Source organism: Pollicipes pollicipes, unplaced genomic scaffold (genome assembly GCF_011947565.3).
Source record: "Pollicipes pollicipes isolate AB1234 unplaced genomic scaffold, Ppol_2.1 Scaffold_3447;HRSCAF=4054_pilon_pilon_pilon, whole genome shotgun sequence".
Taxonomy (NCBI): domain Eukaryota; kingdom Metazoa; phylum Arthropoda; class Thecostraca; order Pollicipedomorpha; family Pollicipedidae; genus Pollicipes; species Pollicipes pollicipes.
In genome coordinates, this window is record NW_023596297.1 from 10,444,495 (window position 1) to 10,514,494 (window position 70,000).

At 57.3% G+C, this 70,000-nt stretch overlaps 3 protein-coding genes across 4 annotated transcripts in view; all 3 read left to right on the forward strand.

Moving 5' to 3' along the window:
* Positions 1–25,715: 25,715 nt before the first annotated feature.
* On the forward strand, positions 25,716–51,842 carry LOC119092096 (actin). 2 transcript variants are annotated; one of them, XM_037215069.1, is made up of 14 exons: positions 25,716–25,838; positions 29,291–29,407; positions 31,458–31,637; positions 37,538–37,659; positions 43,954–44,421; positions 44,998–45,186; positions 45,469–45,561; positions 46,346–46,384; positions 47,307–47,511; positions 48,008–48,430; positions 48,885–49,143; positions 49,526–49,637; positions 50,168–50,302; positions 51,044–51,842. In XM_037215069.1, exons 4-14 carry the CDS (start codon positions 37,624–37,626, stop codon positions 51,185–51,187), a joined length of 2,103 nt encoding a protein of 700 aa, XP_037070964.1. In that variant the 5' UTR covers positions 25,716–25,838; positions 29,291–29,407; positions 31,458–31,637; positions 37,538–37,623; the 3' UTR covers positions 51,188–51,842. The 2 variants fall into 2 exon arrangements, with proteins under 2 accessions (XP_037070964.1, XP_037070966.1); XM_037215071.1 differs by lacking the exon at positions 46,346–46,384.
* Positions 51,843–56,450: 4,608 nt separating this feature from the next.
* On the forward strand, positions 56,451–64,903 carry LOC119091605 (histone-lysine N-methyltransferase Suv4-20). Its single transcript, XM_037214413.1, has 8 exons — positions 56,451–56,656; positions 60,377–60,541; positions 60,949–61,117; positions 61,636–61,748; positions 62,621–62,807; positions 63,187–63,323; positions 63,643–63,871; positions 64,085–64,903. Exons 2-8 carry the CDS (start codon positions 60,393–60,395, stop codon positions 64,424–64,426), a joined length of 1,326 nt encoding a protein of 441 aa, XP_037070308.1. The 5' UTR covers positions 56,451–56,656; positions 60,377–60,392; the 3' UTR covers positions 64,427–64,903.
* Positions 64,904–66,114: 1,211 nt separating this feature from the next.
* LOC119091606 (ceramide kinase) overlaps positions 66,115–70,000 on the forward strand; it is a 19,092-nt gene continuing 15,206 nt past the window's right edge. The window contains exons 1-2 of the mRNA XM_037214414.1: positions 66,115–66,351; positions 69,694–69,966. Of these exons, the coding sequence (XP_037070309.1) occupies positions 66,207–66,351; positions 69,694–69,966 (418 nt within the window). The 5' untranslated portion in view covers positions 66,115–66,206. The remainder of the gene's footprint in view (positions 66,352–69,693; positions 69,967–70,000) is intronic.

The window sequence follows — 70,000 nt, forward strand, 5'->3', positions numbered from 1 at the left end:
TACCGGTCGTCCCCCTCCCCTCCGGCCATTGGTGACGTCACCAGCCCCCCGGCCCGCGGCGTCCCGCTGCAGGACGATTGCCCGTAATTGAATTGCGACAAGGCTGGGGACGGCCGCCCTCTGTCGGCCTGGCACCGCTGGCAGCGAAGTAGGGCGCGCGCGGCGGGGTGCGTTCCGGCCGGCCGGACGCGGCCCACGCTGGCAGGGGTCCTCGACGGAGGGGTGAGCGCCGCCTGACCGGCTGCAGCACCTGCCACCTGCCGCCGGTGTGGCCGGCGCCGTGTGGACGGCTCCGGCCGTGTCGTCGGTCTCTACGCAAGCTCAGGACGGCTCCGTATTGGTGTAGGGGGTGGGGGGAGGGCAGCTACGTGTTTGAAATCTCAAGGAATGAACGCTAGGTCTGTGACACTGTGAAAACTATGGACACACAGCGCCCATTGCCATCCGCAACTTTTGGGAGTCACACATCCATGCGCGTATAACCTATGAACGTTATCATTATAAGCCTTATCAGGGGCTGCCTTGTTTGGCTGAGCTCGAATTGCAGGGCAAAACTCGGCAATGACAGCCGTCTCGTTTTCGACGACGGTTGATAAAGCCAGCCAGCGGAATGCGATTGTTTTTTAGGTGCAGCCTTACATGATGCGGTCATGCTTGGCGGATGACCACCCTCACCCGACATCTGCCCGCCTCGTTGTGTGTAAAGTCGGCAGCATTTTGCGCGGAGTGCGAACCTCAGCCGTACCCCCCCCCCCCCCTCCCCGCACCGCCGCCCTGCCATCGCGTCCCGCGGCGGCGCCGCCCACTCCAGCGACTCCCGCGCGCCGCTGACGGCAGTGGCGTGTCGCGATCCGTCGGGCGGCGGGCCGCTGCGCGCGCGCTCGGCCGGCGCCGGCTGCAGCGTCCGAGGCGTGGCCGGCGTGCCGCTGACGAGGCGCTGGCGTGCGGCGGCCGGCCGTCGCTCGCGCCCGGTCCGCACGCGCCGTTCCGCCGCCATCGGCCGCGCCTGCTCCTCGCGCGGCGCCGGCCGTGATTAGGGCGGCGTGGCGGCCGCCTTACGTGCCGCCGAGAGCGTGCGCACGGCGTGCGCCGCTCGGACGGACCACGGGTGTGGTCCGGGCGTGCGGGCGCGGGTCAGGGGCGTGGCCCTGGTGGCGGCCGTTGTCAGTCAGGCGTGGTTTTCGTCCGACCGCGGCTCGTCGCATCCATCAGTGGCTGGTCTAGACGGTAACGTTAAATATGTTCACTGTCTGTTATTTCATCCAGGCTGTTTATCTAGGTGCTGCGCACGCGATGGGCACGTATGTCTTCACCTTTCGAGCGTTTGCTGAATCGGCCCCGGTCTGGCACCACCGCCCCGTGCTGCCTCCCCATGTGGCCACCTGGGCTGGGGACGGCCCTGGCAGGCAGCCGGTGGTACGCCGCCTCTCCAGCACGCAGCTCAGCGGAGCGGCTTCCGGTGCAGACGCTCCCTTCGCCGTACAACCCAGGCGCGCGCACGTTGCGTGCCGTCACACGGGTGCGGCTGTGCAGTAGGGGCGCGTGCCCGCGCAGCGCCTGTGCGCAGTGCACGAGCGCGGGCGGTGACACCTGCCAGACGGCGCTCCGTGTCCAGCGCCGGCACGCAGCGCTCGCCCGCTGGCGGCCTTGTCTCTTCTGCCTCGGTCAGTGCGGCTTGCTGGCAGCCGCCCGGCGCGTGCCGCGCTGTGCGCGCCCGGCCGCCGCCGGACGGCCTCATCACCGCCCGCGGCGACCGCCGCTGCGCCTTTGTTTGTGCGCTGTGTTTGCCGGCGAAGGCCCCGGCCTTTCACACCCGGGTCAGCGCCGCCGGCTGGTCGGGCGGCACCGGGCGCGTCGGGGTGCCGGCGGGGTCAGCCGACCCGCCGTGGCCTGGTGCCACCGGCCGGCGGCGGCGCGTCGTCCCCTCACGGGCGCGCCGTTGGGACGCCGGCACCACGACGTCGCGCGCCGCTGCCGCCCGTAAATTGCCTTGTTGTGGTGCTCCATTTTCCGGAGACATTACGAAAGTTCTTTTGTATTTCACCAGTCACATAGGGCTGATTCATGCCATGCTTCGTGCGCCTGAGGTTGCCAGCTGGCGCCGACGGCTATTAAGCCCTTCTCGCGAGCCTGTGCGCTGCGGTATTATTGCAGGTGTGTGCTGCCATATGCCGTTTGTATTGAATTTGGTACAGTATACTTCTTAAGGAAGTGAACTTAATTCAGGTACGTCTGTTGCGTTTGTTATGTGCCCATTTTGCCGATACTGACCAACATCTGAGTTTGGTACACGCGTAAATTGGATAGTTTGATGAGAGGATCAGATGCTTCTGTGGCACAAATGGCTGTAAAACTGAGGTAAAAACATACATCGCACAATTTGCTTGCACTCATATGATGCAATAGTAACAAGGTAACAGCTGTTGTAGTAATGATCCAGCTAGCTGTTCAAAAGACTTAAATAACCATTAGTGGGAATTCATTATTTGTTCCATGCGCTGTTTCTACATGCTTCAACGTTTTACAGGGCATTGGGTAACCAAAAACCGGACCACGGTTCTTTGTGATTGCAGAACAGCATGTCCGCACGTGCCATAACGAGCTCTGCCATTGAGCAACAATCAGCTCATTTGCTATATTGTTTCCAGTATCGCCATCTCAGCCCATGCATCATCGTTATTCAGCCAAAAAGCACACTCTCCGTGCAATTGAAACGCCGTCTTCTTTTGTCGAACTTCAATATCCAACATGTGTCAGATGCCCCGCGAAGTGATCCGGTGGGTACGGCTCATGCGCTTTATCTCCTGAGCTGAAAATGTATCCAGACATTTGTTGAAACAGTCGGAATTACGCAGAAAAGTTACATTTTATCGACCGGTCTGTGTATAAACCAACTCCAGTAGTACCGCAGGAAACTCGCGCTGGCACGCTTGGAATGATTATGCAATATCATAATTTGCGCTTCTGAACAACCGTTCTTTAGTGCAGTTTATGCAAGCCCTGGCCTTGGTGCAGCCCAACCCCAACCCCAAGCCCTGGTGCAGTTTATGCAAGCCTATGCATTAAGTTAGTGCAGTTTATGCAAGCAATCTAAAATCCTTCATCCACAGAACACCACAGCAGCTTTTGGGTAATTTATTCCAACACGTTTGTTTGGCCATCATTCGTTGACTATCTAGACTTCATGTCCCCATAACCACGCCACTGCCGAACTGGGGCTGGCAAATGCTAGCGTGATTACTGACTTTTGTTCATTTCAGCAGTCGTAACAACGACCGAGGAATTTCATACCTTTTGAGCGGCGCTTGAATCTGACAGCTACGTTTAGTATCTCCGGGGATGTAATCGGAATCGGTGATGGTCGATTGTTAGGCATCACAGCGACCGGAGATAATGAAGGAGCCACGGCATCCGCTCACTTGGACATTAAACACAGGGTCGATGGATGTCATTAACACAACACCTCCGTCCATTACGAGCAGATAGTGGCATGACTATCCCAGCATGTGAGCAGGACAAAACTGTTTGGCCGTGATAGGCGGCCTCCCTCCTGGCGTGTGCCGGCGTGGTCGTCCACACGTCCTTTGGGTGCCGTCGGACGGATTCACTGGGAGCAGGCGACGCTGCCGATCCGGCCACCGCCTCCCAGCCGGCCTCGGTCAGTCTCCTCCCAGCCGGTCTCGGTCAGTCTCCTCCCAGTCGGCCTCGGTCATTCTCCTCCCAGCCGGCTTTGGCCAGTCTCCTGCGGGCCTCGGTCAGTCTCCTCCCAGCCGGCCTCGGTCAGTCTCCTCCCAGTCGGTCTCCGTCAGTTTTCTCCCAGCCGGCCTCGCTCAGTCTCCTCCCAGCCGGTCTCGGTCAGTCTCCTCCCAGCCGGACTCGGTCAGTCTCCTAGCCGGCCTCGGTCAGTCTCCTCCCAGCCGGCCTCAGTCGACCTCCTCCCAGCCAGTCTCGGTCAGCCTCCTGCGAGCCTGCCTCTCGGTCAGCCGGTACCGGTGCGTCAGTCGGCTCCGTCGCTCGGAGCGGCTCCGGGGCGGCTCCGGGGCGTCAGCCGGCCGGCCTGGCGCACCGCTGCCACGCTGGACGCCGGCAGACCCGGCGCCACACCGAGAGCGCGCGGATGCGTTGCTTGTAGCGCGCCGGGGCTCTTTGTGGGAGGGCTGCGTGCCTCATGAGGCGGTGCTTGGCAACCCCAGGGGTCTCGGGAGATCTGTGCCATTCTCTGTAGTTCTTCTCAGAGTTTTGATGGTATCGTGCCTTGGCCTGACCGTCTGACTGAGGAGTTTCCCAAGTTTGTTATCGTCCCGTCTCGGACGGACCGGCGACCTCAGACCAGCGGCCTCCTACCAACTTTGCCCTGCTCCGAGTCGTCACGAAGCCACCACCTGACCAGGCTGCCGCCCATGGCTTCGGTGTGTGAGAGGTATGCAGTGTGGCCGAGCTTCTGGTCGGCAGGCTCCACCGCTTGTTTGATGTCTGCACCCAGCCACGCTCGGCCAGCCATTACCGCCCAGTCTCCAGTCACCACCGCCGCCGCCCCCCCCCCCCTTCCCGACTGACGGCCACCTGGAGGGGAAGGGGGGGGGGGCGCCGATTACCGCGAGCGCGCGCGCCATCCCCTGACGCCTCTTCTGGCCGGCGGCGCTGTAACGGGCGCGCCATAATGGACGTCGCGCCGCGTCCGTCGCCCTGAGCGGCGCGTCGCCGGAGCGGGCGGCGCGGTGGGTGCGGCGGGCGGGCGGGCGGGCACGACGGACCCTGCCTGCCATGCCGGCTTCGCACAGAACGTCCTGTGACACGGCCGCAGCGTCGCCCGACCCGGCTGCGCCCTGTAGCCGCCAGTCGTGAATGTGTCGCAATTTTTATGTTAGGATTGTCCTCGGTGTAGACAGGGCCTGATATTATCTGAAGATTACGAGATTTGTTTCGTCACGCTGTTTACCCCACCGTAGCAGCCGTAGAAGCGTTGCGTCATAATTGAACAAAAACGTGACCCCTTTGGTGATAACATCGGCGGCATTGTCGCGTATGAACGACTCATCGCAATGAATCGTTATTCATCTAAGAAGCTGTGCCGGAACATTTCCGCCCATTGCCAATTACTGTGGCGATTAGGCATTTCAGTATTGGAGCTGACACGCGTGCTTCGTCAACTATCAATGTGTTTCTCGTGATGACGCGCATAGACGCGTATACAGCGGTCCAGTGTGTGAGCCATCCAGCCGTGCGCCGGCAGCGTATACAGCGGTCCAGTGTGTGAGCCGTCCAGCCGTGCGCCGGCAGCGGGGAGGCTGTGACCTGGCTGACGGCGCCGCCGGACTCGGTGACCCGTGACGAGAGTCGGCTGGCCCGGCCCGACCTGGCCCGTTACCCACCCACTGGCCTCTGACCGGGCTGCCGGCCCGGCTCTGACCGGCAGCGATGCGCCGGCCGCCAGAGGCGCATCCGTGCCGGAATGGTCATTGGTCGGGTCATCCGCGGGTTGGGGTCACTCTGGGCCCTGGGCGGCCCGCCGCTGCGTCGGCGTCGGTCCGTCACGAAATCCTGGCTCCGTCGGGCCATGGATGTGGTCGTTTGAGGCTTCCCTTGCATCTGCGGGAGCTCCAGCGAGGCATGACAATGGCCTATCTTATCTTTTTGTTCGGGACAGCAGATGCAAAGGAACGGTGGACTATTTACAGCCGTGACCTACAAAGCCAACCAAACTCACTGCATCACTGAGTGAGCCCAGTTCGTTGACTGAGAAAGGAAACATCGCCTAAATGAAGACTGTCCCTCCAGACCCGGCTCCTGTCGGCGATCCTCGCCGCCGTCCGGTCGAGGCCCGCCTGCACGATCGGTGACCTCAACAGAGGTCGTTGCCGAAGCGGGAGGCCACCTCTCTGCAGCACTGGCACCACTGACCTGCAATGGGTCCGGCCGGGTTTGAGTGGGGCGGCGCCGGTCTGCAGACGAGACCGGGGCAGCAGCCGTGGCGGCCGTGATGACGGGGTCGCGTGGGCTGCAGCGGTGGCGGGGCTGGAACGGTCGGCCGGCGCCGCGGCTCGGCCGGCGGCGTCGATCAAACGTGCGACCGTTGTGCTGGCCGCGGCTCCACGGGAGCCGCCGCCAGCGGCAGCCGCGGGACGGACACGGCGGCGACACCCGGAATGTCACGCAGCCGGACCGGAACGGAGACAAACACGGCGCCGCGCTCAGCCGGCGGCCGGCGGCATTTCTGGGTCACGCCCGCGCCCGTCGGAGTCAGGCCGCGGTTCGGGCGGGGTCGGCGGCCGGGTCGCGTCGGGTCGATCGTGCCTGCTCCTCTGTCCAGCGGCGCCGCCCGCGCCGCCCTCGCCTCGCGCGCCACTCACGCGCGCTGTTTGCTGATGCAGAACGCCCGGCCGGCACCGCTAGCGCCGCCAGCGTCCGTCATAAATCGCCCGCAGGATCGGCCGCGCTGCCGGCCGTCTGGCCTCAATCTGGCAAGCTCGCCTGCCGGCCGCGGCCGCTCAGTCGCCGGCGCCGCAGCCTCCGCCGCGCCCCAGAGGCTCGCTGACGCCGCGTGTGGCGCCGGCCCCTTTGTGCGGTGACCCGGCCTTTGAGCGGCGTGACCGCGGCCGCGCTGGGCCGCCGACGCCGCGCCAGCCGGCGCTCCGTGGCAGATGGTCGCTTCCAAGGTGAGGAGGGCGCCGCCCGCGCGCGCCGCCGCCAGGCTCGTGCTGTTCCGAGGCGTCCCAGCCGGCACTGCCGCTTCGGGGGCGAATTGTGGCTGGGTGCGCGTGCCAGATGGCGGCTGGTGCGACACTGAAGCCAGAAAGCTGGCTGTACAAACGGGGATGTTTGGTTTCAGGGTGATGGATTTATGATCTGAAGGTTTTGGGTTTGAGCCTGCCTTCCGCCGCAGCGTACTCCATTGTGGCGATTGGTACTCGATTGGTGCTGGACTGTGACTCTATTTACGTTAGCTGTTACGTACATTTACTGCTTTTGAACCATTTCCTCAGTGCGGACCGGTTAAGCCTGCTTGATATAGAGCCTGGAATATGTCAGTTGTCTGGTTCGTATCGACGGATTCAAGCCTGGTGTAAGCGAGCAATGGTGTAAGCGAGCTCTGATCAGTCACCTTGTGGTCCAGAGTCCTGAGAGGACAAGCGAGGCTTAACCAGTATTAGCAATAGGTGGACAGAGTTTTTAACGCATCGTGGAGCGTCGTCTAAGGAAGAAGCGGTCACCACGTGACAGCGGCCCGTGGCGCGGGTAACAGTTAACACAGTTGTGAAGAACAGTTGTGAAGCACGAAAACAAAACTTAACTCTGCTTGTTCTCTGTAGCATAGGTATCCCTGGGTTTCGCGGAATGCAGAATATTCTGCAGCCGAAATGTCTTCAAGTTTTCCCTCTTGCCACATTGCGTGGATACCGCAAAACGACCTCTGCAAGCGAGTACAAATGTGCAGCACTGGCTGGAGCCTGGAGGCAGCCTTCCACACTGTTCACCGGGACATGGCGTGCCCGCCGCGAGTATGCAGCGCTCACGCGGAGTGCTAAATGCGGGCAGAGCATTTGACGCCTGGCATCAATAAACGGCCGCGGGCTGCACCCGCAGGTTTCAGACGGTTGGTTGTTGCACCCGGCGGGTGTCACACAAATGCTGACTCGAGCCGGCGGGTGTCAGGCGGCTGCTGACTGCAGCCGGCGGGTGTCAGACTGCTGCTGACTGCATCCGGCGGATGTCAGACCGCTGCTGACTGCATCCGGCGGATGTCAGACCGCTGCTGACTGCATCCGGCGGATGTCAGACCGCTGCTGACTGCATCCGGCGGATGTCAGACTGCTGTTGACTGCAGCCGGCGGGTGTCAGACTGCTGTTGACCGCAGCCGGCTGGTGTCGGACCGCTGCTGACTGCAGCCGGCGGGTGTCAGACTGCTGTTGACCGCAGCCGGCTGGTGTCGGACCGCTGCTGACTGCAGCCGGCGGGTGTCAGCCCGCTGCTCTCCTCCCGCTCCACTCCGGCGCCCCGCTGAAGACGTCCGTTAGCTCCTGATTGGGCCAGCCCCGCCCACCCCGCCCGAATTAGAATGGTCTCGCGATATGGGCCACAGCGCCGGCGACCGCGGCCTCCAGCGCGGACCTGACCTGCTCGGTGAGGCTTCACTGGGCGAGGCACACCAAAAAACCTGAGCAGAGATCCTGACCAGCTCACACGGGTGAGAGGACGGAACCTGCCCGAGCAGGCCGACCACTTTTACGCAGTCGCTATAACATTATAAAACTAAAAGAGCGCGCACTGTCGCTCCCTGGGAAATATCGTCATTGTGTTCTTTTTTTCTGACTGGCGCAAGACGAGCGCGAACTGTGGACTGCAGCGCTCTGCTGGGCTGCAGCGGTCGGACGAGGGTGAGCGGAGCCGGGGACGGTCCGTCACCGCCGAGCTGCCGTCCCTCCTCCGGCCGGACGGTCGGTCGGGCCGGGCGGCCGGTCGCGGCACGCGGGCACCCGCTGAGCCGCGACACGACCTCCGATCCCGCCGCGTGTCGGCGCCGTTTACCACCGCTTTACAGCTGGGATCGCTCGTTAGCGTCAGCTGACCGCGTCGCTCCGTTGTTCCGGCTCGGGGTGCAGTCCAGCCGGCTCAGATGCAGTGCGGCCTGCTCAGGGTGCAGTCAACCGGCTCTGGGTGCAGTCAACCGGCTCGCAGTGCTGTCCGGCCGGCTCGGTATGCAGTCCAGCCAGCTCGGGGTGCAGTCCAGCCAGCTCGGGGTGCAGTCCAGCCGGCTCGGAGTGCAGTCCAGCCGGCTCCGGATGCAGTCCAGCCGGCTCCGGATGCAGTCCAGCGCGCTGGTGACGGCTGTTTGCCACCGGCTGGCCCGGACACGGAACTCCGCGACAGCGCACACGCCGCGCCGAGCGAGGGGTGGGGCGACACAAATCCCTTGTTTGTCAGGTGTAAGACCACGTGCACACCGAGCTGTAGAGAGCCGCACCGGCCGACCCAGGCAGCCGGAGAGAGAACCGAGCTGTTGGGTCCATTTCTTCCCCGGACGGTGGTGCACGCACTGTGTTTTGGACGCAGTGCCACTGTTTGCTGATTATTTCCGGTTAGGATTCATAGCCAATAATACGCTTTCTCAACTACAGTTGCTTTCGATTTGGCAGACGCGGCGCCGTTTTTGCGGACAAATAAATCACTCTCTAGACTGTTGAAAACTGGAGGACAAACCGCTTGATCACTTAATCGGTTTTCGACGTCGCTCTGCTGACTCCGTACTTCTTCTCTGGCCTTTCCACCCAGTGTTCTTCTGCTTCGCCCCATGACCCGGCCTTTCCGCCGTGTGACCCGAATGTGCCGCCGGAGCCGCTCTGATGGCGTCACGGAATCTCCGGCCGCTGCCGTTCCGGTCAGCGCGCCCTTGAGGGGGTCATGACCCCAGCAGGTGCTTCACACGCGCTTAAACTGAGCCTCATTCAGTCTTGAGATGTCCGTGCTGCGCATCATTTTGCACATTGACCCCGACGCCTTGGTAAAGTGGTCTCAAGTTTGTGGCGCAGGAATGTAACGGTGTCAACAGGACACGCCATCGCCTCGGTACAATACGGTATTAACCCGTGCTTCATGGCTTTAAACTGCGATTTACATATACACTTGACACACCCGCGGCCTTCGACCACGGGCGCCGATAGATGTCATGACTCACGATGTCAGTTGGCTTCAGAGATATGGTCTGACCACGATGTTACAATGACTTAACGACAACTCAGTGTCGTTGGCTGTGGAACGAGCTTGCGTACTGTACATGCGTTACAAGATGCCTTTTATGTTTGACATTCATGAATGGAGCTACGTTTCTGCATTCTGGACTCAGATTTTTGCGAGGCAAATGGCATTTTACGTGATTTTTGTGTTTGTCGGCCAGCCGAGCTTGACAAGCTTGACAAGCCAAGCTTACGCCGGCCACTGTGCCGTACCACTGCCGTACGTACGGCAGTGGCGCGCTACAGTGGTGGATATGACTACCACCGCCGTACGCCGTAGCGGCCCGGTGCCCCCCGTACCGCGCGTCGCTACTGACCGTTAGGTCACCGCCGCGTCTCGCTCGGTTCCGGGCGGCCGGCCGGGGCCGGGTCAGATGGTCAGCTGACTGCGTCCTGCCTCGCGACCTGCATGGCTGATGCGGGCCGCCGGAGCTGCCAGAGCCGCCGGAGCCGCCGGAGCCGGCGGGGCCGGCGGTGCCAGGCGGCCCCCCGGCGGCGCCCCGACCTCTGCAGGTACTCCGGGCAAGGCATGCAGACACGGCTGCCGCTCCGCGCGGCAATGCCAAGGACGTTCGGACGTTATGCATGCCGTTGAGTGATTGCTACACGTCTGCGTCTGTAAAAGGCAACTCTATTGTTTGATCGGGACAGTTTCCATAGAAACATCCGCCAATGCGACTTAAGCTGAAAGCTTTGCGAGGCGCTTATGGTAATTCCCAATGTGCTCGGCATGCGTGCATCACGGTCGTGGCCGCCACACCCTTGCAAAATGATAATGACGCGGCCAGTCTCATGCATACAGTGAGCTCTTAGTGGCAGGCTTCAAAGCCAGGCGAGCGCGGTAGCTGCGTACAACTGATTGGAGATTAACATCCAAACGGAGGGGCCCGGCGCAAGCTGGGCTTTTCATGCCTGAAAATGCAAAGTGACTACTACCGTTGCTGGTTGGCTAAGCCACATAGATAGAAGTTAGATCGTCTGTCAGGTTGTCCAATTAGTTTAGGGAATTATTTTCCAAGCATGTTGTCATGATTGCCGCAACTGAACTTTTAAATGCCGTTAATGCTGCCTGTGTAAGGGTTGTGTATAACTTAAAGGCTTAAGAGTCATTGAGAGCCCAATTATTCAGTGCTACTTTTGCTTTACGTGAATGCAGTCAAGGATCTGGCAATCAGGAACTGAATAAAGTGAAAATTTCACGGAAACAAGGGCTGGAGACTTAATAACTTGTCTTTTCCCCACCATTAGCGCACGCGGCCCCGCTGCCTCACAGCTCGAGTTCACAAGGTTTGCAATAGCGTGTTTTTTTACTCCACATCTAAAGCCTGTCTAAAGTTGTACAGCTCGCATAAGTATAGGACGTGTGGCTGTGGCGATTCGATGCTGAGAAGCGGTCTCGCTCAATGCCATTCATACCTCCTTTATGGTCGGCCAACCGAAGTAGGTAGATCGTGATTAGATCGTTTCAGCCATGGGTCTGCGGCAGAACATCTGTCTGCAGTATCGTGTTAATTACGGAGGCATTCCCACTAGGATTGCTCGTTTGGATTGGGCTCACGTCAGCGTGTATGTCTATGGTTGGCCAGGATGGATTATGCACCACTACCTGTATATAGTGTGTCATGGGTACATGCACATAGATGTGTCCCATGGCAAGTGTTGTTACCAATCTCAATAGAAATGCGTCTTATTTCCTTCTAAAACTTCTGGGTACGGCACGCAAACGACTTCCGAAGAAGCGTACAAACAACCTCCCAACCACGTGCGGTGTGAAGCAACAATCAGACGCCCAGGCGCTGTCGAAATCCAGATGTACGTCTGGTGTTTTGGGTACTGCCTGGGCTGGATGAAAATCGTGGAATGTTATGAAATATCCCAACATGCTACGATTATACAACGTTACAGAATAGTTTGTTAGTGCTCAGTTTATTTACAAAATTAACAACAGCACGCCGCCGTATTCCGCCACCATGGCACGCAATTTCGGGAAGGTTCGTGACCCCGCACACTGCTACCGAACGCAGCCTCAGGAAGGCTGATGACCATGCGCCCTGCTACCGAACGCAGTCTCAGGAATGCTGGTGACCGTGCATGCTGCTACCAAACGCAGCCTAGGCGACAGGAACTTTCCAAATACTCATCCTGCTGGACGACTCCGGCAAATCCCTGGATTTAGGGCCGATCGAGGAGAGGTCACGAATCCTCCCAACGGCCTTCAGCACTGTCGATAGTACCCTCCTGCCGGCTGGGATCCTGTGGCCGTACCCTTCTGTGGGACTCCCTTGGCCGTGTAGGTACGCCCGAGCGGCCGGCCGGCGGCATCTGTCGGCTGGCCGCGGCCGCCACCGCTCCTGGTGGCGGCGCACCGTAATGGATGAAGCGCCGCGGTTTCCCAGGCCCGCTCCGCTACCAAGTACGCCCGCCGCCCGCCCACCGCCGTAATTGATTTCTGGTGGCCGATCGAACGGTGAGGTACGTCGCCCCAGCCCGGTACCGAAGTACGTCGCCCCAGCCCGGTGCCGAAGTACGCTGCCGCAGCCCGGTACCAAAGTACGCCGCCCCAGCCGGGTACCGAGGTACACCGCCCCAGCCCGGTACCGAGGTACACCGCCCCAGCCCGGTACCGAGGTACACCGCCCCAGCCCGGTGCTGAAGTACGCCGCCGCAGCCCGGTACCGAGGGTATGCCACCCCAGACGGGTACCGAGGTACGCTGCCCCAGCCGGGTGCCGAGGTACGCCGCCCCAGCTCGGTGCCTAGGTACACCGCCCCGGCCGGGTACCGAGGTATGCCGCCCCAGCCGGGTACCGAGGTACGTCGCCCCAGCCCGGTACGGAGGCAGACCCGGCTCGCGGGCCGGACCGCGGGGGCGGTACTCCGTTCTGCGGCGGCTAGCGTCCTCCGCGCAGCCTCTCGGCGGCGATTCGCTAGAAACTGTTCCGAAGCGAATAAAGCTGGAATGCACAGATAGCTGTCTTGTTTCGCATACAGTCAGATGCAAGAGAGCAAGCCGCTTTGGAAGGGGGAGGCTCGTCCCGTAAGAAGTCTACACTTTCACTCGCTGCTACAATGTTTTCTTCTGGCTGTTTTTCAACGGCCTCCGGTTCATCCGCAGACAAGTTATTCGCTTTTCACAATGCTACCTACCTATGTCAGCAATAATTTGGACGTGTATGCAGCACTAAAGCTTGTTCGTAATGGGCGGACATGGCTGAGAAACATGGCTGCGCCTCGCCTCAAAGCCCATGGCTCAGACCGCCTGCCACCTGTGAAAGGCTCGCGGACATTCATGGTGACCATGGTAAGGCCCTGTGCTTGCAATAACAAGCAGATACTCAGGTAAGAGCACTGCAACCGCAAGCACCGCCGAAACTGCATAGCGCACGTGCTGAAGTCGCTTGCAACATTGCAAGGATTTGCCGACATGGTCAGATCGGTCGACAGACAATTGGTGAATTGTTCCGAATCGCAGCAGATCGCCAACTATTTGCTGGTGAGATTGCGCTCAATTTACTGCAAACTTGTGCACAGCAGCTTGTATGAACCGGTCGACATTCCCCCCTGGACAGCATTTCTTCTAATACCTCCTTAGACGCACGCTCATCCAGTGTGCCCGAAGTGCAGTCAAGCGTTTGCTTGTATTATCCACGTTATGACCTCCGTGAAAACGAGCCTTCTGAACACAATCCAAATCATTCCGGTGCCGCATTAGGATTATGATTGCCGAAAATTATCATGATAACGTGAAAATTGGGTCGTGAAAACCGTGTATCTGTACTAACATAAGGCCCACAAGATCATTTGTATTCTTGACAACGCCAGACGGAACAAATTACATTTGGCGTTCGAATGATGCCTCATGGTTTGTCACATTACCCAACAGACAGCCGTCAAAGGGCAGTCTGTTTGTTGGTTTGTTTGTTAAGATGCGCTGAGACAATACACTCGATCCCACCACAAAATCATTTCAATACTTCTCGATCGGAAGTCACGGCCGGCTGGCTAACCGCCCAACTGTGAAGCTGTCGTATGTTAGCCGGTGATCTTCCGGGCCCATGGCGGCGAGTGACGTCCCGGTGCCGCTGCGGAGATGCCCGGCGTGTTAAGAGGATGCGCTCGCCGCGCTCCGGCGCCGCCGACCGTGACGATGCGGCGCTGTCGTCACGGGTGACGCGTCACCAGACGCCGACCGCCGTTATCACGCGCTGCACGGCGGGGCCGTTGGCGGCGTGACTGACCCAGGGGTCATGTCAAATCAAACGGGGACAGTTTTTCTCAGCTGAGTCTGCTGGGAGCGGTGGGGGCTGGTGCTCTGCGACCTCAGGGCGCGGGTCACGTGTGTCCTCAGGCTTGTTTGTGGACCAGCCAGACCTCAGGTCACCATCGGTATTTCTCTTGACGTTGACCGGCGCCATGGTAGTGACGTGACATAGCCAGAACTCGCGGCATAATCATTGCCTGCTCCCAGGTCTGTGATGTCGTCTCACCCCTGGCCCCCGTTAAGGTCTACCCCAGCCCGGGCGTGGGTGCTCATCGTACCACAGAAGGTGAAGGACCTATGGCTGAAGCTCCGCCCATGTCAGCTCGGTCCGTGCTAATACAACGTCGGACGTACCCCTGGAGGGACCAAGGGCTTCGGACCGGAATGGCTGCTCATCACGACGTCAAACTGGGTCAGCGTGGTTCAGTGTGACCGGGGGTCACAAATCGCGCTGCGCTCGACTGAACACAGCTATGCCTTCGACCGTTGAACCTTTTAGCGGAGCTGTTGTTGTCTGACCTGACTTGGCCTGACCTGACCTGGCTCAAGCTGTGACCTATTCGCCCAAGGCCTGGTCTTCTGCTGCAGCGTCACTTTCTGTGTCCTATGACGCACTTACAAGGGAGGGGGGGGGGGGCAGGATGGCTTAGCCCCCAACTTTCAGAAAATTCAACATTGGCCTCATGGGTGTTAACTGAAAAGAAATCGCTAAAAAAGTGACTACTCACCCTCTCCCCTTCCTACACTTGAGAGAGCATTCGCTGCCCCTGTCTGAACATGAGGGTAGGGTTATCAGGACCCTGGGCTACACCAGCGACCCTGATTCCTGTATGATCCCTGGCGCCGCGCCCTGGACTCTGGTGGATCGATCGTGCGTCAAACGACTTAAGCGGAGCTCAGTGACAGGATGTGCGTCGCTCGTCACATCCGCGCAGTTATGTAGAGCTTCTGGAAACCACTCAAGCTCCATTCGATCGCACAGGGCTTCTTCGTACGTTCATCCGCCAGGCGCTGACACAAATAAGCGACGACAACAAACGATGAGTGTTTACTGCGCACGCCCCTCGGTTCGAGACGGTCATTTGTATTCAATGGATCATTCCGGCTCAGGTCCGGTGCTGTTCAGCATCCATATCTCATGCAGCGGGCCTGCATCGCATTTATGAATACCGAGGTGACACGACGTTCGTCGATATGCCGGATCCGGTCAGCCGGCGCGGCCGCCTTCCGCACGCCGAGGGCTGCGCAGCCGGTGACTGGCTGTCCGGCGAGCCTGTCCATGCGGGATTTGTCTGTCCGGCGAGCCTGTCCGTGCGGGGATCTGTCCGACCAGCCGGTCCGTAGAGGGATCTTGAACACGCTGCCGCCCTGCCCGTGCCCAGTGGGAGCCGTGGCGTGGACCGAGGCACGCGGACGGCAGCATGGCAGCTCCGCCGGCCAAACAACGTCACTACACTCGAGGTGTGCGTCCTGTGCCTTTGACGCGTCGCGTGCGCCGGTCATCGCTTGTAGCTCAACGATCAACCGCGTGTTGAGAGGCTCAGTGGGCCGCCGACACTGTCCTCGCTGCTGAAGTTACGTGACGGTTTTTAGTAACTAAGAGGACGGAACGCCAGCCGCGACTGATAACAAGTGGAAAGAAGTGCTGTTCGTCGGCGTCACTGCGGATATTTGGCAAGTTGCCAGCTTTTGCTACGCATTCTCACGGTCTCAAGACAGCCAAATTCTGAGTTTGTTGTAACTTATTTGGCGCTGTAGGTATGAAAATATAAATTACGTCCATATGATGTCTTCCTAAGTAGAAATATGCCACCATTTTCAGGCGATATATGTGCCAATGGGGAAAAACAAGTTATGGTCGGATATTTGTAATCCACAGTTATCGATATATGCGGTTTCCCGCGCTAAACAAAAGGCGAAATGCTTATTCATAGTTATCATTAGCGTCTGCGTTATGCTCAGGGGGGGGAGGGGTATCTGACTGTTGAATTCAGTATACATGTTGAGTTCAGGGGGAGGAGTAGGGACAAGAAATGCCGGTTAAAGCATCTTGATATCTTCGCCTCCAGCGTGTTTGCCATGCAGGACTGCTGTGTGTTTAACGTTTCAAATGCATAACATTCAGACAACGTGTTACGACGCAACAACATTGTGCTCCGCTACGCCGGTTGTCACCTGGCATTTCCGTGTCAGTGGAGACAAAGTACGCCTGGTCCGTGACGCAAACCTTATGCCACTGAATTACGGGTGAACATCATTCCCCGGATGATCGTAATCGGGAAATATGTGGATCCACCTCCACATACGGAGGTGGCCACGGGCACCTTGAGCGTCTCTTTGTACTTAACGTTCTGCATTGATTTTGTGCCAGCTTGGAACGATTTGTAAGTTTAGCAGGAGGACCTGGTGCGACTGCTGACCGGCCACAAACTCAAGCAGTGAAGAGTGCTGCCATCTAAGACACGAGCTTCGCGATCAGGACGCCTCTAGCGGGCGCAAGGAAAACCTACACCACTTGTGTACGCCGTCAGATGGCAGCAACAGCCATTCGGGGATGCCTTGCGGCTGAGCACACGTTGGGTGAATGCCACGGATGGAAGCATTTGCGATTTGAAAACTGGCAAAGATTTGGGACGGGTCAGTTGGGAGTGTCTATTAAGGCGTCTAGCACGTGCTGTTGGGGAAAGATGCGTTCCCGTTCCCGCACCTCTGGTAGAATACAAAACAGGCTCGGTGTCTACAAATATTGGGCTCAGCTGACATACGCAGTTATCTTTACCATCTGACGCATCGTAGTGGGTAGCACCAAATCTGGAAGAGGTAAACAACATATTTCCACGGGTCATAGTTTTGCTTGTGCCACTGTGCTACTTTTGAAGACTTTTTGGCAATGAGGGCCAGGTAATAAAGGGACCGAGACAATCCGTCGGCGGGTCATGGACACTCGGAATAGACGGAAAGCACCACTCATCACTGCACCGTTGGTGACAACACCAAGCGTGTGTTTTTCTAATGCCCCACAAAGACTTGATGGATTCATCAGCCGTTTGTGAATCCCAGCTGGGCTGTGGTGGGAGTGGTTGGTCGGGGTAAAACTGGATTTGGCAGGTCAAATCTTATACGATAAAATCATCGCTGTGCCTTGGGGCGCTTAGACTCAGGGGCCATAGTCCCCTTCTCCGTTTCGATTGGTGGCGCTCTTACCGTTTGCCATTTTGAACTAAATTAAATGTTATATGATGCTGCACGGAAAGGAACCCTGCATAACGAGCGCGTTGCTCCAACCCCGCGGATGACTCACTGCTGTGAGTCCACATTTCTCCCTCCGGCATGTGACCTCGGAAACCTTGAACGATGGGCGGGGACGCTCCACCTGTCGAGACCGCGCTGCAGGAGGCGCCAGTCGCTATGCATCCACACGTCCAGTACGCGGTGAACCATATCATGCGGCCGAGCCGCAGCGAGCCGGTGAACCGCGGGCAGGTGTCCGCGTGCTCCGCGCACCGAGACTGCCCGAGGCCCGGGCAGACCGGGCCGTGCGCTCCAGGAGCGGCAGCTGCCGGAACAGGGGCCGCCGTCTCCGAGGCCCGGGGGAGACCGGGCCGTGCGCTCCAGGAGCGGCAGCTGACGGGGCGGGGGCCGCCGTCTCCGCAGCCAGTCACCGCATCTGTCGCCACCTGTCCCCGCCGTCAGCTGATGACCGCTGGTCTCAGTGTCGGCGATGACTGGCTGTTCCGACGAGGTTCATAGTTCAACTTGTAATGGACTTCGTTGGCCCCCGGAAATTTTTGTCGCAATACCGCTACCGGACCAGATAGATAGGTCGTCTGGGGTCCAGCAGTGGTCCACGGCGGCCGTTTCGGGCCCGACGACGGTCCCACAGTGACACCTCAGGAGCATCGGTCACTCCAGGGCTGGTGACCGCTCCACGACCGTCTCAGGTCCGTCAACCCTTCCAGATCGTCAAATGATGACGTGCGTTGATGGCTCCATGCGTTGATGGTCCCGGGCCCAGCAACCATCTCAGATCTAGACGCCAACACCGAGGTCCGGCAAGCGCTCCACATGAACGGCCCTAGTTCCGCTGGCCTTCCTGCTGTGGCGCGCATGGTCCGATAGTCCCGAACAGATCAGGTCCGGTGAAGTCTCGGAAGGGACTGCCTGAAGCCCACTGATAGCCGAACAGTCTGACCTCCCAGCAAAGACTTCCTTCAAGTTTACTGACCGTCCCGCGGTGACCGCTCGAGATCTGCTGACCGTCCCGCGGTGACCGCCCGAGATCTGCTGACCGTCCCGTGGTGACCGCTCGAGATCTGCTGACGTCACGGTGACCGCTCGAGATCTGCTGACCGTTCCAGGTGACCGCCCGAGATCTGCTGACCGTCTCGTGGTGACCGCCCGAGATCTGCTGACCGTCCCGCGGTGACCGCTCGAGCTCGAGATCTGCTGACCGTCTCGTGGTGACCGCCCGAGATCTGCTGACCGTCCCGCGGTGACCGCTCGAGATCTGCTGACCGTTCCACGGTGACCGCCGAGATCTGCTGACCGTCCCGCGGTGACGCCCCGAGATCTGCTGACCGTCCCGCGGTGACCGCTCGAGATTTGCTGACCGTCTCGTGGTGACCGCCCGAGATCTGCTGACCGTCCCGCGGTGACCGCCCGAGATCTGCTGACCGTTCCACGGTGACGCCCGAGATCTGCTGACCGTCCCGCGGTGACCGCCGAGATCTGCTGACCGTCCCGCGATTTGCTGACCGTCCTCGGTGTACGCTGAATTTGCTGACCGTCCCGCGTGACCGACTCGAGATTTGCTGACCGTCCCGCTGTGAACCGCCCGAGATCTGCTGACCGTCCCGCGGTGACCGTCTCCCGAGATCTGCTGACCGTCCCGCGGTGACCGGCCGAGATCTGCTGAACCGTTCCCGCGGTGAACGCCAATCTGCTACCGTCACGCGTGACGCCCCGAGGTCCTGACCGGTGCCGTCGCCTGCTGTCAGCGGCGCCGGGCCGGTTTCCGCTCGGCGGCGGCCGGCGGCCCGGGCTGCCGGACCGCTACTCCGGCGACAGCAGGGAGCCGCGCGCCGCCGCCAGCCAGCCACCGTGGCCGCGCCCGGCACGCAGCATCCAGTTTTTCTCACCATAAAGGCGCGCGGGGATGCCGCCGTTTCCGAGTCAGCTGCGGCGAGCGCGCCGCGCCGTCGGCTTTCCCGCCGCCCGTGACCCGCGCGCGCCCGCGGGCCGCACAGCACGACCCGCGCGTCATTGTCGCCACGCACAAAGCGGCGGCGGCGGCGCGCGGCCGGAGAAAGGCTACGATTGTGACGCGGCCGCGGCTGTGCTGACAGCCGCTCAGATCTGGAGCCCAAACGGCCCGGCTATTGTAGCGCCGGCTGGAAAAGTTTCGGGGCGCGGGACGAGTCTGCGTCACCCGGGCGTGGCTGACAATGGTCGTCCGGGGCGGGGCCCATCTCTCCGGCTCACCCTCGCCGCCCGGGGAGGGTGCGCGCACCGCTCGTCCGTCCGCCCACGCCTTGCAGCGGCTCCCGCCGCGCCGGTCGCCGCGGGTAGCCGGCCGCCGCGGGCTGGCGCTGGCGCTGAGGGCGTCCGCGCGAGGCGGGCGCGCTCGCTGCGAGAGCGTCGTGACCGCCGCCGCTCGATTCACGGCGCGGGGTGACTCTCGCGGGCTCGCTGTGCCACTTCATCGGCTGCTGATGGGGCAGCAGACCCGCGGTGTCACGACTGGTCTCCGGGCTCTGCGGCGAGCTCCCGTGTGACCGAGGCACGGTCCAGGATAACCCAGCAGAGTCCTCTGCTTGCTTAGCCGGGCGCCATCTGCAGTACTTCCAACCCAGCCTGCTGCACCTCGGGCTACGCTGTTGTTCTTTTTGCCTAGCGCAGCACTGTTCCCTGCGCCTAACGTGGTGCCAGTCCAGCTCTGTTCCTTCTTCGCACGGCTCTGTTCAGCTTGTGTCCGGTCCGATGCCGCTGGGGCTGTTCTAGCCCGGCTGCTCTTAGAGTCCATTCTGGCGGTTCCTGTTGTTCAACCTGTCAGCTCCTGGTGCCCATTCCGGTAGGTCTTAGTGTCCAGTCTGGCAGATCCAGGCGTCTATCCCAGCAGTTTCTGTTGCCCTGCCCGGCGCTGTTCCACGTGTCCAGTCTAACAGCTCCTGATACCCAGTCTGACGGCTCCCGTCATGCTGTCTGGCAGCCCCTGGTGTCCCTGCTGGCCGCGCGGCGGCGGTGCTGTGTCCAGCAGCGCGGCACTGTGCCGGCTGGCGGCCACCCGCGGCCCGCTCCCGACTAATTGCCGCACGGCGCGCCCGGCCAGCGCGCCGCCGCCGAACCTAATGTGTAACACCTGTTACGTGAACAGAAAGTGGTGTGGCGCCATCTGTCGGCGGCCGGAGGCGGGGCGGACCGGCCGGGACTGCCCTCCACCCCGCCGCCGCCGCCGCCGCCGCCGCCGCCGCCTCCGCCGACTTTCCACGAATAGGACGGCTGAGCCGTGCAGATCGGGCCGGGTCATGACCGTCACCCCTGGTGGTCGCTCTCTCCCTGCCCATTCTCATCCTCTCATTCGTCTCTCTGGTCTGGTATCGTTCTCGGTATCGCTGTCGCCCCGATTTCGCCTGGGCGTGGTTGGTCACGGGATAGTTTTGCGCGGTTCACCCGGGTGTGCGAGGTCTGATGACACGATGGCTAGGCTTTTACCCTATGGGTGGTTACTGGCTGCTAATTTACCTGAGATATCAAGGACGGGATAATTATACGTGCGCCACAATTAGGAGATGCCATTATCGTTCGAACAGCTATGATGTGGAGTGCCAAAGCACCTGGCTAATCCATATGTTTTGTCCTTCAGCCAACTACATTTGTGCCTTTAAATCTCTAACGACTCGACCTATGACCATCCGGTGGTCTGGCTGCGCCCCAATCACACCCTGTCCATCCCGGCGGTCACGTCGCTAAAATTGAAAGCCACCTTCCCGACCGCTTGTCCGGCGGCCAGGAGCTTCCGCAATTCTGCGCTCACACCGGCTTTGTTCGACACACGTCCATTATCGGCCTCCGATCGTTTGTCTTGTGTGCCGGGAATGGCGCGGTCCAGCGCGTTCGGAGCGGCCCGCCACGCCACCGGCTGAGCCCGGCCGGCAGCGGCTTACTGCCTCCGCCGCCGCCGCCGCCGCCGCCGCTGCTGCTGCTGCTGCTGCCAGATGCTCTCCGGAGCTGCCCTGTGCCGGGCCGCGGCCCGCCGCACGGCTCGGTGACCAGAAGGTCAGCTGCCGCCTGGCGGGCGGAGCGGGAAGTGTTCGGCGTTGATGGGCACCAGCTGAAGAAAGTCGAAGGGATTGTTGAGATAATGGTTACTTGAAAAGGGCGGCGTCGGCCAAGAGTGGGGATGACGGTAGCAGTGCTCGTTTTTTGGTGAGGAGTCGACATTTCCGCCCGCATTTTCAACCTTCACTTCGATTGCTTCATGTGTGAAGACTTGGCGCATCACGGTGTTTTTCTTGTAACTTTATGGGACAAACGTCTCTAATAATCGCCGTCAGCTTCCTCTGTCACCGCGCGTTCGGCGTATTCCAGCGACAAGGCGCGTTAGGATTACGACATCTGGACGCAACCTGAACGTTTCTCCGGATCCGTCATCGCTGAGCACCGTAACGATTCCATCCGCTGTTACGGGAAACGGCCGGTCTCTCAGGGAAGTAACAGAGACCCTTTCACCGAAATGCGGTAAAGATGGCGAGATCAAGCAGTCGATGATATCCAAAAAACGACAAATGTGGCTATATTAGCCAAAATGGCTGACAGGCGTCAGCCCGTTAGCCTTTATCGATGACTGGTATGCGATAAAGGCTATGCGTGCTTCAGGAAATGTCTTATTTGTATGATAAGCATGACTGTTCTTCTTTCTCATCGTGTAGCCATGCGTAGTGCATCTAACCCCGTATGTGCTCAGGACACGCCTAGCGCAAGTGCTGAAATCTTAAGCAGGCACAATATTTGCAAATATCTGGTCATCATGACGGAGTCGGTGTTTCGTTTCGTCCTCTATTGCATACAGTTCGGCGAGCCTGTTCAGTTCGCCATTGAATCGCACCTTGGCCTGATTCACCACACAGTCCGGTAACTTCCGGCTGTAGTCACTCCCTTCTCCGGCGGCTCCTGGCTCGGCTCGCTCCCGACTTCAGTCACCCCGGCATCCGGAGCTCCCAGCCCGCTCTCTCCCTCTCCGTCGGCCGCCAGCTCCGCTCGCTCCCTCTCCGTCGGCCGCCAGCTCCGCTCGTTCCCCCTCCGTCGGCCGCCAGCTCCGCTCTCTCCCCCTCCGTCGGCCGCCGGCTCCGCTCGCTCCCTCTCCGTCGGCCGCCGGCTCCGGTCGCTCCCGACTTCCGTGACCCCGGCATCCGGAGCTCCCAGCTCCGCTCTCTCCCCCTCCGTCGGCCGCCGGCTCCGCTCGCTCCCGACTTCCGTCACCTCGGCATCCGGAGCTCCCAGCTCCGCTCTCTCCCCCTCCGTCGGCCGCCAGCTCCGCTCTCTCCCCCTCCGTCGGCCGCCAGCTCCGCTCGTTCCCCCTCCGTCGGCCGCCAGCTCCGCTCGCTCCCTCTCCGTCGGCCGCCAGCTCCGCTCGTTCCCCCTCCGTCGGCGGCCAGCTCCGCTCGTTCCCCCTCCGTCGGCCGCCAGCTCCGCTCGTTCCCCCTCCATCGGCGGCCAGCTCCGCTCGCTCCCTCTCCGTCGGCCGCCGGCTCCGCTCGTTCCCCCTCCGTCGGCGGCCAGCTCCGCTCGTTCCCCCTCCGTCGGTCGCCAGCTCCGCTCTCTCCCTCTCCGTCGGCCGTCAGCTCCGGTCGCTCGCCCCGTCGTCGCTCGGTCTGCCGCTCCGGTCGACCACCCTGGCCGCCGTCGGCATCTGTCGCCGCATCTCCGGCCGGCTGGACCGCGTCCAATCGTGCGCCGGCCGCCGCGCCGCCGCCGCGCCGCGCCGCCGGCACCGGCCGCCGCGCGGCCGCCCTCTGGGAAATGGAGCATCTCGCGGCGGCGCGCGGCGCGGTTCGATGACCGCCGGGTGTCGCGCCGCGTCGGCCGGCGCTCTGTGGCGGCGGCGCCGGCCGGCCGCAGATGAATCGGGCCCTCTGATGACGGTCGTCCGGGCGGTGATCGCCGCTGCTCGGCTGACAGTGCGGGCCCGGCGAGGCGCGGACCCTAACGGGCCCGGACGATTGCTGCATTCACCGGCCTGCAGACAGCTGGCTGCGGCCGCTGGCAGCCGGGAATCCGCACCATTGGCGGACAGCGTGGCGCCGAGCGCTGTCCTTTGGGGAGACTCTGGAGGCCAGCACACATGTCGTTTTTGGAGGAGGCGGCGCTGTCATGCCTCTTCCGTCTCATTAGGAGGGCATGGGTGGCAGACGAAGACAGATTGTTTTTGCTCTACAGCGGGTGGAGTATTGTTTATACCAGGCATGGAAGCTTGTAGACCAAATGCCTTCCGATTAATGGCTGGATGACCGCGCACAATACTGTCACTAGCGATGCCTGGTTCGTTTTGGTGCGAATTGTGCCTTGGTGTGGGCAGATAGATATTCGTCCAACACCTCACGGCAGTCGTTGCCTTTGTCTGATACAAGATTGAATCGGTTTCGTTCAAAATAGGTCAATAAATGAGTTTATGATGACTACGTCAGATGGGACAGCCCTATTCTGACATTTCGATGATATGCGGTGGTTGTTGGCCTCGCTCTAAAGGACCCGCCAGCTATGGCCTGGCTGCTGCGTTTGCTGTGTGCGTGTGTTTCACACCCAAATGCCTATTTAATCATTTACTAGTCATAATTACGACTTGATGGCTAATTTAGAGGCTGCGTGTTTAGCCAGCGAGCGGTGATTAAGACGGGTGCTCTCTCTCCGTTTGCAGCAGGCGATGCGCGCCCGGCAGCGGGTGGCCGACCGGCCCGATGACGGCGAGGTCGACTCGCGGCCCGCCGAGCCTGTCAAGCTCTCATCGAGCTTCAAGCAGAACCTCTCCTTCTTCCAAAAGGCGGCGCACAACCTGGGCCGCGCCGCGGCGCCGCCGGCTCGAGCGCGCCCCTCGCCGCGGCGCAGCAGCGTCGGCTCCGACGGCAGCTCGGCCGCTTCAGCGGACAGCGTCGCCGACGACGAGAACTTCGAGTCGGTGCTCTTCGTCAACGGCCGGCCTCGCTACGTGACGTCAGAGGCGGGCGGCGCGCCGATTGGTGCGGCGCCGGCGGCTGCGGAGGCCGGCGCACCGGACGCCGCGCCGCCAGAGTCGGGCGGCGGCGCGCGCAGCGAGAGGGCGGCACAGAAGGTGCGCATCGGAGGCACGGCGGCCGAGAGGATCCGCGCCGGTGCCAGGAGCGCGACCAGCAGGAGCCCGGCGCGGCCCGGGTCGGAGCAGGCGCAGCCGGCGCCGACCGCCACACGAGACAAGGCCGCCGCCAGGGACGCCGGGACCGCCGGCTCCCGCGAGAAGACCCCCTCTTCCGGAGCGCGGGAGAAGACCGCCTCTGGTTCGCGGGACAAAGCCGGCGGCGGCTCTTCCAAGCGCGAGAGGGTCTCTTCCGGCGTGTCGTCCAGTGCGCAGGACAAGACGCCATCCAGGCGCGAGAGGACCAGCGAGTCCTCCGGCACCAAGGAGAAGACATCCCCTGCGGGCTCAGGTCGGCGGGACTCGACCCCGGACTCCGGGCGGGACTCCGGGCGGGACTCCGGGCGGGACGCGGGTCGGGACAGGGCCGAGCGGGACGCCGGCCACGCCGAGGACGTGCAGCCGCCGCGTCGCAAGCCCTACATCCGCTTCAGCTCGGTCGAGGACCACCTGAGCCACGATGACCTGACGTACTTCAAGCAGACGATCGGGATCCTACCGGGCGGCGGCGCCATCACGCGCACGCAGAGCTGCCACGACGGCCTGAACGCGCCGCCCAGGCCGGCGCCGGTGTCGCGCACGCTCAGCTTCAGCTCGCTGGCCGACGTGGGAGGCGAGTCGCGCTCGCTGAGCGGCAGCCGCACCAGCCTGCGCCGCGTCCCCTCCGTCGAGGAGATCCTCGAGTCGGTCAAGGCGCTGCGCGCGCGGCGCCAGCAGGACGGCATGGTGCGCAACACAGAGCCCGAGGCGGAGTACCAGAACGTGGGCGGGCTGAGCGGCGGCGGCCAAAAGTCGCGCGCCAAGGGCCGGCCGACGCCGTGGAGCGGCGTCAAATTCAGCGGGCCGGTGCGCGCCGCCGACGCCGACGAGGGCTACGAGCTGATGCCCGACGACGCCTGCTACGAGAACGTGGCGCCCGGCCAGGCCGTCTACCAAAACGCGCCGCTCAAGTCGGAGGTCATCTACGACCAGCCGGTGAAGCAGCGTCGGAAGCGACGCAGTAAGGCGCCCGAGGAGCCGCAGCAGCTGTACGAGAACGTGCAGTTCAGCGAGCCGGCCGGCGGCGAGTACCAGAACGTGGCGCCGCAGCCGACGTACACCAACCTGCCCGAGCCCGACACCGTGTACGAGAACGTGGAGAAGGGCGCCGTGTCGGTCACTGGTAATGGCCTGCTTGCGTCCGGCCAGTACGACGTGCCCCGCACCGCCTCTCACATCTACGACGCGCCGCAGCGCACGCGCGTCAAGCACGTGCCGCCGGCTGAGGCGGGCGAGTACGACGCGCCGCGGCCGACGTACGCCGCCGCCGGGCGCGCTGAGGAGGCGCCGTCGTCGGCCCGCTCCACCAGCATCGTGGTGAAGGGTGATGCGGCGCGCGGCCCGGCCGTCGACCCGGCCGCCGACTGCGACCGAGACTCGCTGGAAGGCGAGGCCAGCCGCCGCCCGGACATCCCCTCACCAGGTGGGTCGCGTGGCGCCGTCACCCGTGACATCTGCCGTGGCTCTTCCGTGACATCTTACATGATGTCTTCCGTGACGTCTTCCGTGATGTCTTCCGTGATGTCTTCCGTGTCCGGGTGACGCCTGCTGAGAGGTACGATGTCTGCTGTGATGACGCTGTCTGTTGTGGCGTTGTCCGTTGTGTCTGATGTCTGCTGTGAGAGCGCTGTCTGTTGTGGCGTTGTCTGCTGTGTCTGATGTCTGCTGTGGCATATTCCTGGCTGCGGCGGTCGGTTTGCCGTCCGCTGCAGACGACGCCCGCCGTCTGCTGTCCGTATAGCGTCTTGTGTGTATTGTCTGCTGTCTGTAGATGTGGTCCGAAGTCAATATTTTGTCTAACGTCTGTACGACGCCCGGATGCAGGTGTGCCGTCGACTGTAGACCGTGCCACTGGCTGTCCATGTGACGCCGCCCGTCTTATGGACACAAACCGTGACATCTGGTGACGCCTGCTGCGATGTTCGCTGTCGGCGTGACGTCGTCTGTCACCTCATACCGTCACGCCGTCGCGTGTCTGTCGGGGCGTGGTGATGAGGATCGCGCCGTGCTGTCCGCTTGCGTCACGTGAGAAGGCAGGGGGGGAGGGGGCGCCCGACACCTCACGCACGAGACGGACTGAAGCCGCCGGCTGGACGAGACCCGCGGGCGCGGTTGAGGCCTCGGCTGACCCACGTACGCTGTGTGGGATGCATCAGACTTGGCTTAAGAGATGGCGCACCGCAGCTCCGCGACACGCGTGTCATTCACATGGCTCGTCGATGACGGCCAGCTTGCCGACCGGCTACGTAACGGGCGGCCACGCGCCAGAGGCCGCGCTCTGCGTGCCGGAGTCGGCGAAATTGGCCAACTGTTTCGGCTGTAACGGTGTGCGGCAGATCGGCCGCTGTGATTTATTGATAAGCAGCTGGCGGTGGCAGACGCACCAGCCGAGTCGGACCACCGATACCGCAACTGGATCACACCGCTGAGTCAGCGGAACAAATGAAGCATCAAACGTTAGGTCGGCTGCTATTCACCAAATGAAAGTTCATGCTGGATTGGCAGCTTTGGTACACTCAGGTGAACGCGCGTTTCAGTGGTCTTATGTTGTATGTGTGCTTATAGGCGTATCGATTTGATGCGTATACACATATATACACGCGTTAAATGAAGCACTATTAAAGTCGCACTACGACTCCGCTTGCTTATTCTCTCAAGGAACTTGAGGCAACAAGATGGACGGAAGTGCCATGCTCGACATGCCTGGATAATACCCAGCTCCGTTGTGAACCGGTCTTCCCTGAGAATCACCTTCACATTACGACAGCAGAGCTTATGATCACCGGGATAGCTTAGGACAGGTCAACTGCGTTTAAATGAGCGTAATGTGTACTGTCTGCCTGCAGGATGTCTCCTCCACTCTCACCGTCCTGGGGCTGAGCACTGACTCGGCACCATCCGGATGGGTTGTTCAGATTGCTTTGAAAGACCCCCGCACTTTTTTTTCGTAACCCCCAGCTTGCAAAGCAGCTGAGTCAAAAAGTGACAGTTCTTCGTTGAAGAGCCACTTGTGGATGGAATAACGGGTCTAGACTTCCTCTCCATAAGCTGTTACGCAGTTGTGCCGCCCGTGTCTGTTTTGATCGGCGTGCGTCCGTGCCGGTGTCACACCTCAGCACGGCTACCGTCCAGGCTTGCCTGGACGGTAGCCGTGCTAACCGGGCCCGTCTGTTCTGTCCTCCCGTCACGATCGGGCCTGGTCTCACCTGCCACGTCAGGTCATCACAGAGTGCCTCGGCCAGACGCCCACCTGAACCACTAGGTGCTTGTGTGTTATCCGGCTGCAGCGTCCTGGCCCGAGGTCATCCTCAGACGTCTCCGCCAGAGACGCACATGATGGAGGGCTTTTATCGGGCTTCATCCTTAATGGCCGGCTGGGCCGTTAGTCCTGCCGAGCTGCCTCCTCGCGGCGGCCTGTCCTCCTGTCCTCCCTATAACGTCACACCGGCCGTCAGCCGGCCAATGGGCGTGCCGGGTCGGCGCCGGCCGTGTCCCGTAGGCCGCTGCGTCTGCCGGCCCGCCGGCTGTTCCGGGTGTGCGGTACGGCCGCCGCCCGGCCCCGTCCGTTAGGGGGCGGCTGGTGCGGCTCTGACCTGCACCGAGAGCATCAGGAGCACCTGGCAGCTGCCCGCAGCTGCTGCGGCCGGCAGCGCCGCAGGCCGGCACGTCACGTGACCTCGGTCCGGGCCCTGTGTTGTAGCTGTCCGCAGCTGCTGCGGCCGGCAGCGCCGCAGGCCGGCATGTCACGTGACCTCGGTCCGGGCCCTGTGTTGTTGGCTGTGTGTGGTGTGGACGCGTATGTACGTGCGTCGCCTCTCTGTTTGCGTGCGTGCGTAACATAACCTACGTGCGTGCGCCGTGCGCGAGAACCTGGACTGGTCTGCGTAGTGGTGCGTGCGCATGTGTTATGGCGTTGTTTTAGTGTATGGGGGTCACGCACGCTTCATCGTATCTAATCGCATGCACCTCACTCGTGTGTGTGAGGCTACGCTCTTTTTCGAATAAGTTTTCATGTCGTGGGCATGGAGCAGCAACGGGCTGTTTTGTGCGGGCCTGGCCTTCCGCTGAAGCGGTGCAGACTCACAGATGGTCCCCGTTTTCACACGGAGAACGCTTCTTGTGCTTTCGCCACAGAGATATTCGCCCCTAATTGTCGTGAAATTGTGTCGCACCACCTGTTCCGTCGCCCATCATAGCCCGGAGGAATAGGGTCTGAACTTGGGGGCGACAGCGTTATCAGCTGGTGATACATTACAGCTCGCTTTCATTTCTCTGGGGACATAATGAGTAGCTCTGATGTATGCATATACAAATAGTAACGAATTATTCTGGTATGACCACCGGCGTACCTTATTGGACGACCGTGTACAGGTTGCATAATACTGGACACGGGCCAATACAATGTTATTGTTTCCTGCAGAGTCTGATAACGAAATGTAACCATGCATATGAAAAGCATCCGGTCAGGCTCCCATCCCACCTGTTAGGCGTCCCATATTCCAGACGAGGAGGAGAAAATTTTACCCCTGTACTGACTGAAGGGTTGTGTCACGACTCTGCATGACATGCTACAATCCCCAATGCTACAATCCCCAGTGCTACCAGACTGACGTCAAATGCCCACACAGCCCGCGCCAATGCGGCCGATGGCAGTGTCACTGCCCGCACGAGAAGCCACGCTAGACGCATAGGACACCCTAATCCCAACGCCATTCCAGTAAACCTTCGATGCGGCCAAATGAGGGCTACACAACTACTGCATTAGCTCATCACTAAGGCATACCGCACATTTTGCATTCTTTAGAGCAGCCGTCTTGTGCAAGTGTGCGAACGTGCTCGGTGGATCGTAACGTGAGGTCGGTCCGTGTGCTGCAGACTACGGCAGCGACGCCGAGGACGTGGACGGCATCCCCAACGACTACATCGGCGACGACCAGCTGGACGAGGGCCTGGGCGAGTCGGACGCGCGCAGCTACTACAACGAGGACCCGGGTAAGCGCGCCGACTGGTGCCGGACGCGCCCAAGGGTCACTGCGCCCGCTGGTGAAACTCACTGGGTGCAGGTGAAATCGCCGAGTCCTTTGTCAAGTCTGATGCCTGCTAGGCTGCCGCTGCCGCCGGATCTGTCTGGATTTGATGGAGATTGGCCGTAAGCCCTGGTTTTCCGCCGTCGTGGGTTGATGGTAAATTATCGGCATAAAAAACTTCAAAACCGACTTGATTTAATCTGACCCCATCCGACCTTATTTTTGTCTGATCTGGCACGACACTACCTGATCAGACCTGAATTGATCCTATCTGAACCCGATTCATGCCGATCTGAGTGAAGAAGACCGTGCCTGCATCGTCATATTTCTGAAGTCATTCCATTCCACTCCATCCAAAAGACTCCGTATTGCACGGGCCTATGTGACCCCACGCAGCCTGATCTGACCTCCTGCCGACGGTGGCTGCGTCGCCGGCTGGTGAGCGGCCTCAGTTCCGGCGGGGCGTGCGGGACGCCGCAGCGGGCGTGTCGGACCGCTGCGCCGCCGCGCCGCCGCGGCCCGCCGCTCGTGCGGCGCAGTCCGCTGCTCCGCCCGCCGCCGCCGGCTCTAGCCTGTCAACAACAGCCTTCCTGGTCCCCCTCCCCCATTCCCACCCATCCCGGACCTGGCCGAGCGGAGGAAGCGTCAGGTCTTTCTGCTCAGGTGCTCTCAGCAAGTTGTTCGGTCTCTCCGAGTGCAGATCCTCTGAACGGACTGTGTTGCTCCCGGTTTCGTCATCGAGACCCAAACCAATGCAACAAAAGGTGTGCCCCGTCAGTTCAGCTCCACCTGCGCGGCAGTCCGTGTGCAGCTGGCTGCTGTGTTATCTGAGCACACCGCAGCCCGGGCCTGTGGGGGATTTGTTTGCTCTGCGTCGCCACCGGGAGGCGTCGCGCGCATTTATGGCACCGCTATCAAGGTGGCAGAAACCGACAGTCACGCCGCGCGAATCGCTGCGATGACTGGCAGATGGGGCTCGGAGCCTCGCCTCCGTCTCCGTAACTGTGCCGAGTGTTTTCAAACCAACTGAAGGGAGAAGGGCGCACGTGCTGTAACCGACTGATGAAGGGATAGGAGCGCACGTGCTGTATGCAAGGCAGTCATGCATGCAGGGCTCGGGCAGTAAAATGCACTTGTTCTGTGCGCAGTACCGGGCTTTGGCCAGCAGGGGCACATGCCACATCGCCAGAGCGGGGTTTGTCGTTCTTGCCACGGGTCAGTGCCCAGTAACGTTTTGCCTATTGATCCGATCAGATGATTCACCGACGTCGTGTGACCACAGGGCCAGAACGTCCGACCAGGACATCGCCTGGGTATCTTTGCCTGACATTCCCTTCTCGTGAGGTCTGTCAGACCAAACGCAATATCAACAATATCAACAATATCTCACGAGCGCGTTGTCTACGGCCAGTCTCTTCTATATCCCGCGACCATACCCTGTAACCAACCTTTAAACCCTGCAACCAACCCATAGAAAGAACTCTGGATTCGCAGTTCTTTGTTCGGCCAACTTCTCCCGGCCTTGCAGTGACTCCCGGTCGGGCGCCCTGCCCGCGGCCGCGCTGACCATCATGTTAAGTGGAGCGGAAAAAACGGCCGACCCGACATGACCAAGTCGGCGGCAGATGGGAGTCGGCCCACGCCGCCGCGTCGCGGTCAGATCGCGAACGCGGCGGTCAGGCGGCGGTCAGATCGCGAACGCAGCGGTCGCGCTGCCCCACTGCGCAGCTAACTGTCGCCGCGGACGTGACCGGCGCGGGGCCGCGCCGCCGCTCCGCCAACTGGCCTTCATGTGACGGGACGACACGGCGGCGGCGGCGACAGTCACGTGACGTCACGTGACCTGTGACGGTCCTGTGACCTGAGACGCGCTGCCGCCGAGCGTCGAGTGACGACTTTGACGACGACGATGGTTGGTGTGGCGTCCGTGGCCATGCCGTGACTAGCGCCCCGCGCAGCCGAGCGTCTCGTGAGTACTGTTTACCCCGTCGCTGAGCGTCACGCAATCACCGCAGGCCTGGAGGTGATCCTCGAGGAGCCGGAGGACGAGTACGTGACGTCATCAGAGGAGGAGGAGGAGCCGGCGCAGCGCAGGTCGCTCCGCTCGCTGGAGGGCTCGGAGGGCATCGGGTCCGCCGAGGGTGACTCCGGCTCCAACGCGTCCGTCGAGTCCAGCAGCGGAGTCCACAGTGCAGGTGAGGACGCGCCGGCCGGCTCGAGGGAGGGGGGGGGGGGGGGGCACGCCGCTGTGGCGGAGGCCTCTGCTGCCCTGGTGTTACTCAGTCGGCTCCGCCCCGCAGCAACTGCCGACGCCTCAATGCCTTGTTAGGTCCTTATTTACTTGCTCGCCTAGCAGATGCTCACGGCCCATCTGTCGGTGATTAAGACCGAGTTTACGCTCCGATGGGTTGGTCCTGCGGTCCTTTTTTATCTACAAAGTTATCTTTTCTTGTTTCTCTCGCATTTCTTCAAACATTTTCGTGCGACATCGATCACGCCCAAACCCGGGGCAGGCAAAATCCTTCACGGCTAGACAGTAGACACCTAATCGAATGAACTGTAGCATGAAACCACAAAGCTAACGTCACGGACACAGCTTTACGAAATGACTGAGACGATGTCATTCCGTCCGTAACGTGACGGGGTGCCGGCACGCGCCGCGAGTGCGAGAAAACACCCGGGCTCGTGGTTTCGCAACAGAACCTGGCCGGACCATGACATGCAAAGAAAACAACAGACTCAACCTGGCGTCATGTCACACGAACTTAAGGACCAGAGCACAAACCAGTGTAACACTGCCACATCACCTGCGACGTGCTATCGTGAGGGCAACTGCCGCATCAAACAGCGGAGAGCGGCGGGGCTTCTCCGCCGGCTGTGTGGCCCCCTCCCCCCCCCCCCCCCCCCCGATACGCCACCGCGAGACAGCGCCGTGACGGTTTACAACGGACCGGAGCAGTTTCACCGGGCACAGGCGCGCTCCATCACTGCCAGGCCGGGCCAGCGGCAGCCAGTCGGCGCGCGCGCTCGGACGCGCCGCGTTCGTCGCACTTTCACGGCGCACGGGCGCGCAGTGATCCGCAGTCGGGCGGCGCACCGCGCTGCGGGCCCCGGCCGGCGAGCTGGAGCGGCCTGGTGCTGGCCACACGGTGGACTGGTCCGGTCTGGTGCTGGCCACACGGCGGGCTGGTTCGGTCTGGGGCTGGCCGCCCGGCGGGCATCTCCGGGGCTGATCTGATGGGTACTTGGAGGAATAGATGCCGTTCAGGACCGTCGTGCCGTGGACCACAACGCCTTGAAAATTATACGGATGACAAGCTATCGGAGTTTACCCTCATATGTAAGGGGATACGACCCATATGACAGACCACATCCGTCTCTGAGTACGCTGCTCGAGCGCCACACGGGGATACATATAACATGAAGGCGAATTTGGAAGCCGGACAAAACCGTTATCACAGCTGTCAACAGGTCTTGACAATCTCTTCTTGCTTCTGCTCGATACCGTTTTTACCAACATCTACGTATTACATTCACGCTGCCGTACTAACCCCACCATCTTTGCGCTTGCATTGCCAATAAACGCACGTAAGCCCGCCGGCTGGGCTGCATTCCACCAGTGGTGGCGTGCGTGGTCCGATGCTGGTCCCTCAACTTCCCCCATACGGCACTCACTACTCAGAGGTTCTTGCTGTCGTATGGGGCTACGATCAAGGGCGTCTCATCAGGGATGGCCGCTGCTGTCAGCAGCAGAGGCCCTCAGCAGGTCGGCGGGTCAGAGGGCCAGGACCCTCTGAGATCCTCGCCGCTGCTAAAGGACTCTGGCTGGCTACCAGCCAGCTTCCTGTCCGTCCCCGGTCCATACCACGGGCAGTTGAAGTGTTTAGAGGATCAGTGTGAGTAGACAGTCCTGGGAAATTCTGTCAGCGATGACAGACACCAGGCAGGCCATAAGGCTGTAGGCGATTTTCTCGGTAGTGCGTCTCAGGTGCGTCTCAGTACGCCCGGCAGTGGTTTCAGTAGTGCGCAGGTGGCGAACAGCGTGCAGCCCCCTTCGGTGACGACTCTGTCGTCGGCAGCCAGCCCCGATGAGCCGCCAGTGCTCGCCGGGCGCTCCCTGCGGGGTGGGCTTGATCTCCCCGGGGCCTGTCACACGAGCGGGCCCGCCGCCCCCGGCCCGGCCGGCAGCCGTGACGCTCGGCCGGCGGGCAGCCCGAGGTCGGCAGCGGGCCGCGCCGTGACCGCCGCCGGACACCGTGACCGCCGCTGGACACCGCGGCCTCGTTGCTCAGTCGCTGTGTCGGCTGACGGACAAGCCGGCGGCGGCAGCGGCGGCGCCGCTCGGCCCGTCTAACGGAGCGCGGGCCCGCACGCCGGCGCTGGCCTGATTAGGCGGCAGTCGTCGACGCCTCGCCGGCCTGCCTCCGGGCCGGGGTGTGACCGGCGGGGACAAGACAACAGGCCGCCTGGGACCGTCACCGATGGGTGACCGATCAGCCGAGGTGATTAGCCCAGACGGCCAGCAGGGCTGACCGTGCTGGGCCTCGCTCCGAGCTCCGAGCCAACAAACGCCCTGACAATGTGTGACCTCCGCTGGCGAGTAGCCGCTCGCAATGGCTTGGTGATTTGCCGTGTCTAATGGCGCCAACGGCTCGTTATGCAGGAAGGCTATGATGCGTGCAATGATAAGCCGCGCAAGCTACATAATTGACTAAATGAATGCAAGATTTTCGCAGAAGGATGCATTGTTGCATGCTGTTGCTATTGCGTACGGTATTTTGCAACGGCAAAGGCTTGTTGCATATCATGGCTATCGGCACGCTCTGCGATACTCGGAACTTCAATTTCCTGTATGAGTGAAGGTAGTGTGAACTGCGACGCACGCAGCCGCCGACGTAGGCGATGCGACACCGGACGGGTATTAATGAACGCACTTCCTAGTGAGGCGAGGCACTTCCTAGTGAGGACACGTTGTGTGTGAAACCCTAAAAGCAGTAATCGAATCCGGGCGGCATCATTGCGGCAAGGATACACCCTAATGCAATCGTGACACCGTACCCAATTTTCTCTTTATTCTGCAAATGTTCCTTGCCTTTGATCCTACCGAAGAACGCCCGCTTGCGCTAGCAGTCAGGGTGGCAGTGCTCCTCGAGATTTGCTTTAACGCTAAGCCGCGCCAGTGTTCCGTTCCCCAGACGCTAATCCTAGCCCAACATCCAAGCTGCGCTGACGTCTCCTTGCACGTGCCGCTCCTCTCAGTGCTGTCGCGTAGCGGCGGTGGCTGGCCATCCGTTGACCAATCTCGCGTCGATGCGGCCCGTCTCCGGTGCGGCACGTGTGGCCCGTCTCTGATACGACCCGTCCCCGATGCGGCCCGTCTCCGGTGCGGCCCGTCTCCGGTACGGCACGTGCGGCCCGTCCCCGGTGCGGCACGTGCGGCCCGTCTCTAGAGCGGCGCGTCTTCGATGCGGCACGACCGCGTGCCGCCGGCCGCGGTTCAGTGGACTGGCGTGTCCACGCTCTCCACGCAGCGGGCTGGCCATATGTCGCCGGCCGCCGGCCCGCTCCCACAGTATGTCCGGCCCACACTTCCTGGTGCTGCGCCGGCTCCTGCGCCCGGCGGACAGGCGGGACAGGCAGGTGCCGGTGGCCAGCCAGGGCTAGCAAGCACGGCAGCCAGCCGGGGCTAGCAGGTCCCGGCAGCCGGCCAGGGCTAGCAGGCCCGGCAGCCAGCCAGGGCTAGCAGGCGCCGGCGGCCAGCCAGTGCTAGCAGATCCCAGCTGCCAGCCAGGGGTAGCAGATCCCGGCAGCCAGCTAGAGATAACAGGTCCCGGCAGCCAGCCAAGACTCGTATGCTCCGGCAGGCGGCCGAGCGTATACAAGGCTATTTATTTAATGGTGTTTCATTTGTTCGGCTTACCACGCGCCGGAAACATGTTTTTAAGCGAAGCTCTTTTACATTTAGTTACAGTTAATTTTTATCCTGATTTTATCGAATAGCAGTAGGTACGGGCCATTTCTGGGCTCCTGCAGCGTTGACTCACTTCATCCGGTAAACATGGGTGCCCTGCTCCGGCGCTTAAGGAAATTGGGGTAAGCCACCCTACTCGTTTCGAACACAGAATGTTTTCCGCTGTCCTGGTAGCCTGTGGCTTAAAAGGCTTAGTTGGGTCCATGTGGAGCGACCCAGGACGACACGAAAGGCCCACTTCCCAGGCTGTGAGTGATGTGATGACTGACTAGGTGTGAAATGTGACGCAGCTTGAGCATGTATGGCCGTCAGAGGCCGCAGCCGTGGTCTCTGAGTGGCCCGTGCCGAGGCCGGCGCGGGAGATGGCTCGACGCGGCGCCTCCCGCCGGCCGTGCGACCACGAGCATGCCGTGCCGTTAGTCGGGCCGCCGCGCCGGAAGACTCGGCCGTTTCCCAGCCGGCGCGGCTGGTCGCACCTGCCTGGGAGTCTCCTCCGGGTGACGGCGCCGCCGTAATCTGCCTGGAACACATAACTCTGGCCTGGGGCGCCGGCGCCGCCGCCGCCGCCGCTGGCGGACGCACCCCGCCGCTCGGGATTTACTCCGGGAATGGGCAGAGGAATCGTCGCACGGCGCCGCTCCGTCCAGCTCTGGCGACCCCGATGGGCCGAGCGATCCCGACCAACAACTTGATGGCCAGGGAAATAGGGAAATGATGTAAGATTGTTTCCGGTCAGTGGAGACTTGTAATGCTGCGGCCGGAATGTGATGGGTCGGCCTGGATCATCACTGTTGACCGACATCAGCGTCGCGCGCCCGCGCGCATCAACTAGCAGTAAGACATTAAGACTGACAGAGAACAACTGCCAGATCATTTTTTCCAGCTGCTGATCGCCACGGCCCGGCTGTTTTGCTGAGCATCTGTCTTGTCTGAGAGGGGCTAACGGGACAAGGCCTCCGCTATGTGGGAGTTATTACGGTTCAGCGCCGCTTGCTGTTGTCTGGCCTTTTCGTTACGCACGAGAGGCACGGCACCGAGCGTTGTTTGGCTCTTGTGTACAGCTGTTTTCGCGCGCGGCAAACGTTACACGTAGTTTTTACTAGGATCTCTGTTAAGTTTTTCAACTTAAGTGCTCGAAGACCGGCTACTGCCATAACCCAGTCTTTGGTGAATGATTTTTTGTATATCGATTGCTGTAGTATGTATCTACTATCACATACAAGTATTACCCATATGGGATTTATATAATTATTTGTAGCATAATAACTGACTAGACGTTATATATCTAATGAACTGTCATCTGCTATCTGACGATGTTGCGGAACATTGAAGCTGAAGACCACTAGCGACCTTCGGTGGCCAAGCCGACTCTAGAAAAGCGTACTTCGAAACTTGATCTTTATGACTAGACTATGGCCAACGCGGCTTGCAATCTTCGGCGGCTCTCAGCCGCTCTGTGAGCGCTCTGAGCCCGCTCTGTGAGTGCTCTGAGCCGCCCTGCGAGTGCATGTGCGGCCGCTGAGTACTGCCGTGGGGAGGTAGCTCACCAGCCGTGGTCCAGGCTGCCGGCTGCCGTCAGTCAGCGGTCCGAGGCCGCACAACTGCCGCGGGCGGGCGCCGATAGCCGTTATTGGATGTGTTCCGACCAGGTATATGGCCTCACCACGTGACGGGAGGGTCTGAAAGGTTGAGCGACAGGCAACAGCGGCTGGGTCATGTTCTCGAGCGAGGAGAAATGCATTGACGGGTTAAGTCATCGAGTGGGGAAATGGGTGCCAGGTGCGTGCTAAATTTCCACCACTGACCGAATAGAAGCTTGAATCCAGCTATGACGTCGGGAGGTGACAGATGCTTCCTCGCGGAGATATCGGTACTGTGCCTTGCGGTGCTTCGCTGATGTCAGTCACTTGCCTCGTTGCTAATCATTCAACCAAATGTGATGGCATTGGCAAACATCTATGCAAATCAGAGCTGGCACTTTATGGTGATGCTTGGTGCAGCGAAGTGATGCACCGTTTGACAGGTGACCTCGTCACCACCCACCCGTAACGCTTGCAGTGGTCGGTCGGTCAACCGGCGCTTGGGGCGCCACCTATGATCTACAATTTCCCTTTGTGCCGCCAGGTGGCTCTCCGACGCTCCGCCAGCCCACGGACGAGCGTGAGGAGAGAATCCAGAAGGACCGCTGCGTTGAAGTCTATCCGGAGACTATGCGGCAGCGGAAGCAGGCCAAGAAGCACAAGCAGGTACGTCCCCAGTGCCAGGGGTGGGCGCGGCTGTTATGTTAGGTTATGGTTATGTTATGCTGTTATGTTATTCTCATACAAACGTCTGCAAATTAGGCCCGCCCGCTAGTGTGGATATGTCATAAATTGTTAAAGAAAAGCCTCTGGTTTGGGGGTGCACCAAGTAGAATCGCCATTCCATCCGTTACACCCGACAATTCTGGTTACTTTAGGCGCAACCCCGGTCACCTCTTGTGACGCGTTCCCCATTACCAACAGCTGTCCACAAGTTGTAACCTATGATGTCAGAGGTAATTGCGTCGCAACAACTCCTGCGGCTTGGAGGTCAGTCACTTATGTGTGACGTGGGTGCTTGCGACGTCATAGGCAGCAAGTCAAGTAGGTACATTGCCAATGAGGAACGCCGGAATGCCGGTAGTGCAGTGGTTAACACGTCTGCGCCTGGGAAGCCAGAGGTACGGGGTTCGATTCCGCGCAGTGTCCGCCCTTTCTGCCAGGGTGAGAGGCAGGCGACGCCATATAGCCTCAGCAGCTGAGTGCGTCATAAAGCCCCAAACACAAAGAGGAACGCCACGCTGGTGTCGCCGCCTTTCGCCTTCGCACCCGCCCGCGCCCGCGCGCGCGCGGGCTGAAACGGCACGGGCCACGCGGGCTGACATCTAGCGGACGCCGGCGAAGTGACCGGCGGCGTTCCGGCAAGTCCAATGCCCGGCGAGGCTGGAGCGGACGGGAGACGAGCGCGAGTCGGTCACGCTCGGAGCGCGCCCACTAGTGGCAAGGGGTGCAGTGGGCGCCGCGCTCGCCAGGAACAGCTGGCCGGCGCGGTCGGGAGCCGGACGCCAGTTGCCCCGCCAGACGGCCGCTGCCCCGGACAAGTTGCAGGCTGTAGACTGGTGCTCCGGTCAGAGGAGGCCGAACACCATGGCGACGCAGACAAGCTAGAGGCCGTGCGAGCTTTCCCATTTTTCATAATAACCACCCCTCATGGATGCACAAATTATAAAGGCTGTGAACATTTTGCCAGCGTTAACTTGGCACGACAATGTAGCTGTATGTGGAGAGTAGTCCTTCCACTACGACTTTGTCCGTCCTTGCCATTATATTTTGCTGATCGGCACAGTGAACGCATCCACGGATAACAGGCAACCACAGAGCTTTGGCGCAGTTTGGATGGAAATCCGCCGTCATCTGTAACTGTGTGCACAAGTGCCGATGATCAGAAGTGATAGTTTCAGTGTCATTGGGTCTGAGTGACGCGATTTACGAGGTGCTCAACTTCGGATCTTGAGGCACGAGACGAGGTCCTAAACAGCTCGCAATATATCACCGGTTCCATCGCGGCATTCGGCTTGACAGACTACGTCGCTTGTGGAGTGCTGGCCGTATGAGCCCATATGTGATCGAGACGAATGTTTTGTCAAGTTTGAGCTGAGTTTGTTGAACAACTAAGGCGTGTTTTGGTCATCCGACGCTTTGCGGATAAGTAGCGATGCGCGAGCGAGGCCACAGACCGAGAAAGTCCTTGATCTATGAGAAAATGTTAATCTGGAGCGACCCGCTCTGGTCCGGCCAGCCGTTGCTGTTCTTGGAATATTCACAGCCACTGATAACGTGTGCACGTGATTAACAAAAACAAGAGACACAATTAGTTAAAAGTTGTCCGTTGCAAATTGTTGGACATCGCTACGCAAGACATTGCACCAGGTGGGTCTCCCTGCGACACTGAAATATCACGGTAATCTGGCGTCCCCCATTAACTATTAGGCTAGCACGAAGACCGTAAATTTTCAAACAGCGAAAACACAGCGCAAAAAAAACAGATGGAAACCGATCCAGGTTTAAATGACTTGGTGTCGCCACGAAGCGAAAACGACAAATTGGCGCTATGGCAGAGAAAACGGACGATCATGTCGGCAAACGGATGGGTCATTGTTTACAGACCGTTATGCGATCTCGTCCGCAAACCATGGATCTGCCCGTTTGCTGGGCGTTCTAGTGATGCACGTCAGATCTCAGCAACCAGAGTAGATTAAGACGTGATACCATCTGCACGGTGTAGTTGGACGTACCGGTTACAGGACGCTATCGCATGGCTAAGCCGTCCGCCGCGTATGCGCGCCTCTCATAGACCACTAGCGAAAGCGTCGCGATTCCGAAACCGATCTCGCGCCGTTAACACGTTGTGGCCAAAAGCGTAAGATATTGGCGACTGAAACAAGACAAAACTATACGGGCGCTTAGTTCCATTTATAATGATTATCGTGACGGTTGCGCGCCGAAGATGTCAACGTATTTTTCAATGCTTTGATCACACTCGCAAAACCGTAAATCATGGCAAATTCATCCACCCCGTGGGACTGCCAAGCCTGAGAAGACCTTATCATACCCGGCCATTATTTAAGCGACGCCATTTGCGATTATCGCTCGCATGCTACATCATGGGTCATGAAATCCTCATCATTATGCATCACGCCTGCTAGATTCCCATGACAGCTGGACTTTCCAACACATTGATCAAACACACTGGTGGCGGTGGCCGAAGGCGTCCCGCCCAATTAGCCCACATTTTAACGCCATCTATGCGATGTCAGCCGACAACTCTCACATCTGCTATTGCCTGATTCGTTTGACAACGCACAAGGTGTCCCACCGGTGCCTGTAAGAGCGTTTGTGTGCGGAGGGCTGCTGGGCCGGCTTAGATAACGTTTATCAACTGTCATCGCGCTGTCAACACTTTAATAGGGCGCGGAGAACTTGTAACATAATTGCACTTGGACTGAGTGGTCCGATTTGTTTTTGTTGGACCTTGCTTGGTGTTCATAGTTTCCCCCTGGAAGTGACACTACTTGCATCGATTATTACGCCGCGGGGCTGCTCGACCTCACTATGCATGTTTCTCGTGCTGTTATCCACTTTTTTGCCAAAGCCCCAAGTTTACGTTATTCCTTTCTCCCCTTCAAATTTCCTGGCCCCTTCTTTTCCACATTTTATTCACCTTTACCCTTCCGTTTGACCCTTCCGTCCCTTGCCCGGTCCCCGGCTGGCCGCCCCATCCGCCCTGCCCGCCGGCGGTGTCCCGGTCCCCGGCTGGCCGCCCCGTCGCCCTGCCCGCCGGCGGTGTCCGGTCCCCGGCTGGCCGCCCGTCCGCCCTGCCGCCGGCGGTGTCCCGGTCCCCGGCTGGCCGCCCCGCCGCCCTGCCCGCCGGCGGTGTCCCGGTCCCCGGCTGGCCGCCCCGGCCGCCCTGCCCGCCGGCGGTGTGCCCGGTTCCCGACAGTCGTCCGCGACAGCCGTCACCGTATCGGGCCCTGTCTCGCGTCAGGGTCGCCGACGAATCGATCGGACTCACCTGTCCGGGGGCGCCCGGCAAGCGCCGCGCGCGATGCGTGTTGCAGCGCCCCTCTGGCGGCGCGCACCCGACACCGGTGCGCTCCGCCCTCCGGGCCGCACGCGCCCTGCCGCCGGCCGCCCGGCCGGCCGCGCTGCGCCACTGTAGCGGCAGCGGCACGGGCGTGCGGCGCGCGGTGGTGACGGCGGCGGTGCAGCCATGGAGACGGCGCTGCCGCACCTGGAGAGTGTGAGTGTGCTGAGGCTGCCGCGGCTGCCGGGAGCAGGACACGGTGGTGTTGCCCGGGTACCAGAAGTGGAGACGGGGCGCGGGGCAGCAGGTCTGGTCTCGGGATTTGTGGTCATGTGTGATTAGTGGACATAACTATCTAGGAGCTCGGTGACTGAGGCAATGGCTTAGAACCATACTCATCATGTTCGGGTTGGATGGATAAATGGTCGTGATAGCTAATTGCCGTCATTTGCGGGCTTAAAGCCTGCATATCCGGGATTATTTTGATCTCTTTTGTTACGCAGCCGTGTTTTTAAGAGTTGGTCATTGCCAGGTGTATTGCTTGTTGGAATCAATATGCAGGCCAGTAGACTAACATCAATTTTCCTGGTCAATGCTTTTTTTTTATTCGGCCGCTCTTATCAAGTAATGTCCGTTGCATATTTGATCCATCAGTGCTGTTTTGACGGAGCATGCCACAATCTGGACCGAGCTGTTACGTGTGCATATGCTGCGGGTCTATTTGGTTACAAAATTCCGATTGTAAATTTCAGCTTAGAATGAAAAGTGTGTCGTTAGAAGCGCAAGATGTAGCAAGATGTATGATGTAGACCGTCCTCTGCTAACTAAACACACCGTTCTCGGCTTATGCCGTCTCGCATGTCATCCATATGGGAAAGTTCCACCTGCCGCTGTACACCCCACTGCGCTGGGAATGGCGAATGCTCGGTGGTCGGTCGTTGCTCCCCGCAAACGTGTGGGCATGAGAACGGGCGCTCACGGCCGACACTCCCGACGTCTGGGTCTGAGAACGGGCGCTCACGGCTGACACTCCTGGCGTCTGGGTCTGCGAACGGGCGCTCACGGCCGACACTCCTGGCGTCTGGGCCTGACGCTGAGACGCTGTTCCAGTGGAGTGTCTGGCGATGTCTCCGTCGGGATCCGCGGCCCTGCAGTAGCCGTGTGGAAAGCCCCAGACGCGACCCGCCCTCTCCCCTGCTGAGCCGGGCGGCCAGTCCCATGCTCAGACCAGGCTCGCGGCTCGACTGGCGGCCTCGCTGTACCGGCCTTACCGCTGCCGCTGCCCGTACGGCACCGCACGCCGTCTCTAACAATGACGCGCATTGTTCTGAAACGGCGCGCTGTTCTGGCCGGCTGCGGCGGCACGGGTAACGGTGTGAGTCGGCCAACCCACCGAAAGAGAGGTCGGGCAGACGGTGCCGGCCGGCGGGCGCCCGCGGTGGTCAGGTGCCCGCCGGCGGGTGAGGGGCGCTAGGGGCGGAGTCCGCGGTGGACCGCGCTGGCGGGAGAGCGACGCCAGTGACGCAGTCCGCGGCGGACCCCGCCGGCGGGTGAGGGGCGCTAGGGGCGGAGTCCTCAGCTGTGTACCCGTGCTGTCGATCGAATTATGGGGCGGCGGAGACCCGTGTTGTGGTGCAGCAGGTGGCGACAGTTTTAACAAGGCCACGTCATTTGCTGGTAGTTGCCAGAGCCGGATATTGTTGTTTTTATATGGATCTAGCTTGTGTTCAACGTGTGTAGAAACTGAGTCGTCTGCTTCAAGCCTGCATCAGTTTTCGTTCCCTGGTGGGCGGCAAGCCGGCCAGGTAGCGACGGCTGGCGAGCTGGTCGATTTGTTGGCCAACTGGTAGCTAATGGGCAATTTAGGGACTAATTATTGGTTTTAGTATTGATTGTGAATTGGCAAATGCATCCCCGTCGCTTCAAACCCAACCAAATCTGTTTTAAATGATCTAGAGCTTCTATAACAACGTTAATGTCTAAGACCTAAGTATGTTTTTAACTCTGCCAGACACGCCTCACGACAAGCCGGACAGTGCAGTAACCGTGGGGTTGCTTCGGTAGCACCTCGCTACCCTGCAATGCCGGTAAATTTTGGGGAAAATGGCTATCGGAAATCACAACACCACCGACTTTTCCCAAAGACAAGCAGTTTGTTGCTCTTCTCTCCTGTTAGTGTTTTTTCCTTCCCACCGGTCAAGACTCGTGTTTTAGGAAATGTCCCATAGGATTCGTGTTTACGTGTTCGCATTTTAATCAAGCGTAACACAAAGGTGACGTGTAATTAAAACTCTACCAAATAAAACGTATATAATCAATTCAGTGCATATGGACGTTTTTCATTGTGGTCAAATGGCTAACGAAGTGGATTTATGCATCCCAAATGCATGACTAAAATCCGCACGAGATTGTTTTTCAACAGCTTCCTCATGTTTCCACGGGTGGTTAGCCGCTCATTGCGGCTAGCCGATCGATCGGCGGCTAACCGGCTAGCTAGGTAGCTGAAAAAGTGGATTTGGCATTAATGGCATCAATTTGTAAAGGCTATTGTCTTCCTTCATGGTGTTACAGATCGCATCCTGTCAATGATGAATAAGTCATCGCTCGTATGTGCGTATACCGGCTTCAGCCATTCGTGTTACCATTTTTGTGTATCCTCATGTCCTGACTAGAACTGGCTGTGATCCACGAAGCCAACTTCGACGCGTCTGTTTATTGGCGCAGTTGCCACTTTGATTTATTGGCGGACGTGCTGGAAACGCGAGGCGGCTTAAGCTACTGCCGTGTACGCTCAATCAGCGCGTCTGCTCTGTCCGGGCGTGTGCTGCACGTAAGGACCGATTTGGCATCGGCTACACTTGGAACTGGGCGTAACTCGCAGCGGCTGTATCTGCCGATCGCATGAGGTCACCGACTGAGCGGGCCGGTTGCCGCAGGTGGATGCCAAACAGTGGCCGGAGACCAAGGACGGCGGCCGGCGGGAGGACGGCACCAAGACCATCGACAGCCCGTCCAAGATCAAGAAGCTGCTGCCGTCGGTCAAGGCGCTCAAGTCGCAGTTCGAGAGCGGGCCGGCGCCGGACGCGCCGCGCAGCAGGTCCAAGGACAAGTCGCCGTCGCCGCCGAAGCCGACCGCCGAGCGGACGCCAGTGGCGCCGCCTGCCGAGCGGCCGCGGCCGACAGGTGTCGCCACCGGCGAGTCCGCCGCCGCTCCGCGCACCGTCAGCCCGCAGCGGCCGGCGGCGCCGGGCCCCGCGTCGGCTCAGGCGCCACCAGCCAAGAACGGCGCCGGGGCCAAGAAGGTGTACATTCCCGACGATCCGGTGGAGGCGATCTACGACAAATTCGGCGAGGTGGACGAGCGGTTGCTGAAGCAGAGGATCACCACCCTCTCCTGGGACCCGGTCAGTCATCCGCCCCCGGTTCCCTTATTATCGCTTCAGCCTGCATCCTCGTGACCCCCCATTTATCTGGGGCAAGCCACATTCGCCGGCCATGAGAGAGCCTGTGTGCACCTGGTCAGGGCCCCGTCCGAGCGCCGAGCACTACCCTTGTATATGGGTGCCTGTGTGAGCTACGTCTCGGCAGATGAATCCCCAGATGCATGTATTTTTGTCCTAAGATTATCCACTCTCCTTCATCCCATGCCCCGGAAATGGTCACTGCTGGCAGGGAGGCTCTGATCCAATCCAAACGAAGCTCGTTCATTCGAGCCTGACTCAAACAGCAGCAGCAGCAGCAGCAGCGGCTTTCTATCGTTTGTATGGTCGTCCCGTTGCTCCATCCGACAGTTCGTTGCCCCTCGACATTCTTAGAACCCCATTACTTTCATGCCGGCAGAACGTTCCACGGTAGACGATCACGTTCTGCGCCGCCACCCGGCATGTTCAGCCAGCCATTTGTCGGCAATGGTGCTGCCTGTCATGCAATGGCTGAGCCTCGTGGGTGGATTCTCCAACTCGATCCGTCACGGTCCACAGACGTCGCTGGTGAGCCGACTGTACGAGGTGCCCGAGCCGGCGCACCGGCCGCAGGGCCAGGAGAAGGGCTACATCAACATCGAGGGCTGGCTAGAGAAGCTGCCGTCCGGCCGGAAGAAGGCCACCTTCTGGAATGCCTGGAAGCGGCGCTACTTCAAAGCCAAGGACGGCTTCCTCTATTACTACCAGGTGCTGTGTCTTCTGCTGCCATTTGCGATTCGCTGCCGATGCGATGGTTTATGCTCAGCCCGGCCCTTGCTTTATTATCATCCGTCTTCACAACAAACTTTCAGACTCGGCAGCGTACTCGAAATATACATCCATACAGCCACAAGTCCGTCGCTCCGGCCTGACGCATGTCGCCGCCCACACAGTGCCGTTCCGGCTGACGCAACAGCGCTGTGTGTGGGATCCATCAACGCCGACTGATTGGTGGAGCGGCTGATGACGTCACTATTCCCACTCCAACAGACTAACACCACGGAGAAGCCGAGCATGGTGCTCCAGCTGATGGGCGGTCACGTGGAAGCCATGGACTCGTCCGTGGTGGGCGTCGACGACGGGGTGAGTTCCCGTGTCACGGAACACCCCCCGCCCCCCCCCCCCCAGCCGATGGAATGGAGAGGCATGATGGGGATGGTGCTGGAGGGACTCGACGCCGCCGGTTGGAATCAAGAAATGCGGATTGAGAGCATGGTTTGTGTAACAACCAGAGATCAGTTTCAGATGGTTGCGTTGTTTTCTACCGGGTGGTTCACACGCCCGATCGGCGCTGACATGCATTTTTTAGGTCCATACACTCGCGCACGCAGAATAACGGGACAACGGCGATTTATAAAAGGGCATGCCCTGAATGCGTTCGAGGCGAGCCTTGCATGTACGTAACTTTATTTTGTGTGACATCAATTAACCCGGTGGATGAAATGTATGTCAGTGACTCTTTGACGCGGTGTGAAGGTTGTTGACGTTCCCGATGAACCTGGTGTTTGGCTTTGGTTGTCTGTCCCATTGACATTGCTAATCGCACCGCTTACAACTGTCTGTCGTTTTCTTAAATATGAGCGAGGTCGTTTCCACACATAAATCTGATTTAATATGCGGGGCGTAGCCAGGCTGACGAGGTGCCGTGCCTTTCCACTGTCTAAATGACCTCTGGGAGGCACATGCGAACACTTCTGGGCGCGCACACTTCTTGAACCAATTATATTTGGGTTAGCGTGCATGTAAGGATTGGGAATGGCTACCACAATAACAGCCGAGGCTACGCCCTGTCCTTGACTCGACACACGCGTGTTAACGATGTCCATCGCTCTAATCCTCCATCTGTTTCTTCTTCGTCTGGTGGAAGGTGCCTCAAACGGTCCCCATGCTGGGGCTGGATGATGGGGTGAGTGAAACGCATCTCGCGACGCGCAAGGACAATGTTGGCTTTGCAGATCTGAGTTGCTTGTATTTTTTGGGCGAAGTTATGTAACAAAGCTCAAATTAGCAAATGCTCAACGGTAGTGTTTAACTTGTTTGCTTCAAATTCATGTTTCGTTGCGCATTGGTCACAACTTAGCATATCCCCGGGGGCTGCTGGTTGGGATCTCCCCAGCCCTTAACTCAGCGGTGTGGTTTTACGAAATGAGTAGAGGGGCCGAACAGTGAAGATGACTTAATGTACGCCCCAAATGCACCAACCAATGAGTTTCTACCGAGACTCGGTCCCCTTTCTTTTCAAAGTTGGGAGGGTAGCTAGAGCCCAACTTGGAGGAGTAGGTCAGAGCCTCCCACTCCCGCCAGCTGAATGGGAAACTACATCTGTGCCCTGACTGCCTCCCCTTGCGAGCATTCGCTCCAACGCTGCCACTCGTCCTCATCCGACTGCCCCGGCCGCTGCCACTCGTCCTCATCCGACTGCCCCGGCCGCTGCCACTCGTCCTCATCCGACTGCCCCGGCCGCTGCCGCTCGTCCTCATCCGACTGCCCGGCCGCCGCCTCTCGTCCTCATCCGACTGCCCGGCCGCCGCCTCTCGTCCTCATCCGACTGCCCCGGCCGCTGCCGCTCGTCCTCATCCGACTGCCCCGGCCGCTGCCGCTCGTCCTCATCCGACTGCCCCGGCCGCTGCCGCTCGTCCTCATCCGACTGCCCCGGCCGCTGCTGCTCGTCCCCATCCGACGGCCCCGGCCGCTGCCGTTCGTCCTCATCCGACTGCCCCGGCCGCTGCCGCTCGTCCTCATCTGACTGCCCCGGCCGCCGCCTCTCGTCCTGCTTCTGCCGTGTGAGCCGCCCCTCACCGCCGGCGCCCGCCGCCCGTCGCCCGCAGAAGGGCCGCTACGTGGTGGTGCGCTGCAGCAGCCGGCAGGAGGCGGAGCGCTGGACGCGCGCGCTCCTCTCACACACGGTCGAGGACTACAACGCCACCTACGTGCAGCCGGTGGCAGTGCCGGCCAGCGTGGCGCCGGCGCGCCGCTGCGTGGTCATCGACCTGGGCAGCTCGTCCATTCGCGCCGGCGTGCTGCACGATCAGCGTGAGTGCGAGCTGTCACCGGAGGACGGAGAGCGCCACAGGGAGTGGCGCTGTGGCGCGCCGGGGACGGGGCGGGGGTGGGTGGGGTTTGTCGCGTTGAAGCCAGTTTTTGTTGTGCTATTCAGATACAACGTGTGTCACTGGGGCTTTACGACGCACTCAGCTGCTCAGGCTTTATGGCGTCGCCTGTCTCTCACCTTGCAGAAAGGGCGGGCACCGCGGGGAATCGAACCCCGTATCTCTGGTTTCCCACACACGCAGTGGTTGACGCAGACGCGCAAACAACTACACTGCCGGCACCCCTGTTCAAATACGAGGCGTGAATTAGACCGCTGCTGACGTTTCAAACGCCTGACAGACAGGCTGGAAGCATGTGCAGTTGTCGCTAGACTGGCATGTAGAACGTCTCACCGCCAACGTCGGCGTGCCGCGTAGCTGGAACGTTGGTCGCTGGTAGCGCCCGCAGCGCCCTCTCACCGGCGCCTCCGTGTCCACAGCCGCACTGCCGCAGCTGTTCTTCCCGGCGGTGATGGTGACGTCACGCGAGGGCCGTCAACTGACGTTCGGCGCGGCGGCGCTGCGGCCCGAGGTGCGCGCCACCGGCGTGCTCTCCTTCCCGCTGCGGCCGTCCAGCAAGATCACCAAGTACTCCGTGGACGTGCCGGCGCTGGCCGGCCTGCTGCAGCTGACGTTCCGCGAGCTGCGCGTCAGCCCGGCCGACTACAGCGTCCAGCTGAGCCTGCCGCGCAGCTTCAACACGGCCACGCTGGGCGAGATCCTGCGCCTGCTCTTCGACAAGTTCGGCGCGCAGGGCGTCAACCTGACGCACCAGAGCATCCTGGCCATGTGGTCGTACAACGCCACGAGTGGCGTGGTCGTCGACGTCGGCGACCGTATGGATGTCGTGCCCGTCATCGACGGTGAGCGGCGGACGGGGAGGCGGCCCGAGCGCTGCGGCCCTCGGCGGGTGGGGAGGAGGCGCGAGCGCCGCGGTCCTCTGAGAACGGCACATCGGAGGTGTCTTAGAGGCGGGCCTGGGACAACTGTTCATCTACGCAACAGTCCATTTTAATCAGCGTGAGCTGGCGCTGCATTTTCCGTACCTCAACGCAGCTGTACTAGCGATACTTTGACAATGACCAGCTCGTTATGCATCCACATGCAATGTATGATATTTGCCCCCGTGATATATTCGTGTTTTTCGCATGTTCTATGATGTTATCTATACTCCTCGCATATCACGTTACGAAAAGTGTTTGTCTGAGTGGTCTGCTCGCCTTTACATTGCAGTGCCCCGGCTCGGTAGCATTGGTCCCGCGTCACACCGTGTCCTCGCCGGTCTCCGGCCACTGAACGCCACGCTCTCCGCGGCAGGGTACATCGTGGAGGGCGGCGTGTCGCGCGTGCCGTACGGCGGCGTGCGGATCCAGGACCACCTGCGCCACTTCCTGCTGCAGAAGCACTACTCGCTGGTGACCGAGGTCGAGTCGCTGGTGGTACGGCTGGCCATGGAGCGGCTCTGCTTCGTGTCCGAGCGGTACGCCGCCGACCTGCAGCGCTTCCAGGCCGACCCGGCTAGCCTCGAGAAGTCCGTCTCGGTCAAGGAGTTCCTCGGTGACAGCGTGTCCTGGAGGTGGGTGCCGGCCGCTCGGCTCGACGGCGCCCCCGCGAGGCCCAGCCGGTCTAGTGCGGCTAAGCTTGTGGAATCCGGTGCGATCTGTCGGATCTGGTTGCTATGTGAGACGTGCGCGGAGCCAAGGCGCTGTCGCTGAATTGGGGAAGCTCTGGTCGGTATGTGCTGCTTATGCCGCAGGAAGTTCTCCCATGTCGATTTGGATTACTCACCGCATAGCTGGCATCATCCACGTGTACTAAGCTGCCGGAACCACCTTCCGGTCGCGCCTCTTCTGCTGTTGTCACCATCCCGTGCTCCGACAAACCTGGTGTTAGCCGGGCTGGGGACGGCTATTTCGCCGACGGCGGCGGGTGCGTGAGCGCTGACTGCTGCTTTGCAGGCGGATCACGCTCGACAGCGGCCGGTTCCAGGCCGCCGAGGGGCTCTTCACGCCCGAGGCTTGGGGCCTGGACAACAAGGGCGTCCACAAGCTCGTCCACAAGGCCGTGCAGGTGCGTAAGTCGGCTGTCGTTCCGGTGCGTGGTCCGCCAGCATGTGCATATGCTGGCGTACATATATATATATATATATATATATATATATATATATATATATATATATATATATATATATATATATATATATATATAATTTCCAGCATATGCCAGGCAGCGACCTGCATATGCTTGGAAAATTCGGCAGGAATTCCTTCTTTGAAATGTGTGTTGATGGTTTTACTTCTTTAGTTTTCACAGAGCAAAGGCTCTGTAAATGCGATATCCACGACGATCGCCGTTTAAACGTTTAACAGTCGGCGCAGTCGGTCTTCAACGTTTAACAGTCGGCGCAGTCGGTCTTTAACGTTCAACAGTCGGCGCGGTCGGTCTTCAACGTTTAACAGTCGGCGCAGTCGGTCTTTAACGTTCAACAGTCGGCGCGGTCGGAGTGTTGCTGTGTAGGTCCCCTGGGACCGAGGTGCAATCCGCATGGTTATGGTCTGGCTCCGTGCGAGCTGAGCCAACTGCTTCGCTGCGGCCCTCAGGAGTGCAGTGTGGACATCCGCAAGGAGATGGTGCGCTCCATTTACCTGGCCGGCGGCGTGACGCTGCTGCCCGGCTTCGCCGAGCGGCTGCAGGCCGAGATGGACAAGCTGACGCCACCCTCAGTCACGCCCAAGGTCAGTCATCGGCCACATCCCGCGACCGGCAGATGTCACATCCGGGCTCAGAGGGCCGTCCGATGACCGTGGGCTAGATGTTGGCGATGTCGTCGGTGGTACGCTCGCTGCATGGGCTAGGCGCTAGTCCCGTGTCACATCTCGGGTCAGATGTCCGTCTTCAGCCGGGCTGGGACGTCCGTCCCGCGTCACATCCCGGACTTGACGTCCGTTCCACGTCACATCCGGGGTTAAATGTCTGTCACATCCGGCGCCAGTCCTCCAGTTTCGCTCCTAGGCTAGCCGCCGGTCACGCTTCGAGTAAGTCTGTAGTCTCATCTTGGCCCAGTCCATGTGCCGTACTCTGGATCACAGAACTGAACTCGGACTGCTCACACGCTGGCATGAGACATCAATATTGTTATTATAGGTCTACTATACCGAGTTGGCGTAGGCTTGCGACCTGTTGCATGCCAGCGACGCACATGACATGGATGTTGATGTCATCGTGCTGGAAGTTTTTGTTTTACGTCGTGAGTTAGAACGCTTTGCTGACATAAATACGCTCTTCTGCCCGTTTCGAAATAGCACTTGCAGCGTCAGTTCTGCGTTCTTAAGCCGGTGATGTTTGATGCTGCCGACCCTGGTTTCTTCCCCTGGCTGACAGCCTTCCCAGGCCGCATAGCATGTCCAGTTGACTAACCCAGTTGACACGAGCCCTCCGCCCTGCCGGGTCCAGCTGACCTGTACCCTGTACCGCAGGTGCATGCATCTCCGTACCGGTACCACGCCGCGTACCTGGGCGCCTGCGTGTTGGCCGGCTCCGACGGCTTCCAGCAGGCGATGGTGACGCGCGACAGCTGGCTCAAGCTGGGCGTGTCGGCGCTCAAAAAGTGGACCGTGTAGCGCCCCGGGCGCCGCACTACCAGTGACGTCATCGAGGGTGGTGGTGCTTCGTACTGGCCATGTGGCGGCCGCGTGAGGCCGCCCTGGGCCGTCTGTGATTCTCTGTGTTTCGGAGACTTTGCCGCCTTCGGCGGCATACCAGTTGGTGAGGTTGTACAAATAGTCGAGGAGCAATTATGCAGCGTTGTGTGGTCGAGGGCGCGCGGTGCGAAAGATGTGTGCGACTACACCCTGAGTCAGCTCGTGGGAAGACGGAGTGCCCGATGTTTGATAGCAGCGCCGCAACCCAGTGGCGTGCAAGCGGATGCCAGGCCCATTCCGTCGTGTGACGACCACAGCTGGGTGCAGCTGGCGTGTCGACGCTGTCCGCCGGGTTCAGCGGACGGTACCGCGACCGAGCCTCCATTCCGATTGGCTGACGCTGGCTGACGTTATAGGCCGACGTCAGACGTGCTTCCCGACGTCGCCGCGCGATTGGTGCAAGGTCGAGTGTTATTGCTCGTGAGCGTTTTGACGGTTTGAGACGCCGAGCTGCTCCTGTGTAATGATTTATCTTTGATGTTATGATTTCTTGCACTTGTAACTGCTGATACCAGTCCATAGTTGGTGTTAATTTATTATATCAATGACTGGTTCGACCATAATACATTCTATAACGGACATCACATTGTTTTCCATCTAATATCTCATTGCGACACTTTTGCAAACATCTCATGTGTGTAGCTGCTAATGCACGTACGGCAGTTAATGTCATCGATGGCCGTAAACGCATATGCTCGCAAACGCTAATGTACGTGCAGAAGTTATCCATATCGCAGGCCGTACAGCAAACAACACCTTTCACACGTTGGTCTCCCTGAACAGCAATAATATCCGAGTGTATGTATGCCTAAATGGGCTACCCATGGTTGAGAACAGGGCACTTTTCACTCATTTTGGCATTCGCACGCCACCTACATGGGACATCTGCCTACCAAATGGCATGGGACTCTAACGCGTTGTTGATGGCTCCGCCTCAGGCTCTTTCGGACGGCGGCTGGTTTCATCACCCCCAAATACCGTCACATGCTGTTTTGACATGACATGTAAAGAAAACTCACCCAGCGCATGTTTCAAAATATGTGTGAAGACGATGAGCGACGTAAACACGCGTTCGGTTAGGGGTCAATTTGCCCCCACCACCCGGGGGCTTTACAGAATAATTTCGTAACGGTGATTGGCATAGTCGCGCCAGACTTTGCTTGCCTGTCAGCAACTGACTAGCCGATCTTTTCATATAAACATTAGACATGCCTCGAAAGGTCGCTGACCTACGGCAGGGCCAAGCCTGGCCATTACTGTCAGCAAACGCATTCGCTAGGGAATCGTTTGACATGACACGATAACGGAGCGTTGGACGACGTTATGTAACTTGATGCAACAAGACGCATTAGATCTCCTCCCAGCGGGAAGAGATCTGAGAGCATTTCAGGCACTGATCTTCGGTTTGACCTTGTTTGACCTAGTTTTACCCGACAGCTAGGACCTAGTGACATCCTTAGGGAGAAGGGAGGATAGGGATAATAATTCATTCGTATCTGGCCAAATATTTGATAAACACGTGCAAAATTACTGCATTGTATTTGTTACAATCCCATAGCATGCAATAGTTTTGTGTTGCGTCATTCCATTTTCACCAAGGCTATGAGTGTGCTAACCGTGTACTGGAATTCATCCAAGTACATCCCCTAAGTGGCATCCTGCTGAAAATGGGTATAATGCCAGACAAAATCGCTGATAACCAGAGCTTCATCAAGCGCGATGGACGCCTTTGTTTGCGATGTCACGATGACGGTCGAGTTTTTTATTCTGCTCAACGTCACCACACAATCGTGGACATGTTTGGCCACCACCACACAATTTGCAGCAGCCTGTGGACACCAATGGCTGTACCAAGGAATGAGGAGGTATTTTGCGTAATTTCCTTGTGCAACAGCACGGAGGGCAAATCCAAATCCAATGGACGCAAGCTCCAAAAACACTTTGAGCCATATTTTGTGACCAGCTGGCCCGGCACTATAGATGTTATGGTCCATTACCCTGATCTGTATTGCCCCACACGATAACTGCACTCGTGCAGCCTACTAGTCAACTGATCCAACGCAACTGCGTGCACCCAAGCTGCCCTGAGGCCTGCTAAAGCCGGTGCATGCGCACCCCACGAGGGTCTGACGCTGAACATGTAGTATACGATGGCGATAACGACGAGGGTCGAACGGAACCGGCGGCCGAGGGTCGTTGCCGGCGCTACATTGTCAAAGTGTAGGAGCAACATGACCTTGTTTCTTAACGCTCATATTAGTCAAGTATCTGTATATGTGCTACCACAACCAACACATATCAACGTTACGCGAAACCCTACGAATACCCTCGTGATTATATATATATATATATATATATATATATATATATATATATATATATATATATATGGGTGCATCATGATACGCGTGTTAAATAGAGATGATACTGTGCTTGGTGAATTAAACGCGCCTGATAGCCCCTGATATCGATTTGTGAATAAATCTGAGTGATTATCAATACTTAAGAGCCGCGTTACAGTCACTTGACAAGCGTCCCAACCTCGGTATCGTCCGAGCGTCAAAATGAATGAAAAGGGTCATGTGTTGGGGTGCGTGAATGCTTCTTAGCACTCGCACCCACGAATGTCGCTTTTGTTTGGAAAATATGTCATACGAAAGGCAGGGGTATCACTTTCTGCAGTCGGTTGGGGGGAGGCTGAACCGGTAAGGCTGGCGTAACCTATCCACAAAACCAGATTCCTCCCGGATTTCGGGCGCTCCAGTTTGCAGAAGGGTATATCAATATACCTTCACGCCTCATCACTATTCATGAACGCACCGATTTCCGAAAGCGTTAAAATAATGCCTTAGTACGTTTACTCACACGTGTCCATTTCAGCGGTGTACTTACCTGGAGTTCTTTTCTGGAGGACCAAAAAATGTTTGCACATCTGCACTAAAGACACGCCCTTTTAAGAGCTCATTATGGCGCACATCAAGTGACGAGCTATCGGCGGTACGGAAACGAAACCGTGCACATACTGTCGATATATTGACGACGTGTTCGTCAGTATATTCCCAGCGAGCAGCAGCTTCTCTGCCAATGTTCAATCCTTGAAGAAACCTCAGCTCTAAAATACACAGCAGAGCCATCGTTTGGCCACACAATTCCGTTTTTAGACGTAGCTGTTGATGCGTCATGCAGAAAATATGTAACTTCAACATTTCGAAAACTCACAGGAAATAAAAATTGCCTCAGTGGTCGTAGTGAGTGTCCAGATCAATATAACAAAGCGTGATCCGATCATACACACAACAGGCATTCAGACACTGCGCGGCATGACCGTTCATGACCGATAGTTCGACGGTATTAGACACATCCTGGTCAAGAACAACTAGTCTAACTTGTGTAACTGGCAAGAACTGACATTAAAAACCGCATTACCAAAACAATATGTCAGCTACATACAGGGATGAGGAAAAAGCTACTCGCGTTATGATGTCCATAAACTACTTCCCAGCAACATCACGCCGCTTCCCGCTTCGCGCAGACAACAGCAAGCTGACAACTTACAAAAAGTCCTAGCATATGAAACCTTAGTATGCAGAGCAACATATCCACGAATGGCTCACCACTGAAAATGACCAACGTTATCTGCGGGTTCTAACGGCCCATTGACAATTGCGCGCGTCGACCACACTCGTATGTCGTATGTATGTACCACATATGTATGTCGGCCGTACCACGACCGTACTCAAGAGATGACGATGTACTTCCAGGACGGTGCGCCAAAGCGGTATGTGACACCAGGTCATGGAAGGACACTACTTTGGTCCGAATTGGTGGAAAATACCACTATACTGGCTAAGTGCAAACAAAAAGTGAAAGTGAATGTGCTGGAAGTGTCTTTCTTTTTGTCCGGAGAAAGAGCTGGCAATCAACCGGCAGACGGATATGCCGGGCACACTGTGAGTGTAGGATGGGCAGCCCTGGCACATAAGAGCGTATTTACCGTACTTGATCTCTACTCTGTTTATGCGACAGCGTGCTGCATTCGAGATCAGTTTCAAAAAAGAGCATCGCTGGCTTACCGATCGATTACTGGCGTCACCGACTGCCAGATAGTTTTGGGCTGCGAGGCCATCTGTAGACAGTGCATACACCTACTGCGTGGAGTTCGTAGCGTCACACAGACGGACTGTTGAGATCTGAGATCAATTCTGGCCCTAACACCCCGAAATCTGGGGATTTAGCACGACCTTACGTGCACCACCGCACGCATTGACCCATATTGTCGTGGGTGTCATTTCCCGTTCTTTGCCAAGTCGAAAATGTGCTGATTTCGTATCGCTGTAACCCTTTGTTGTCAAACTAAAAACCTGATTTTCGCCGGCCATTTTGTCATTTTTGGAACTTTACAATCTTTGCGTTTACTGTGTAAAACGAACGCATTTGCGCGTCCCGCAGGCAGCAGATCCCGTTGAGCAGTGGCACATTTTACACGAGTGCATTTTGCTACCAGATCTGAGAGTTCAACGCACTTCGAAAACTACCAAAAAAAACCCTGAAATAATCACCACGAGCTTAGGGATATGTTGCACCGAAGGTGTCTTTTTGCAATTCATTGCACAAATTATTTTGTTTTACGGGCTGCTTTGGAGAGCGCAAGAGCCATGTGAGAGCCTTCCATTATCCTAAAAAATAGTGAGTTTTTCAGTCCTCATGCTTTGTGGGGATGGGACGGGATGGCTTTCGGAGGAGGGATATGTCTTTATTGACTGGTTTCCACTTGCCCCTCCCACTGGTACCTGGCAGCGATAGTGGCCGAGACATGACGTGAAATATGCAATTTTGTGGCCTCTCTTATAGTGAGCTAGGTGGCTGACTCTAGCTCCTCTAACACTGGTTATCACTCAAGACTCCGGAGGCTCCAGATCTATGTTTCTGTAGTGTACCGTTGCGCCAAAGAGACAACATTGAACTGCGATCGGCAAAACAGTAATTTGCCGATCAATTCTCTTCAATGTGGTAGTGATGTTCACTTACCTTATTTATTTTTGCTCTGATATATTCATGTGGATAAAAAAAGGCGCTGAAAATGTTGACGAATGTACCAAGCAATCATATAAATATACATTTTGCTTCCTTCATTGGTGAATAGCAAGCAAAAACAGCAATACATCAGTAACGGTATCTGCTCACTACTATTGGTTTGGCAGTAGTCGGATCTGGCGTATTCTTCTGTTATTTTGCTCTCAGGAAGCTTGTATTTGATACAGCTGTGATTTATATGACTCGCGAGATGACTACAGCATACCATTAGCTCGTTTGACTGGGTATATTGCGGCTTGTTGCATGGTAATAGAAGATTTAAGTGCTGCGCCAGAATTGCCCCAGTGCGAATGGGTATGTATGCTTTAACTCAATGGCCGTACCTGTAGAAGGGAGAAACTTCGTAGAGTTCAGCCGTATGTTATTAGTTCCAGCACTTTCGACGTCCTGCCATTTCATTTAAGGGCTGGGTCTCAATGCAGGCCAATGGACCTTGTAATATGGCAAATATGTTCACTTATCATTGCCATGCATGCCAAGGTGTGCATAAAAGGGCTATGTAGACTGTTCCCAAAAGCTGCCAAATGTTTTGCCAAATGAGCAGAAAATTTTCATTTTTGAAAAAGACTTAACCCTTGTTAGTTCAGAATGGCTAAAATTTTCATTTTTGTGTTTTACACTGTCCTTAGACTGCTAAAATATTTGTTATGCCTGAGATACTTGCTGTAGCTGCAAATTTCTTTACACATTTTGCAATGAATTTGTGCAGCTACCCTTAGATGCTCTATCTCCACAAATTGTTGTGCTTGGAGAGTCATTGTAGGTGTGATTAGGGATAAAGTAGTGGTAGCTTCAGGGTGCAACAATCTGAATAGTCCCCAAGAGGTGTTGTTTTAAGCTTAATTTTTAGGGTAACATAAGCTTTACTTAGCCCTAAACCATGCCCAGTGCACAAATGTATGAGGTTAAGAATATCATTATCACTTGAGCACTTGGCAGGTTGGTCAGATTTGTTTCAGATTGGACATTCTCCTGTGATGTTACATGCCATAAAAAGATTACCACTTAAAGAGGGTCTGCTGCCCTTTGGGTGTATTTCAAAAGCATACTGAGGTGAAATGTCAGGGTCAGATATTTTGGTAACACTTGTGGGTAGTGTCACCAGTGCACCAACAAGATAAAGTAGGCAGTCAAATTTAATTATTGTATGGTCCAAATTACAATCAGCATTTGCCAAAGAACTTCTTTATTCTTTGGAGCCCCAGGATGCAGCATTTGTCCATATCAGCTGATAAGGGCAGAATGTGCTGCCGGCCATGATCATCTGTTCCAGGCCTAACATACCACTTGTTAGCTCTGTTAACCTGAACATTGTAGGCTTGCAAGCTGAAAAGTGGCATCTATACTGGTATAAATTACATAATTTGAAACAAATATATGTTGATCAGTACAGTGGGTGGGGCCATCTGCAAGAAGCTCATCAGCAGAAGCCTGTACCAGTACCAGGTACTCTTTAGAATACATGATGCATCTGTTTTCATAAGCCAAAGTATACTTATAAAAGAATCATTGTGTTGAACACCTTAGGGAGAAATAAAGACTATTGTGTAATGTTGTGTTGAATTTGTGTGATAAAGATGGTATATTCTAATGTTTTCTTCCTAGATAGAGAACTCCAAGCTGTTATGGTCATAATTGCAAACCATTTTGACATGTATATTGCAAGCATTGTGTAAGGCTATGGAATAGCCTTAACAATAGTTGTCATAGTAAGTGAAAATGCCATTGGACACATAACTATTACATTTATAGGCACAAGCATGTGTCCAATAGGTTTTCCCTTTGGAGTAGCCACTGCAGATCAAAATTCTGAGCTAGTATTTTGGAAAAACTGGTTGACTGATCAAGTGGGACACATTTGATAGGTGAAACAATACATAACACAACAATAAGGTAAATGCCAAAGAGGTGGCATCTGATTGAGTATCTAATCTTAGGATTGTGGAACATTGAAATGAAAGGTTTGACATGATTCACAACATCATCTCAGTTGGACATGGGGGCAAAGGCTGGCTTCAAAACTGACAACAAAGCTGAGACAATGACATGAGCAGAGGTCAGAGCTGAAGGGGATGGCTTTGAAGTTGATAACTGTAAAGCTGAAGTTGTGGACAAAGACTTATATATATATATATATATATATATATATATATATATATATATATATATAGTTCATTTATATTTAAGGCTTATGACTTTGTACATGTTGATCCAAAGCCAAAGGTTTGAAACTCTGGTAATGTGAAGCTAAAGCCAAACCCACCTGCCAAAGTCACTAGGTTAAAGCCCAAACTGAATCTAGAGTACAGTGATGCTTTGCAGGCCTGAAACCATTTTTCAATCAGCTCAACTTAAGTGGCATGAGGAAATACAATGGTGCTGCAGAGTGGGTGAGACAAGTTGTAAGCTTATGTAACAGAAATTCTCAAGCAATGTTTGTGTGTTAGTTTGCTACCTGTGTGTACAACATTTCAGAAAGTTAGCTCTTATGAGGTGTTCTTCATCTGGTGTTGATTGCTCTTCAGAACAGCTGCTAGTTTTGGCTTTCAGCAATGTTTGTGTTGCTGCCTTGCATGGCTGTGTGGTATATTGGGGTAACAGGAAGGGAACTGGTTTTGTGAAATAGATCCTGTAAATAGAGCCAACTGCAATGAACAATCATGACAAAGCCTTAGCCAGCAGATTAAAATTGGGTGGAGCCAAAGCTGGAGCCATAGCTCAAAGCTTTTTTAAACTGAGGAAGCAATGGAAACAAACTGTTTAAGTGACAGGAAGCTGAAGGCAGGGCTGAAGCCAGATGTGAAAAATGCCTCAAATCTGGAGCCAAATCTAAAGTCTTTGAAGGAAAACTGCAGCTTCATGAAGCAGAAGCAGAAGCTGGCTTGGTCCTTTGGTGCAATGACAGCACATTGCTATCTTGTTCCCCCTTGGTATGTTATGGGCCCAAAAATGACCTTTGTAATAAGTGTGCCCTGAAACATCAAAACACAACAAAAAACATCGTGATGCTTTGGTTTTGGGGACTTAACTAAGTCATTCCCTCTCCTTTACATATTTTTCCTGCAACCCTTTTCAAATTTGTTTAACACTTTTTAAAGCCCTTAACCACAACCCCTGTTGAATATAATCCTTGTCCATGTGTACTTATACTGATACAAACATACAACAAACTTCCTGCCAAGAATTTTCCCAGTCAGACTTTATTCTACATAAATGGTGAGAAATTCGTCGTTGCATTATTCTACATCGAAATTTACGTTATAATTTTTCTTCGGGACGTACGCTCTCCTGATATTTTCAAGCACACAGGACTTTATGGCATGGACAATTTATGTGTGAAGGGTTTTCTATGCATACTTTTGTCTGCAACCAGTGTAAAAGGCATGGCAAATGCGGCTGGTGCAGCTTTAGAGTTCACAGTTGTCCAAAATGATCGGGAGGGATTGCTGTATATGGTTTAGTCAACTACATTACACTGCTCTTACTGATTATATCCTGCAGATGGAAGTTGATGCTGGTTGGAGTATTATGGGCTGGGAGCGGGCGACACAAGGTTGTGTGGACCTGATTACCCTGTGCTGTGCTGCCATCGCTGTGAGATGGAATATCGCGATACTATGATGGTGCTAACACATTGTTTGGATGCTTCCAAGCATATATATGGGACACATTGCAGCCAATATTGCTCAATGCAGTTCTGGTTTGCAATGCTTTTGCTAGTTTGCGTTGATCGGCATGTATCTAGGGGTGCTCAAACTCTTAAATGATATTGACTACATGCCAATTATTTTGTGTTCAGGTCCGTCCATCTGCCATAAATGCTGTTCTGCTCGCCATCGCTTCCTCTAAAGGCGCACGTCCGTCCCCATACGTCATCCGTGTCCTGGTCTCGGACCAGCCATCATCGCCTCCCCGCTGTGTCCGCGGCCGCGGCCGTGGCCCGGCCGGCGGTCGGCGGCTCTCGTCCGGACCGATGGCGCTGGCGGCCGGTGACGCGCGCCCGTGTGCGGACAGTGTGGCGCCGCGGGGGATGGTGATCAGCAGGGTGGAGCGCCGGCACGCTGGCGGCGGCAGCGGCAAGACGCTGTCGCCCCAGGAGCTGTCCGACTGCGACGACATCGCCACCGCGCTCACCGTCGACCCCTACCTGGGCTTCAACACGCACAAGATGTGCATCAGGTGCGCCGACTGTTGCCCGTACAGAAGATGGCCTGAGGTCGGACTGCAGCATATGCTATGTGTCCAGCTTTTCGCGAGGGCGCATTTGTATCCTGTGTAGAAAATGTCTGTAGGTGTTACATGTATATTGCAATGGGTGTATAGAAGCAGCAATCTCAATTGCTTATCCGATCATGTACTCGTCCACGATTTACCCCTGTGTCGCTCCAGTGCCCCGATGTTTCCTTCCTCGCAAACAGCACACATCCGACATGGTTGTTCGTACCTTTACCGTGTCGTCACGGTCACGCCCTCCCACTGTTAGCGCCACCGGGGCGCTGCGGCCGTGCGGTGCCCGCCGCGGTGGCCGCGCGGAACGAGGCCGTAACTCTCGGCGAGCCTTCCGTGACGGCCGGGCACGTGCGCAGGTACCGGCCGCCGCGCTGCAACAAGGACGTGCTGCGCAACATGATCTTCTCGTTCATCAAGGACCAGAACTACGAGGAGACGTACGAGCGGCTGGAGCGCTCCGAGGCCATGCACCAGCTGATGGCCTTCTATAAGCACCGGGTCAACCGGGACGACCTGCGGGACCACGTCAGTGGGGCTTCGGTGCCGACCACGGGGGGCGCGGCTCATGCGGGTCGATGGTGCACTCGAGTTTATCCCGATCGCAGGAGACGGGAAAATCTAAAACAGGGACATGGTATCTTTATGGAATGGCCGCTGAGATTTTTACCAGGGCATATTTGTCAGGATGTAGAATCATTTTTGCGATGTTGTATGGGCTCTGTAAATGCTGTCGCGAATGCGAGTGAATAATCTAGTCAGCAGCCTGAAGTGCATCCATGCAGACGGTCCATTAAGCTCAGAGGCTTATCTGGACTTCTTTTATGGTCCCATCATAAGCTGGTATGTGCTAATGCCCCCTTACCGTATTTTTAACTGGTTATTTAGACGCTAAATTAGGTATATATTTAGCCGCCTTTATGGGATGTGTGGGTCATATTGCGTTCCTGTGATGGGGTCGCCCACCATTTATCGGCCGCCAGCTGAGGATTGTGTCTGTCGGCCGCGCTGCCCAGCCGTCTGACAGCGTGCTGACCGCCGTGCAGATAATGCGCTTTCTGGGCGTGCTGGACGTGGAGTCCGGGATCTCGATCATGGGCTGCAGCCGGTACTCGCTGGAGGATAACGCCGGCGCCCGGGTCTGCTCCACCAAGGCGTGGTGAGTCACGGTCGGCGCCGAGGCCGGCCGGAAGCGGGGGCGGCGCGAGCTCGCGTGATCGACTCGCGCACCTGGCCGGACAGGCGGCGCGACGCAGCGGCTGCCAGGCGCCAGACGTGATGTCGGCATTCAGGTCAAGGCACGATCTAGCTGGAGTACTTGCGGGATCCGTTGGTAGCGGCACCGCGTCGCGCACGCTGTCGCCGCGGGGTGCTAAGACGGCATCGCGTGCGGCTGACCAGGATCAAGGCCATCAGGAATTGTGGCCACTACTGTCCGTTGTTCCTCAAGTCTGAATCATTTGCTAAGTCTCACGCTAGGAGGGTTGCGTCATTGCGGTCAATTGCGACGGCATCGTTAGCTTGTTTTACGTGAATTATGCTTGCCGTAGCAATTTAGGTGCACATAACTAAGCGAACCTACGGATAGCGTAGGAGCCAGCTGAGCTATGTTCACACTTGCGGCGAATGTGGCACCCACAGCCGACGATTTCCGCAGCGGCGCTCAGAAAATCAGCGGATAGGTGTTGGATTCAGTATTTCTATGCAGTTTCGTAGGGCAATCGCAGTTTTTCGATTGGTTACGAAACGCGTCCCCGTCCCCTCTCACAATGGCGCCGTCCCCGCGTCACTCACAAGTCAAACTTATCAAAGGTCACTTAAGTTTGATGCACTTAAAGTGCGAAGGACTGGTCATATTCGTGTATGCTAAGTGTATTTGGTATTACCGACGTTCATTTATAACAATTTGTACTCGCCCGTTGTGTTGACGACCATTCCAGTAGATTGCTATGCCATACTGTTATGATGCATTATGATGCCTGGGGGACGTGTAGCTTGTCAGTATATCAAGTCAGGCGCATTTCTTACCAGGGGCCGGAACGAGGAAATCCAGTTTTTAGTGGGTTGCATTGCTGAACTTTCGGAGGAAGAAGAGAACCACTTTCTTCACCCGGGCAAGAACGATTTCTCAGTCATGTACAGCACGAGGAAGAAATGCGGCCAGCTTTGGCTCGGCCCGGCGGCCTACATCAACCACGACTGCAATGCCAACTGCACGGTAACGACGGGCGCTTTGCGAGATGCATGATTTATGACCAACCCCCCTAACTTACCGTGTACCGTGACCGGCCTGCCACATTGCTGTCTATGTATAATTTGTCAGGAACGATCCCTTTTATCGCCAATGCGAGCCGGGCTGCTGTGCGCCGGTGACTTCGGAGTTGGCCAGGAACGCTCCCTCCAACCAGGTGCGGAGTGGGCCGGTCCGGAGACGCCCAGCTGCTAGGATGTTCTCGACGAGACACTCGCGGGGTCATGACCACGCGCGCTGACCATCGGAGCGGTCCTGCGCTGCATGTTGAACCTAGAGGTCAGGCCAGCTCCCACCCTCCCTCCCTTGCCGCGCCGTGACCCGAGCCGCGCGTCTCTGTCGGCAGTTCGTGGCCACTGGCAGGAACACGGCGACGGTGCGCACCCTGCGCGAGATCGAACCCGGCGACGAGGTTACCTGCAACTACGGCGGCGACTTCTTCGGTGATAACAACTGTTACTGCGAATGCGAGACCTGCGAGAGGTGAGCTCTCTGGTGACGGCCTACGCTGGCGTGAAGCGTGCTAGATTACGATGCGTAATGTCTTTCGATTATAACAGCAAAGGGAGGCAAACCGTGGTTCTTAAGGGCACCAGGCCCACATGATGATGATTCGGGCTTTGGGGCGCACCGACTACGTTGGTCATATGGCGCTCATAACCTGACACCATCGGGCCCACGCGTGGAGTCGTTGTGCATATGATTTGGCCGGATGCCTGCATATTGGATGCTGTGACCCGCCGCGGCTGTGGTAAGTCAGCCGTGTCTGTGCGCGGCTCACTCCCCGCCGTGCATCCGCCAGGCGGCAGACGGGCGCGTTCGCCAAGAAGGACGCGGACCAGCAGTCGGAGGGCTACCAGCTGCGCTACTCGAGTCGACGGCAGGCGGCGCCGCCGGCCGCCGGCTCCCACAGCCTGGAGCAGACGGTCGAGACGCTGCGGCAGCGCGGCATGACCCGCTACGATGCCCAGATTATCGCCGAGCAGCGGTTGCGGCTGGAGCCGGCACCGCCGCCGCCACCGCCGCCGCCGGCTCCCAGTGCCGCGCCGCGCGCCCGGACACGCACCCAGCGCCGGCTGTCGGCGGTGGCCGAGGCCCCGACAGCGGCGGCGGCGACGGCAGGTCGGCGCCGCGGCTCGCTGGCTCCGTCCGAACCACCGCTGCCGCCGCCACCGCCGCCGTCGCTGCCGCCGCCCGCGCTGCCGGCGCCGGCGCGCCGAGGCCGGGCCGCCGCCGCGGCGACTGCGGCCGCTGCCGCCGGCTCGTCTCCCTGCCACGTGAAGCTGACTCTGCGCATGAAACGCAGTCCGGCCGGCGACGACGTCAGCGAGTCGGCGAGCAGCCACTTCAGCGACGACAGCGCCACCAGCGGCGAGGTGCAGTACGAGGTGCTGCGCGTCGAGGGCGTCGGGGAGCTGCCCGCCGCCAGCTGGCACAAGAAGAAGAAAAAGCACAGCCGCGAGCGTCGCCGACGCGCGCAGCTGGAGGCGGTCGTGTCGGGACTGGGCGCCGAGCGGCCGCCGGGTGCCAAGCGACTGCGACTGAAGTTTGGCGGCGTGTCGCGGACCATCGACCTGACGGGGTGACGCCGCCGCCGCCGCTACCGCCACCACCGCCGCCGCCGCCGCCGCCGCCGCCGCCCGCCCCGTCTTTCACTGGCCGTGCGCGCGCCACGGCCCATTCCATAGGCCGAGTACAACGTTGTTATACCTCCAGTGGCCATGGCCGTCGTGCGCGGCCGCTGTTCAGGGCCCACCGACCGCCGTGGAGTATGTTTTATTGGAGCTATATTATCTGATCCCGGCACTGCCATGGTCAATTTTGTGCATGAGCAATCAACTATCCTTGCTGGCGATTCTTTTGTAGATGTTCCTCAGTCCGATGCCGCATTTACCTTGTGTGGAGTGGAATAGTAGGACTTTTTTGATCTCATTGTTCTGAGTACGCTAGTGACCTTTTTTACCGCCGATGAGTGAGCCTTTCTTTGGGCTGCGCTGTGTGGTAGCTCCCACGGAGATTCGTCCTGAATGACCTCGAGGTTGTAATAAATGTATGCATTTGCCGTTTGTCGACATACCCTCGGCTTTATTCAGTGTAGTTGCTGAACTTGTCGCTTTATGCCGCTTGGCAATAATTATCTCTAGCTCCAGCGCAGATCCGCGAGAGCGCATGCTAAAGGCATTGCGATTTCCCCCTATGGCCCAGGTATTTGGAGGGGTCGGGGGTGGGCCTTGCAACGAAGTAACCTGTCCACGCCGCAACTTATCTTAGGGAGTGGCAAAGTTTTACGCGTAACGCACCTACATATGCAAAACAAAACTGGACATGACGATGACTAGTAGACATGACGCAATATGTAGGTGAATTTAATCATGACGGCATCCCCGTGACAAGTGGAGCTCGATGGCGGCGCACCCGGCGTCCAACTGCTGCAGACCCGGCTAAAAACGGGATCGCGAGGTATACAGCACACGCATGAATTGTGCTGGGCATTTTCTTGGCCACTTTCTACTCTCCCGCTAATTGCTCACTTGTTACCTGACTCACATGCCCCGGTGACGCGGCGTCACGTTCGCTTGGCATATTGGTTGAGGTGTGAAACGAGAACGAGTACGCCGCATGCAAGGGGCGCAGCCAGGGTTTTCTTAAGGGCAGGGCGGAGGGTCGGGGGAGCACGTAACACGACGATTTCTGACTCCCTGTCAGGAGCCACGTATGGTGAGAAAGAAAAGGACGGGCCTGATGGGCGTTTCCCCTCTGGCTGCACCCCCGCTCCTTGTAACGAGAGGAAGTCATTGGATTCTTCGATATTTGAAATGTTTAAAAGAATCGAGCCAGCTTTGTATCCATACCTGAGCGCAACGTTACTATGTCCAAACCACCCTCCTAAAGCTAGGCCTCGGTTACGCTCGCTCAAACTCTCCCTCCCCGCCCACCGGTAATGTAAGTCATGGACGACTCCTAGCCGTTAACCTTGACGGAAAAGTGCTTCATACGTCAAATATACCGTTGGGGATTTCCAACGTAAGGGTTATATCTGTTTAAGAACGAGCAAGATGTATCAGAAATTCAAAATTCTAATGTGATGAAATGTACGCGCTCTAAAAAAACGCACGGAAGCCAATGCAGATGAAATAAATCATAGCACCAAGTATACTGACGTCATTTGAATTTTTCCTTCCCGTTCTCTTCTCTTGGTGGCACCACACTTCCCATGCTTGATTCCGTCCCTCATTCAGTCAGTTCCGCTCCACGGCTGGGGTCGGGTGGGGCGGGCCGCGGTGTTTTAGGGGGTGGAAGTTGGGCGCCGGATGGATATCTTTGCTTAAGGCGGACTGTCCACTTAATCACATTTCCAAAACTGGCATGCGGGTAGAGGGAATGGAGGTGGGTGTCGTGAATACAATGGGCACCCCCATCCGTCAAGGATATTTTCAAATAAATTCGGTTCGCCATAAGGTGTCGATGGGGCAAACTTACATTTCTTGGGAACCGGAAGGAACTCCAGATTGTAAGTATCCTATTCTTGTGTTCCGGTCTTGAACGGGCTTTCCTGTTAATACTTGTTTATATAATGAGAATATGAGAATGGGAGACACGCTGCATAATCCTGTTGTGCTAAGCTGCCATTTAATATGCAAGCAACTTTTTTGTTTTGTGTCTTTTTTCCCAGCCATTGTAATAAAAGAGGTCTTTGGGAATGATGCAATTTGAAAGTTAGTACTTGAACACCAATTATGCCTAATATAGATGTGTGTATATGTGTACATGTGTAAAATGCAGGCATTTTGACCCAGGTATTGGGATTTTCAAAACTAATTTTGAAATTGCCTTCTAAAAGGGGAATGAATATGTACCTAATGGATTCAAATGCCTGGATCATATAACATTAAAGCTTTTATGGTGACGTGAAGTGTATGACTAAGTTCAATACAACAAAATCGAATACCAATAGCAATATCAGTCCAACCATTATCCAGCCAATGTTCAGCCCCTCCAAATTGGGCTCCAGCATTCCAAATTTGATAAGAAAGTGGGCTGAAGTTGTGGGAAAAACCAGTTGGCATTTATTTAGCCTGGGTTATCAGATTTCTTCCTCTCAGCCCCCCGGTGTCCAACACATTTTGCAAAACTTTACCACTGGCAGATAACATAGTGTTCACATCTTTGGTGTGGGCAATGAGCAAACAGAATTTCTACTTTTTCCATAGACTGATTTAGGGTTAATGTTAAATGTTGCCTCAGGATAGAAGGGGGAGGGGAGGAGGATGAGGAGGAGAGAGAGGAGAAAAACTTCTTCCTGTCACCTTAGTCTGCCATCCCTGGATATGGCTGTTGGCAGTCAGAAGAACCAGTGTGTCAGTAGCATACCCTAAAATAACCTATAGTGGTTGCAGGGCCATCTTCCAAGATTTGGTTTTCTAGCTAGCTGAGTAGCTAACTCTGCAGCTAGTTGATAAAGCTGACCAACTATGGGAAGGGAAGAGGGGCTGTTCAACAAGGCATCCCAAGCATTGAAACTGGGTTTGGGATGCTTATTTTGATTCTATTGATAACTTGGTAAAATTGCAAATTCCTATACACATTGCCTGGAACCAAATACTATGGTTCAAACTAAGTGGTTTATTCATGCATTCTAACACATGTTTGTTAGACTTGACCAGTCAGGCAATCTTACAAAATGTGGCCTGCATGTTGACTGTGATCGGTATATTGACAAGGCTTCAAATGTAATCGATATACAGTTCTGATAGAAAGTTTCACTCTTAACCAAACTAGGTTAAAATGGATAACACTCAGCCTCTTGCTCTGCCTGGAAAGACTGAGAAATGTCCTAAGTTTTGCCAGACCTCGCAAAATATATGGGAATCTTTGACAATTGGCTTTTCTCTGGATATATCAGTGACAAATTTGATATTAAAGGGATGCTCCACATTTGAAGCTCTTAAAGCATGCATCAGATATGATGAAATAAGTTCACTTATAACTATTGGTATACTTTTAAGTAAAGAAATAGGTTCACTTGTAATTATTGGTGTACTTTTAAGTGAAAAAAGCTATGGGATGCTTTTAATTAGTCTACCTGAAAAAGTCTGCACATCCTCGTGGGCATGTAGCTCAGAAACTAGAGATGTTTAGGTCTTAAGAAGGGCAGGGCTGTGTACTGCACCAAATAATCTTTAAGATGCCATTTCTGTTCAAGGCATCATGCAAATGTTGAACACTCTTTAAGGTACTGGAAACAAATAAGGCAATGCATGTTGTACTCCACCTCAAAATGAAAATGAATTTTAGGACCCAGCATGGGTCATTGCCATCAGGGCTTAGTTCCATAACAAGGAAAACAGGCCTAAGAATATTTTAATGATGAGATATAGACATACAAGTCAGGGATGAACAATATTCAGTAAAAAGAACACATTCTGAGGGCCCTATTGAACAAAATATGCCTTGACAATTACCAGACATTATCACTGGATGTAGGTGACATTTGACAAAGAAGATGAGAGGGGACCCTTTTTCATTATCAGCTCCATCTGATTTCTCTGGATGCATCCTTGTGAAGGGATGTCTATTTTCAGAAACAAATTGTGATGAATTTCACGCTAATCTTCTTTGATGCAAAAGGCTTAGCCATGATGTTGCACAGCCTGCTCCATCAGTGGGCACCCATTGGGGAGCTGCAGGTGAGGCTGCTTGCTGGAGGTAAAGATGCGCCGGCCACTCAGCCAGCAGTCGTGGTGCGCCGTTCTTTGCTCCGCAATAGTGCTCACTATTTAGCAGCCCACCAAAGCCCCAACGCTGGTCTGAGATGTATTCGGGGAACGTTTTGTCTGGCGTGCTTACATTACTTTCACCGCCGAAGAATGTCAGTTTTGTAACTATTCACATGATTGAATAGTGTTTGGTGTGACATTTTGTTGCCTTTTCATCTTGCCTCCTGTTCGGCCTTTTTCTCTTTCGTGCTCTCCGTTCCTCCCTTTCTGAACTTGCTTGCTCTATTTGTCTTATTCTGCACGTATTTCCATGTTCCGGAAACATTATATGCCGCGGCCCGCCACCTGCCTTGTGCACTAGCCGCTCTGAAGGAAGTGACCTTAAAAGCCGCTTTGGATTCGTGTTTTTTTTCGAGGAGGGTCTGTGTGGGCTATTTGAAGCTCAGTGAATGACTCAAGTAGCTGCAATTGGATAGGTCGGTTGGCAAAATGTAGACGAGACTGAAGTTCTTTTAACCCTTTTTGATTAACGGTGTCTCGGCAGCATCGATTACAAGCAGAAACATCGCCCATGGCCTTTGAATTAGCAAATCGTCTAATGGCTTTAAGCAGTCGTTGTTAGCTTGCGTGACACACATTGTTTGAAGTAGATTCCTACTGAAACAAGCTGCATCAGGTCCGCTATCGTAGTCTATTTTAATCTTGCATGACACACAGAGTTTGAAGGGAATTCGTTTAGGCCACGGTAGGGCCAGCGCCCATGCCCGAACACCGCGCATGTGAGCGAAACGTTACAAAGGTTACGACAGGCGTACCGACAGGGTGAGGACGTGTTTGTTTACAATGTCTGCATAACAGAAACATCAACTACATTGCTTATGGAGGCATTGCCATTTCCTGAAAGCCACCCGGAAATTCGGTCACACCAGTGCGAGAATGGCATGTTTCGCGACTGATGCTCGTTTTGAGTCCGTTCATTCATGGTGACTGGCAGTTACGAGTTGGAAGTTTGTTAACCACTGTTCCGGGGTTCTGCTGGACCACCAGGGACTGTCTCTCGGAATCGCCAGAGCGCGCCCGATGTGCGTGCGTGCTCGGTCCCGGGAGGTGTTCGAGGTGTTCGGCTCCTGTTGCAGTGCGTCACCTGGTGCCGCTGAGCGAGGTGGTGGCCGTGAGCCGGCCGCAGCCGGGCCGCGCTGCCTCGGCCGGCTCCGGCGCCGCCGTGTACCGCGTGCCGGTGCGCGAAGACGGCCAGCTCGAGCAGGCCGCCGCCACCTGCGGCCGCTCCTTCGCCGTGCACTACGCGGAACGCGCCGGCCGCCGCTGGAAAGTGCGCGTGCAGCACTTCCACCAGCGCAGCGCCGACACGCTGCGGCAGTGGGTCGACGAGCTGCACACGCTGCTGCAAGGTCAGCGGCTGGCGCCGGCCAACGCGCGGACGGA

Coding starts and splice junctions, on each gene's coding strand:
- LOC119092096 (XM_037215069.1), top strand. CDS start 37,624: ATGCGGCAGCGGAAGCAGGCCAAGAAGCACAAGCAG. Junction 37,660..43,953: donor AGGCCAAGAAGCACAAGCAG/GTACGTCCCCAG, acceptor CGGTTGCCGCAG/GTGGATGCCAAACAGTGGCC. Junction 46,385..47,306: donor TGCTGGGGCTGGATGATGGG/GTGAGTGAAACG, acceptor CGTCGCCCGCAG/AAGGGCCGCTACGTGGTGGT.
- LOC119091605 (XM_037214413.1), top strand. CDS start 60,393: ATGGTGATCAGCAGGGTGGAGCGCCGGCACGCTGGCGGCGGCAGCGGC. Junction 61,749..62,620: donor GTCTGCTCCACCAAGGCGTG/GTGAGTCACGGT, acceptor ATTTCTTACCAG/GGGCCGGAACGAGGAAATCC. Junction 63,324..63,642: donor GAATGCGAGACCTGCGAGAG/GTGAGCTCTCTG, acceptor TGCATCCGCCAG/GCGGCAGACGGGCGCGTTCG.